Genomic DNA, 72,089 nt, shown 5'->3' on the forward strand with positions numbered 1-72,089 from the left:
CATTGAGGACGTCACCAAGCCTCCTAAGGCACAAAACAAATCTATCGACCCAAATGACCCAGAGTCGAGAACAGAGACCCCAACAACAACAAAAACACCCTCCCAAACAACACAGGGCTCCTGGAAGCTCAACAGAAAGGCAAAGGATGAAATCCACCATGTTCAACATCTGTATCCATGCTGGCACAAATAATCTGAGATCAAGTTCCAATGACATTCAAAAGAAGTCCAAGATTTGATGCCTGCATTGTTTGTGTTGTGCTCATGCCATCCGTGTTAGTCGCTGAATTCTGCTTCCTTCTGGTTTTTCAAAAGGTAGGATTATTCGTAGAGAAAACGCGAAACAGGATTATCCGGAAACACAGCAAGAGAAGTCAAAGCTTTAAACTCTAAAAACAGACATGTAGGCTCGGACATGTTTCATCATGATCACTATTTCATTCTTAATCAGATTATAATTGATCAGAATGGCTTTAGTCTACCTTGGGACAGACGCAGGGACATCCCATCATTTAGGACTGTTTCACATTTTTCAACACATCTGGTTGATCTGCATTGAAGAATATTATGTTTAAATGCTACTGTTATAACGGCTAGCTTTCAAAGAACCTTTGCTGTTCTTTCTTAATGGGAACTGCAGTGCTTTCAAAACTAAGATGTTGCAGAAACATCTCATATATTGTATAATACTTTATAGGAGTTGTTGAAGAACTTGTGCCGTGTTCATGTGGCAACTTCCTTTAATACTTCTTCAAATCATTGTCCCAGTAACACTTTCTTAAAGCTCTTACATCCTATCATCTGACCTGGTGCCAGACGATGCAAGAGATTCCTCAAATCCAATCATCTATGGTCATTTTAGCCAAATGTAAGTGCTTTGATGAACTCTCATTCAGCCAATCGTGCCGTCTTAAACCCTGATGAGTTGTGTGATAATGAAAATGGTCACACGTTGTTAATCTTACAATCTTTTCCATGACTATTTCCACCCAACACGACATAAATACTGCACAAAGGTCTAGAGCAGGGGGTCAAACTCAATGTCATCGCGGGCCACATCAGCATTATGGTTGGTTGTAACTTTAAGACTATCTAACTATATACTTGGCTTTAGTCTAATCTTGGGGACAAACATCCTATCGTTTGGGGACCGTTTCACATTTTTCAAGACATCTGGTCGAACTGCGAAAAAATGTAGTAAAATCCATGTGTTGACTTCATTCAGCAATCGTGCCGTCTTAAACCCTGATGAGTTGTATGATAATGAAAATGGTCACACGTTGTTAATCTTACAATCTTTTCCATGACTATTTTCCACCCAACACGACATAAATACTGCACAAAGGTCTAGGGAGAACCGGCCTCGGAGCAACATTCAAACTTATCTAGAAAAAAAAGTAGTAAATCCACAAAAGTGCCCAGTGCAAACCATCAGGAGCACTAATCCCGATGCCTGGTGTCACACCGACGTCACCCGGATGACCTCCTGCCCCGAGTCCCTGTCCCGCCTCAGGGGGTTGCGGGGCCCCAAACCGTGGCAAAAGGGCCCCAAACAGAGGCAGCTCCATGGCTGGACCTCCAGCTGGGTGCCGGGGCGTAAAGGGCCATCGGGTGCAAAGGTAGTCAATGGTAACCACAGCGTCCTGGGGGAGAGTGCCGATTGGCCGGTGCTCGTCTCCTCCAGGTCCTTGGCTTGTTGTAGCTCTGGACGTCCCAGTGCAGGTTGACGGCCCGCCAGCGCAGGAACACGCTGTACACCGCCGCCCCCTCATGGACGATCAAACCTGGGACACACACAAACATTAAAGGTCACCTGTTATGAAAACACGGACATTTTGAACTCATGTCAATTGGTTTTAAGACTGAAAGGTTCAAATGTGCAGATTTGTGGCAGATTTTCTACTTTTATCTACATGTTCTGAGCCATTCAAAAATGCTCTTTGATCACTCCCAAAATAATGTATTTCATTACGTTTTGATCGGGAGACCCGTGGTGGCAGAACGTATTATAACGTGCATTCAAAGTTTTCCCATCGTGCTGATTCTACGGTGGCTGAGAAGGCAAACGAGAATTACAAAGTTCGAAACTAATTTTATAAAACAAAATTACAAAACACTTTTACCAAGGAAACAAACCTATGTAACAAGATGGGAAACACTTCTATAAAGCTAGAGACATTTACATTTCATAAAACATTTCTCGTTTGCCCTTCTCAGCCACCGTAGGTTCAGCTGCAGACTGGTTTGCAGAATGTTGTGTCTCGTAAAATCTGTTCAGTGAATGTATTTGGTTCAGTCTTGTGACTTCCTGTTTTATTTTGTAGTAACCTCTCCTTCTCGTTGCAGATCACCTCGCTTCCTCCCTTTGTGTGTTTTCCCTCCACTGTGATTGTCGACCCCACCCTGATTGTCTGCACCTGTGCCCCCTTAGCCTGTATACATACTTCCTGGCAGTTTCTCAATCTCGAGGATACTGGCTTCCAAGCCAATATTTCAAGGATACTACGTCATCGAGTGCCGCTGAAGGACTGTTCCAATCTCCAGCATACTTGGAATTCCACAGAGGCTGCGTCCTTGGTTTGGGGGTAATTTCGAGGCTGCACATGGGTAGATTTCGCATCCTTCAAATCCCCACAATGCTTTGCGCACGGACCAATTTCCCCAAATCTGTGGCGGAAAATGTAAGGCGGGGCCTCTCATATGACGCACACCTGCACACTTGCTAGCCTATTCCACTCTTCGTTTTCCGAATGCCAGGAAGGATTCTTGCCTCGCTTCTGAAGGAAGTGACTCAGAAGACATGTGCTACCAAGCCAGCATCCTCGCGATTTGAGAAACGGCCACAGTCCTCCCTTGTCTTGTTGCCAGTTCGTTCGTCCCATGTGTCAGACAGTCAGCGTCAAGTCCATGTCGTCTTCTCGTGGATCGTATTTGCTAAAAGCTAAGAGCCGAGTTTTGGAATTTTTGCATTTTTGAAACTACCTCGGTTACCTTTCCCTCGTAAGAGTGTTTTTTGTTTTGACCTGGTTACCTCTACGGAGCGGTTTTCTGTTGCACAAATAGTGCCCTTTTTCTGTAAAGACTTTCTTTTGTACTTTGTGTGTGGAGTCGTGCTTTGGGTTCATGCTCGTTTGCCTAGTCGTGACTAGGGATGTCCCGATCCGATTCCGATCATTTTGATTTGACAATCTGCCGATACCGATTTTTCCCGATCCGATCTTTATGCAATGCATTAAGAGAAACAAAGGTAACAGATAACGGCTGGTCATCCACCGCGATGAGTTCAGCTCTCTTGCTGTTATTGTTTTGGCCTTTTCACTGTTCTGGGGCCGTTTCTCTTTCCTTTTAGAAGTCTCTGAAAGTGTCGGTTGCTTCAGTGCCGTTACCCGAGTGGCCGCTGTGTACTCGTCCTGTTGGTGTTTGTTTCTCAGGTGGCGTATTTGATTGGTCGTGTTGAACGTAGCTCTGTTCTTGGAACCTCCGCCTTGCAAACATTGCATCTGGCTGTTACACTGCCTTCGCTTTCAATTTCATAATACTTCCAAACTCCTGACATTTTCTCTGTCCCGACTCCCGAGTCACCAGCTGACCGTAGCCTCTCGTTAGCTGCTACTATTAGACACTGCGCCCACTCTGTTGCTTTGAGAGGAATAAACAACCAGGTCTGAAAACAAGCCCAAGCAACACACACATGATGTTGAGTCATTTCAAACCAAAGCGAAGGCCTCAGGATGACTTTAAGACGTGAACATGGTCATTTTTGTTTTGTAACATTAAATAATAATACAAAAATATTGTATAAATAAAAAATCCCGATCCCCGATTTTTTCTCCCGATTCCGATCTTTTGAAAATCACGTGATCGGCTCCGATCCCCGATCACGTGATCGGATCGGGACATCTCTAGTCGTGACACTGGTTTGCAGACTGGTTTCAGACTCACCTACGCAGACCAGGTCCATGAAGCTGTACATGCCGTAGCAGATCTGGAAGAGCACGTCGCGGCGCTGCCACACGGCCTGCGGGCTGAGAGCCGACCACAGCAGCCAGGAGATGCTGGCCACCAGGAAGAGAGAGCCCAGGAACACCGCGATGATCTGCACCTTCTCCACCAGCGTGATGGTGATCGGCTGCCACTGAGAGAGAGAGAGATACACCTGAACATCAGAGGAGAGGACTCTTTAAAGTAGAGACACTACATACTGATATACACCTGAACATCAGAGGAGAGGACTCTTTAAAGTAGAGTCACTACATACTGATATACACCTGAACATCAGCAGGAGAGGACTCTTTAAAGTAGAGACACTACATGCTGATATACACCTGAACATCAGCAGGAGAGGACTCTTTAAAGTAGAGACACTACATGCTGATATACACCTGAACATCAGAGGAGAGGACTCTTTAAAGTAGAGACACTACATACTGATATACACCTGAACATCAGCAGGAGAGGACTCTTTAAGTAGAGACACTACATGCTTGATATACACCTGAACATCAGCAGGAGAGGACTCTTTAAAGTAGAGGACACTACATGCTGATATACACCTGAACATCAGAGGAGAGGACTCTTTAAAGTAGAGACACTACATACTGATATACACCTGAACATCAAGGAGAGGACTCTTTAAGAAGTAGAGACACTACATACTGATATACACCTGAACATCAGAGGAGAGGACTCTTTAAAGTAGAGACACTACATACTGATATACACCTGAACATCAGAGGAGAGGACTCTTTAAAGTAGAGACACTACATACTGATATACACCTGAACATCAGAGGAGAGGACTCTTTAAAGTAGAGTCACTACATACTGATATACACCTGAACATCAGAGAGAGGACTCTTTAAAGTAGAGACACTACATACTGAAATACACCTGAACATCAGAGGAGAGATGGACTCTTTAAAGTAGAGACACTACATACTGATATACCACCTGAACATCAGAGGAGAGGACTCTTTAAAGTAGAGACACTACATACTGATATACACCTGAACATCAGAGGAGAGGACTCTTTAAAGTAGAGACACTACATACTGATATACACCTGAACATCAGAGGAGAGGACTCTTTAAAGTAGAGACACTACATGCTGATATACACCTGAACATCAGAGGAGAGGACTCTTTAAAGTAGAGACACTACATACTGATACACACCTGAACATCAGCAGGAGAGGGACTCTTTAAAGTAGAGACACTACATACTGATATACACCTGAACACCAGCAGGAGAGGACTCTTTAAAGTAGAGACACTACATACTGATATACACCTGAACACCAGAGGAGAGGACTCTTTAAAGTAGAGGCTCTACATACTGATATACACCTGAACACCAGAGGAGAGGACTCTTTAAAGTAGAGACACTACATACTGATATACACCTGAACACCAGAGGAGAGGACTCTTTAAAGTAGAGACACTACATACTGATATACACCTGAACATCAGAGGAGAGGACTCTTTAAAGTAGAGACACTACATGCTGATATACACCTGAACATCAGAGGAGAGGACTCTTTAAAGTAGAGACACTACATACTGATATACACCTGAACACCAGCAGGAGAGGACTCTTTAAAGTAGAGACACTACATACTGAAATACACCTGAACATCAGAGGAGAGGACTCTTTAAAGTAGAGACACTACATACTGATATACACCTGAACATCAGAGGAGAGGACTCTTTAAAGTAGAGACACTACATACTGATATACACCTGAACATCAGAGGAGAGGACTCTTTAAAGTAGAGACACTACATGCTGATATACACCTGAACATCAGAGGAGAGGACTCTTTAAAGTAGAGACACTACATGCTGATATACACCTGAACATCAGAGGAGAGGACTCTTTAAAGTAGAGACACTACATACTGATATACACCTGAACATCAGCAGGAGAGGACTCTTTAAAGTAGAGACACTACATACTGATATACACCTGAACATCAGCAGGAGAGGACTCTTTAAAGTAGAGACACTACATACTGAAATACACCTGAACATCAGCAGGAGAGGACTCTTTAAAGTAGAGACACTACATACTGATATACACCTGAACATCAGAGGAGAGGACTCTTTAAAGTAGAGACACTACATACTGATATACACCTGAACATCAGAGGAGAGGACTCTTTAAAGTAGAGACACTACATGCTGATATACACCTGAACATCAGAGGAGAGGACTCTTTAAAGTAGAGACACTACATACTGATATACACCTGAACATCAGCAGGAGAGGACTCTTTAAAGTAGAGACACTACATACTGATATACACCTGAACATCAGAGGAGAGGACTCTTTAAAGTAGAGACACTACATACTGATATACACCTGAACATCAGCAGGAGAGGACTCTTTAAAGTAGAGACACTACATACTGATATACACCTGAACATCAGCAGGAGAGGACTCTTTAAAGTAGAGACACTACATACTGATATACACCTGAACATCAGCAGGAGAGGACTCTTTAAAGTAGAGACTCTACGTACTGATATACACCTGAACATCAGCAGGAGAGGACTCTTAACGTAGAGACACTACATACTGATATACACCTGAAACATCAGCAGGAGAGGACTCTTTAAAGTAGAGACACTACATACTGAATTACACCTGAACATCAGCAGGAGAGGACTCTTTAAAGTAGAGACACTACATACTGAAATACCCCTGAACATCAGAGGAGAGGACTCTTTAAAGTAGAGACACTACATACTGATATACACCTGAACATCAGCAGGAGAGGACTCTTTAAAGTAGAGACACTACATACTGATATACACCTGAACATCAGCAGGAGAGGACTCTTTAAAGTAGAGACACTACATACTGATATACACCTGAGCATCAGCAGGAGAGGACTCTTTAAAGTAGAGACACTACATACTGATATACACCTAAACATCAGCAGGAGAGAACTCTTTAAAGTAGAGACACTACATACTGATATACACCTAAACATCAGCAGGAGAGGACTCTTTAAAGTAGAGAACACTACATACTGATATACACCTGAACATCAGCAGGAGAGGACTCTTTAAAGTAGAGACACTACATACTGATATACACCTGAACATCAGCAGGAGAGGACTCTTTAAAGTAGAGACACTACATACTGATATACACCTGAACATCAGCAGGAGAGGACTCTTTAAAGTATAGACACTACATACTGATATGCACCTGAACATCAGCAGGAGAGGACTCTTTAAAGTAGAGTCACTACATACTGATATACACCTGAACATCAGCAGGAGAGGACTCTTTAAAGTAGAGACACTACATACTGATATACACCTGAACATCAGCAGGAGAGGACTCTTTAAAGTAGAGACACTACATACTGATATACACCTGAACATCAGCAGGAGAGGACTCTTTAAAGTAGAGACACTACATACTGATATACACCTGAACATCAGCAGGAGGAGGACTCTTTAAAGTAGAGGCACTACATACTGATATACACCTGAACATCAGCAGGAGAGGACTCTTTAAAGTAGAGACACTACATACTGATATACACCTGAACATCAGCAGGAGAGGACTCTTTAAAGTAGAGTCACTACATACTGATATACACCTGAACATCAGCAGGAGAGGACTCTTTAAAGTAGAGACACTACATACTGATATACACCTGATCATCAACAGGAGAGGACTCTTTAAAGTAGAGTCACTACATACTGATATACACCTGAACATCAGCAGGAGAGGACTCTTTAAAGTAGAGACACTACATACTGATATACACCTGAACATCAGCAGGAGAGGACTCTTTAAAGTAGAGTCACTACATACTGATATACACCTGAACATCAGCAGGAGAGGACTCTTTAAAGTAGAGACACTACATTCTGATATACACCTGAACTTCAGCAGGAGAGGACTCTTTAAAGTAGAGACACTACATACTGATATACACCTGAACATCAGCAGGAGAGGACTCTTTAAAGTAGAGAGACTACATACTGAAATACACCTGAACATCAGCAGGAGAGGACTCTTTAAAGTAGAGACACTACATACTGATATACACCTGAACATCAGCAGGAGAGGACTCTTTAAAGTAGAGACACTACATACTGAAATACACCTGAACATCAGCAGGAGAGGACTCTTTAAAGTAGAGACACTACATACTGATATACACCTGAACATCAGCAGGAGAGGACTCTTTAAAGTAGAGACACTACATACTGATATACACCTGAACTTCAGCAGGAGAGGACTCTTTAAAGTAGAGAGACTACATACTGAAATACACCTGAACATCAGCAGGAGAGGACTCTTTAAAGTAGAGACACTACATACTGATATACACCTGAACATCAGCAGGAGAGGACTCTTTAAAGTAGAGACACTACATACTGATATACACCTGAACATCAGCAGGAGAGGACTCTTTAAAGTAGAGACACTACATACTGATATACACCTGAACATCAGCAGGAGAGGACTCTTTAAAGTAGAGACGCTATATACTGATATACACCTGAACATCAGCAGGAGAGGACTCTTTAAAGTAGAGACACTACATATGATATACACCTGAACTTCAGCAGGAGAGGACTCTTTAAAGTAGAGACCACTACATACTGATATACACCTGAACATCAGCAGGAGAGGACTCTTTAAAGTAGAGACACTACATACTGATATACACCTGAACATCAGCAGGAGAGGACTCTTTAAAGTAGAGACACTACATACTGAAATACACCTGAACATCAACAGGAGAGGACCTCTTTAAAGTAGAGACACAACATACTGATATACACCTGAACATCAGCAGGAGAGGACTCTTTAAAGTAGAGACACTACATACTGATATACACCTGAACATCAGCAGGAGAGGACTCTTTAAAGTAGAGACACTACATACTGAAATACACCTGAACATCAGCAGGAGAGGACTCTTTAAAGTAGAGACACTACATACTGAAATACACCTGAACATCAGCAGGAGAGGACTCTTTAAAGTAGAGACACTACATACTGATATACACCTGAACATCAGCAGGAGAGGACTCTTTAAAGTAGAGGACACTACATACTGAAATACACCTGAACATCAGCAGGAGAGGACTCTTTAAAGTAGAGACACTACATACTGATATACACCTGAACATCAGCAGGAGAGGACTCTTTAAAGTAGAGACACTACATACTGAAATACACCTGAACATCAGCAGGAGAGGACTCTTTAAAGTAGAGACACTACATACTGATATACACCTGAACATCAGCAGGAGAGGACTCTTTAAAGTAGAGACACTACATACTGATATACACCTGAACATCAGCAGGAGAGGACTCTTTAAAGTAGAGACACTACATACTGAAATACACCTGATCATCAACAGGAGAGGACTCTTTAAAGTAGAGACACTACATACTGATATACACCTGAACATCAGCAGGAGAGGACTCTTTAAAGTAGAGACACTACATACTGATATACACCTGAACATCAGCAGGAGAGGACTCTTTAAAGTAGAGACAATACATACTGATATACACCTGAACATCAGCAGGAGAGGACTCTTTAAAGTAGAGACACTACATACTGATATACACCTGAACATCAGCAGGAGAGGACTCTTTAAAGTAGAGACCACTACATACTGATATACACCTGAACATCAGCAGGAGAGGACTCTTTAAAGTAGAGGCACTACATACTGATATACACCTGAACATCAGCAGGAGAGGACTCTTTAAAGTAGAGACACTACATACTGATATACACCTGAACATCAGCAGGAGAGGACTCTTTAAAGTAGAGTCACTACATACTGATATACACCTGAACATCAGCAGGAGATGACTCTTTAAAGTAGAGACACTACATACTGATATACACCTGATCATCAACAGGAGAGGACTCTTTAAAGTAGAGTCACTACATACTGATATACACCTGAACATCAGCAGGAGAGGACTCTTTAAAGTAGAGACACTACATACTGATATACACCTAAACATCAGCAGGAGAGGACTCTTTAAAGTAGAGACACTACATTCTGATATACACCTGAACTTCAGCAGGAAAGGACTCTTTAAAGTAGAGACACTACATACTGATATACACCTGAACATCAGCAGGAGAGGACTCTTTAAAGTAGAGAGACTACATACTGAAATACACCTGAACATCAGCAGGAGAGGACTCTTTAAAGTAGAGACACTACATACTGATATACACCTGAACATCAGCAGGAGAGGACTCTTTAAAGTAGAGACACTACATACTGAAATACACCTGAACATCAGCAGGAGAGGACTCTTTAAAGTAGAGACACTACATACTGATATACACCTGAACATCAGCAGGAGAGGACTCTTTAAAGTAGAGACACTACATACTGATATACACCTGAACATCAGCAGGAGAGGACTCTTTAAAGTAGAGACACTACATACTGATATACACCTGAACTTCAGCAGGAGAGGACTCTTTAAAGTAGAGAGACTACATACTGAAATACACCTGAACATCAGCAGGAGAGGACTCTTTAAAGTAGAGACACTACATACTGATATACACCTGAACATCAGCAGGAGAGGACTCTTTAAGTAGAGACACTACATACTGATATACACCTGAACATCAGCAGGAGAGGACTCTTTAAAGTAGAGACACTACATACTGATATACACCTGAACATCAGCAGGAGAGGACTCTTTAAAGTAGAGACGCTATATACTGATATACACCTGAACATCAGCAGGAGAGGACTCTTTAAAGTAGAGACACTACATACTGATATACACCTGAACTTCAGCAGGAGAGGACTCTTTAAAGTAGAGACACTACATACTGATATACACCTGAACATCAGCAGGAGAGGACTCTTTAAAGTAGAGACACTACATACTGATATACACCTGAACATCAGCAGGAGAGGACTCTTTAAAGTAGAGACACTACATACTGAAATACACCTGATCATCAACAGGAGAGGACTCTTTAAAGTAGAGACACAACATACTGATATACACCTGAACATCAGCAGGAGAGGACTCTTTAAAGTAGAGACACTACATACTGATATACACCTGAACATCAGCAGGAGAGGACTCTTTAAAGTAGAGACACTACATACTGAAATACACCTGAACATCAGCAGGAGAGGACTCTTTAAAGTAGAGACACTACATACTGATATACACCTGAACATCAGCAGGAGAGGACTCTTTAAAGCAGAGACACTACATACTGATATACGCCTGAACATCAGCAGGAGAGGACTCTTTAAAGTAGAGACACTACATACTGAAATACACCTGAACATCAGCAGGAGAGGACTCTTTAAAGTAGAGACACTACATACTGATATACACCTGAACATCAGCAGGAGAGGACTCTTTAAAGTAGAGACACTACATACTGAAATACACCTGAACATCAGCAGGAGAGGACTCTTTAAAGTAGAGACACTACATACTGATATACACCTGAACATCAGCAGGAGAGGACTCTTTAAAGTAGAGACACTACATACTGAAATACACCTGAACATCAGCAGGAGAGGACTCTTTAAAGTAGAGACCACTACATACTGATATACACCTGAACATCAGCAGGAGAGGACTCTTTAAAGTAGAGACACTACATACTGATATACACCTGAACATCAGCAGGAGAGGACTCTTTAAAGTAGAGACACTACATACTGAAATACACCTGATCATCAACAGGAGAGGACTCTTTAAAGTAGAGACACTACATACTGATATACACCTGAACATCAGAGGAGAGGACTCTTTAAAGTAGAGACACTACATACTGAAATACACCTGAACATCAGCAGGAGAGGACTCTTTAAAGTAGAGACACTACATACTGATATACACCTGAACATCAGCAGGAGAGGACTCTTTAAAGTAGAGACACTACATACTGAAATACACCTGATCATCAACAGGAGAGGACTCTTTAAAGTAGAGACACTACATACTGATATACACCTGAACATCAGCAGGAGAGGACTCTTTAAAGTAGAGACACTACATACTGATATACACCTGAACATCAGCAGGAGAGGACTCTTTAAAGTAGAGACACTACATACTGATATACACCTAAACATCAGCAGGAGAGAACTCTTTAAAGTAGAGACACTACATACTGATATACACCTAACATCAGCAGGAGAGGACTCTTTAAAGTAGAGACACTACATACTGATATACACCTGAACATCAGCAGGAGAGGACTCTTTAAAGTAGAGACACTACATACTGATATACACCTGAACATCAGCAGGAGAGGACTCTTTAAAGTAGAGACTCTACATACTGATATACACCTGAACATCAGCAGGAGAGGACTCTTTAAAGTATAGACACTACATACTGATATGCACCTGAACATCAGCAGGAGAGGACTCTTTAAAGTAGAGACACTACATACTGATATACACCTGAACATCAGCAGGAGAGAACTCTTTAAAGTAGAGACACTACATACTGAAATACAAATGAACATCAGCAGGAGAGGACTCTTTAAAGTAGAGACACTACATACTGATATACACCTGAACATCAGCAGGAGAGGACTCTTTAAAGTAGAGACACTACATACTGATATACACCTGAACATCAGCAGGAGAGGACTCTTTAAAGTAGAGACACTACATACTGATATACACCTGAACATCAGCAGGAGAGGACTCTTTAAAGTAGAGACGCTAAATACTGATATACACCTGAACATCAGCAGGAGAGGACTCTTTAAAGCCAAAAAAGCTTAGAGTTAACTCAGAATCAGAACATTGTGGATTGTGAAGCTGCACGGAGAAAACTACTTTTAGGCAGAGGGTGTTTGTTCATTCTGCCCAGTGACTCAAGTCCCATCTGGAGCGAACAGATATGAAAAAGCCTGAATGTTCCTCAGATAATGAAACCATCCAGACATGTTGAGCTGCAGGAGGCTCCGTCTGTTCAGCCTTGGGAGGAAACAAGGACTGAAGGAATCCAAACTGAAGAGGAAACAGAAACACTGAGCGGGTCAACGCCACGCCTCCATCAAGAAAACAACCATCATGACTATAGATAGATGGTTTGATGGAAATGTATTCTTAACTGCATCTTTACTACTGATTTAGTAGAGTCCATTTTGTGTTCATGAAAATGGGGGAGGGTCATAATTCAGAGGCGAAATGCATGAACTCAGAGATTTTAAACTGATGTCCTTTTAAGACTTACATCACATTTAAAAAGGTTGAAATGTGGCGATGTTTTGCAGTTTTCCACTTATTTCCACATGTTCTGAGCAGTCAGCCATTCAAAAGAAATATACAGATGCTATTATAATGGTTTTAATTAAGAGGGAAGTTACGCAGGAAGTGCTCTGACAGATCGTTACGGCCGCCGCCTCCCCGTTTAACTCTATTTGAATGTGTTTTATGTAAATGAGCTGTGCGGTTGCCCTGATGTCCTTGGCTGCTCATCTCCTTGGCTGCTCATCTCCTGGCCCGCCCCGAAGATTGTGATTGGAGGATGCCGGGCCCGACACGCTCCAATCCCAGCACACATCCACCTTCCGGAGACGACTACAAAGCCTGTGGACAGCGATCAGTCTGTCGGCGACCAGCTCTGATGTGTGAACAGACGCCTCTCGCTACTTGCTTTTCGTTGTGCTTAACTCGTGTGGTCCGTATTTAGTTTAGTGTTGATTAGATGTGTCTAGAGTAGCTTAGAATTACGTTGACTGTCGTCCTCTAGCTTAGCTGTGTTTTCTTACAGCCTCCTCTTGTTAGCTTGTACCACTTTAATAGTGAGGGTTGTTTTGTTGCTATTGTTGTTTACATTACATGACATGTCACTTGTTAGACGCTTGAATCCAAAGCGACTTACATGTGTGGACAATCCCCACAGGAGCAATTTGGGGTGAAGACGTCTCAGGGACACAATGACATGCTGACTGCAGTGGGGTTTGAACCCTGATCCGAACACCAACACAGAACCCACTGCGCCACACGCCTCCCTGTAGTATCTATTCCTTTGTGTTTGATTAGGCTCTCTTATTAGAGTCCTCCCTTTGTTGGTTGCTCCATTTTGTTATCCTGTTATTTAATAAACTCCTTGTAAATAATTACCAATTCCAACTGGTGTGTGTTGCCTTTCCTCTTCCCCTAGTTGGGACGTAACACAGATGCAGGAGGGTTTATTTTTTGGCCGGTTTTCCTGCACTGTGAATATTTCTGAGCATAAATCAATGCACCAGAGAGACTGTAAAAACAATCATCTGTTAATGCCTCTATAATAATTCAGAGAGGATGCTCGGTGGGAGAAAACGGTAACCTCAAACGGCTGTAAAGAAAGTCGTAAAAAGCCCAGAGATCATATAATGGCAATGATTCCTAATTCATTATTTAAACGTCCATTATCAACCAACCTGTTACATGTTAAAGTGCATATTTGTACGTATTTATATAAATGTTTTATTACGTGCTCATTCATCATAATTGTACATTAAATAAAGTACAATTATTAATGATTCCCCACTCCCCGCCCTCAGTGCTTTACCTGCCAGGGGTTCTTGGTGTTGATGGCGATGACGCTGAAGCGGTAGCAGCAGAGTTCACAGGTCCAGCAGCCGCGCTCGCTGATCCACTTCAGGAGGCAGGTCTGGTGGGTGTAGCGCACCGAGCCGTCGCAGCGGCACGGGTTCAGCAGGGCGCCCTGCAGCAGGTCAGAGGTCAGATATCAACACATGATGATGGAGAGAGAATTTCTTTAATCGTTAACCTTTGTGTTTTCTTCCCGTGAAATGTGGGTGAACTTTGACCTGGGAAGACCACATATGTTCTGAGTTTGGATAAAACACACATAGATTTTTTGTAAATCTTCGTTTCTGTGGCAACTAAATAAAAGATTCACTTATTCTGACATTAAAGACGTTTGGAAAGGGTCACATTAGATGGGAGGACAACAACAAGGATAACATATGAATGTCACAAACACATATTAACAACTGATTAGGAAATGGAAGCTTCAAGACTTGATAAGCAATCAAATACAATCCAATTTACTTTTAGTGGAAGTGCATGTTTTTTAATTGGCAATCTGAAAAGCATTCAACGAACCCTGATTGTGATTTAAAAAAACCTTTATTGATAAATGAATAACAAACAAGTTTAGTCTCAAAAAGTCTGCATTTAAGGCGCCTTGTTCTTATTTTTGTAAATGCTCTTTGTCTTAAACACGCTGGAGTAGATGTGACACAATCTTAAGAGAAACAGACGGAAACAATCTGCTGTTGGGTCGATAGTGGAACCATCTTCTTAATGTTAATCTTAAATCCAATTCTTAAGGTCTACGTGTCACAACTTTCTCATCATCCAGGGAGCCTTGCCTTCATGCCTCAGTTTGGATTTCCTCCCAGCGGGTCATTCATCAAATAAAATCCACGCCTTGTTCACCAGCGTCGCTCAGATCAATGATCGTTGCTCTGCAGCTACAACACGTCCAGATGCAGCGCGACATAAATCATGAAAAACCATATCTATGCTTTCTTCCTGGAGGCATTCCTCAGGCGGCCATTACTGCCGGGCAGTGAGCGGAGTATTAAAAGTGTATTAAGGTCAGCGGTCAGGCAGATCGTTTTTCACCATGTCATATTAACCTTGTGGGTTGAAGAGCACCTCAGAGGCTTTCACTTGAATTAACTGAGTTAGGGCGGCTCTCCACTGAAGCTGTGAGGCTTTAAAGAGAAGGAGGATTTCAATGCTTCTGGATATCTGAGGGGACATTTGATGAACCATAAAACTCTTTTGGGATTGTAGAGGCCAACAAAGTGGACCCTGAAAGCAACATCTCCCTGGTTCCCGCCACGAAAAGGAGACGTATGATTATTTCAGAAAATAATCTCAACGTTTATGATTCATAGATGTTTTGGTCAGCAGGAAAATATTCACATGTTAACACCACTTTATGATTTCTGAAGTAACAAGTTAATGTTGGGCTATAAAGGAACTACAGCATGGTCACATGACTTCACGTCACCACTGCTAAGCTAAAGGTGGCTAATGTTGGGCTATAAAGGAACTAAAGCACGGTAACATGACTTCACGTCACCACCGCTAAGCTAAAGGAGGCTAATGTTGGGCTATAAAGGAACTACAGCACGGTCACATGACTTCACGTCACCACCGTTAAGCTAAAGGAGGCTAATGTTGGGCTATAAAGGAACTACAGCACGGTCACATGACTTCACGTCACCACTGCTAAGCTAAAGGAGGCTAATGTTGGGCTATAAAGGAACTACAGCACGGTCACATGACTTCACGTCACCACCGTTAAGCTAAAGGAGGCTAATGTTGGGCTATAAAGGAACTACAGCACGGTCACATGACTTCACGTCACCACTGCTAAGCTAAAGGAGGCTAATGTTGGGCTATAAAGGAACTACAGCACGGTCACATGACTTCACGTCACCACCGCTAAGCTAAAGGAGGCTAATGTTGGGCTATAAAGGAACTACAGCATGGTCACATGACTTCACGTCACCACCGTTAAGCTAAAGGTGGCTAATGTTGGGCTATAAAGGAACTAAAGCACGGTAACATGACTTCACGTCACCACTGCTAAGCTAAAGGTGGCTAATGTTGGGCTATAAAGGAACTAAAGCACGGTAACATGACTTCACGTCACCACCGCTAAGCTAAAGGAGGCTAATGTTTGGCTATAAAGGAACTAAAGCACGGTCACATGACTTCACGTCACCACCGTTAAGCTAAAGGAGGCTAATGTTGGGCTATAAAGGAACTACAGCACGGTCACATGACTTCACGTCACCACTGCTAAGCTAAAGGTGGCTAATGTTGGGCTATAAAGGAACTAAAGCACGGTAACATGACTTCACGTCACCACCGCTAAGCTAAAGGAGGCTAATGTTGGGCTATAAAGGAACTAAAGCACGGTCACATGACTTCACGTCACCACCGCTAAGCTAAAGGAGGCTAATGTTGGGCTATAAAGGAACTACAGCACGGTCACATGACTTCACGTCACCACCGCTAAGCTAAAGGCGGCTAATGTTGGGCTATAAACGAACTATAGCAAGGTCACATGACTTCACGTCACCACCGTTAAGCTAAAGGAGGCTAATGTTGGGCTATAAAGGAACTACAGCTCGTTCACATGACTTCACGTCACCACCGCTAAGTTAAAGGAGGCTAATGTTGGGCTATAAAGGAACTACCGCACGGTCACATGACTTCACGTCACCACCGCTAAGTTAAAGGAGGCTAATGTTGGGCTATAAAGGAACTACCGCTCGGTCACATGACTTTACGTCACCACCGCTAAGCTAAAGGTGGCTAATGTTGGGCTATAAAGGAACTACAGCATGGTCACATGACTTCACGTCACCACCGTTAAGCTAAAGGAGGCTAATGTTGGGCTATAAAGGAACTACAGCACGGTCACATGACTTCACGTCACCACTGCTAAGCTAAAGGTGGCTAATGTTGGGCTATAAAGGAACTAAAGCACGGTAACATGACTTCACGTCACCACCGCTAAGCTAAAGGAGGCTAATGTTGGGCTATAAAGGAACTAAAGCACGGTCACATGACTTCACGTCACCACCGTTAAGCTAAAGGAGGCTAATGTTGGGCTATAAAGGAACTACAGCACGGTCACATGACTTCACGTCACCACCGCTAAGCTAAAGGTGGCTAATGTTGAGCTATAAAGGAACTACAGCACGGTCACATGACTTCACGTCACCACCGCTAAGCTAATGTTGGGCTATAAAGGAACTACCGCACGGTCACATGACTTCACGTCACCACCGCTAAGCTAAAGGAGGCTAATGTTGGGCTATAAAGGAACTACAGCTCGGTCACATGACTTCACGTCACCACCGCTAAGCTAAAGGAGGCTAATGTTGGGCTATAAAGGAACTACAGCACGGTCACATGACTTCACGTCACTACCACCAAGCTAAAGGCAGCTAATGTTGGGCTATAAAGGAACTACAGCACGGTCACATGACTTCACGTCACCACCGCTAAGCTAAAGGCGACTAATGTTGGGCTATAAAGGAACTACAGCACGGTCACATGACTTCAAGTCACCACCGCTAAGCTAAAGGCGGCTAATGTTGGGCTATAAAGGAACTACAGCACGGTCACATGACTTCACATCACCACCGCTAAGCTAAAGGCGACTAATGTTGGGCTATAAAGGAACTACAGCACGGTCACATGACTTCAAGTCACCACCGCTAAGCTAAAGGCGGCTAATGTTGGGCTATAAAGGAACTACAGCACGGTCACATGACTTCACATCACCACCGCTAAGCTAAAGGCGGCTAATGTTGGGCTATAAAGGAACTACAACACGGTCACATGACTTCACGTCACCACCGCTAAGCTAAAGGCGGCTAATGTTGGGCTATAAAGGAACTACAGCACGGTCACATGACTTCACGTCACCACCGCTAAGCTAAAGGCGGTTAATGTTGGGCTATAAAGGAACTACAGCACGGTCACATGACTTCACGTCACCACCGCTAAGCTAAAGGAGGCTAATGTTGGGCTATAAAGGAACTACAGCACGGTCACATGACTTATCATATTCACAGTTCATCTGTGTATTTAAATTATGATGTTTTTGGGGTGAAGTCTTCCTTTCCTTCAAGTTATTCAAAACATGACTCCATTGATGCTGATTTACTGGACTTAGATAACATCTTACTCTGCTCATAAATGAATATTTACATTCTCCCTGATAACAGGTGGAGCTCGGCCTTCAAGATTTAAGATTAAAAGGCTTTATCGTCGTATGCTCAGGAGCTACAGTGTAGTTATTTAAAATGAAAATCTTAAGTCCCAGGCTCCTTCAATAATGCAACATGAATATATAAGACATAAAACAATATGAAACAGTGCAAGAGAATGTTGCAAGTCACCAATGTGCAGGTAAATGCGTGAGAAGGGAACTCTAAAATCCAGATATTAGTCTGGCCCCGGACGCAGGGATTAGATTAAGTGTGCTAATAGGCTGTAGCCCACGTTCAGAGGACAGGATATTCACTTAGCGTTTACTGCCTGCTCTCCTTCCTGCAGGACGAGCCGTCCCTCATGCTGTCACGAGACAGAAAAGCACCCTGCAGAGTTTCAGGTTTCAGAGACGCGTGACCGTTTGTCTGTCCGCCGTCTGCAGGAGGACTCACAGACTGATGATTCACTGAGACCGTGATTCAGGGATTTCCTCCACCTCTCATTGTGAATCCATTGGAGAACTGTAGTGTATGGGCATATCTATATATATATCTAATTGTATTTAATTCAGTCTTTTTATTGTACAGTCTTACATTTTGTATAGTTTTTTTCCTGTTTTATTTTATTTTTTATTAGATATTACGTTTTAACTCCTTATGTTAATATAAATATACATTTTTAGTTATATATTTTTATTGCGAACTCTTATTTAACCTCCTTTGTTTAAATATATGTTATCTTATTGAACATTTTAATTGAATGTCTTGTGCTTATAGAAATATTTAAATTTTTTATTTTACGTCCAATATATTATTTTTAAAAACTTGTTTTGATTTAAGTTCATTTAATTTAGTTGTATTTCATTGTATGTGTGTTTATATAAATATATACATGTTATTTTAATAATTGCTATAGCATTCTTACTGAAGCTTATTGCTCTTGCTTTAACTTCTTGTGTGTTTTTATTTAATTCAATCTGTCAATGGCCTTTCAATAAATATAAATTATAATTGTTAAAAAAAATGTTGTTCTTCTTGTGTGTCAGTCATCCACACCAATCAGAAGGGCTGTGCTCCACATGTACCAGCCATTGTTAACCAATCAGAAGTGCTGTGCTCCACATGCACCAGCCATTGTTAACCAATCAGAAGTGCTGTGCTCCACATGTACCAGCCATTGTTAACCAATCAGAAGTGCTGTGCTCCACATGTACCAGCCATTGTTAACCAATCAGAAGTGCTGTGCTCCACATGTACCAGCCATTGTTAACCAATCAGAAGTGCTGTGCTCCACATGTACCAGCCATTGTTAACCAATCAGTGGCCCCTGATAGAAGGTGATTGACAGATTGATCCAATCACCTGCCAAGTATTTTTGAAATACTTTTCCAAATGGCTTCCAGTGGAGCTTCAGATGGTGAAACCAACCCTCTGGGTCAGGTTAGTGATGCTCCATCACATGTTTCTATTACAGGGTGAATCTGAAACTGAAGCTCGACTTTAAAGCAACCCAACGGAAGTTACATGTAAGTTTAGTTCTTTCACTCGTAGCTCGGGCTGCGGGATGCTAGAGACGGGAGCACGTTGATACGACCTTCCTAGCCGGAGTTATGGCCGCATTTTACAATAAACTTCCGTTGGGTCGCTTAAAAACAAATATCGCAAATCGAATCGCAATATCTGTCAGAAAAATCGCAATTAGATTATTTCTTCAAATCGTGCAGCCCTAATTGTACGTATGTTATATATATATTTATATATACACAGACTATAAGTGAGTTGTGCAAAAGTAGATTAAACTTACAAACAGCTAACAGTATAACAGCTTGTACTTGTACTCTGAACTGCTGTACTTGTTCTTGATTACTTTCCAACTGTAGAAGCAGGTATGCTCTGTCCACGGCGCTGAAGTCAGTTCAAGGTCCTTCTCTGCACTTTAGTTGTAACTCTTAATAACATTACAGATTTACATCTTCACATTTACTTTGGCTCTTTTTCTATTATTATCCATCCAATCAGAAACGTCTCCAGCATGATGTGAAAGCAGGTGAGTTGCAGCAGCAGCCAATCACCATGCAGCACCTTCATTCAATTAAAGCCAACTTTCACCTCCTCAACTCTTTAGATAAAGAAGTGAATTCAATGTTTAGAATTACTCTGCTACAGGTGAGTAAAGTAGGTTAGCAGTAAGTAACACACATGTTTAGCTATTGGATTATAATTATGTATGTGTTTATCACTTTAATGTTGCAGCTAGTCGTAGTAGAGTTTTTCTTACTAAATACATACATATATATAGACACGTAGCTTGTGACTTTCACCAAGGATCAATAAAGTTTATCCACACAACTAGCAGCTTTTGCCAAATGTGTGTCACACCTCTAAAGCCAACTACATGTCAACGTATCACTGCGAGCTGTTCTTTGTTTGGTTCTTTATGGCATTTAGTGTCAATAGACCTCATTTATACAAAACTATAGAACATTGTTGAGTTAAAAATAGCTAAAATGTTCAATGTTTTTGAACATTTTAAAATCAGAGCAGCAGGACACAGACACACATGTGGACGTTTAGTCAGGATTCTGTTTTGAAACGTATTTAAATGTATGAACCCATCATGTTTCCATCCCCTAACCCTAACTGGATGAAATCGCCCTTATTCTGACATGAAAACAGAAAAGTTTAACTATTTCAAAAACATGATGAATTACTAATTGATTAGACATGTTTGTTGTGTTGAATGTAACATAGGGATCTTTAAAGTGTATCTTGACATGATAACCTACTTGTTGATTATATTTTGTATTCTAAATACAATCTCCAAACTTAATCTGTCAGATAAATGTCCAGTAGTGGAGTTCAAAGTAAAAAATGTGAAGTTAAGAGTAGCAGGAAGTACAAATACTCGAGTAGAAGTACCTCCACAGAGCACTTGAGTAAATCTACTTGGCTACTCTCCACCCTTCACACCACCAGTACTTTGCATGTGACAGAAACAGCTGGTTGTACCTGCTCGGCTCCCTGGAAGCAGATCCTGCAGCTGGGGGTCGGGATGCAGGTGTCACTGCTGCTGTTTGAATGCATCGTCTGCTCCTTGCACGATTTCCCCCCCAAAACCCCCACTTCCTCCTCCTCTTCCACGCGGGAGAAATGCCCCCCGTTGTTCCCCTCACATGCATCCCTGCATCTCCGGGCCTCCTCTTCCTCACCCGGCTCTTCCTCCTTCTCTTCCCCGGGGTGCAGGCGTCTTTCCTCGCCACCGTGAGGCTCTCCTTCCCCCCAGGTGTGGCTGTGGGGGAAGTTTTCGCCCCCCTTCGCCTCCTCCCCTCCACGCGCCTCTCCCTCCTCTGTGCTCATGATCAAATGAAAAGTGGAGAATATAGCATAGATGCAACCCGACAGAGGATCCAGCGCCACCGCCGATGCTTCAGTGAGATGACGCCGGGATTTGGACACCGAGCCGAGCCTCTCTCCTGCAGCCGAAGCTATGCTGTGTTTTCCTGGCAGTACAGATGGAAACCCGGATCCCCCCGGCGGTTCTGCGGATTTTGGACCCGCCTCATGAGCTCCGGAGACCCGGGGAGCGTCTCCTTACAGCCTCCGTGCATCGTAGCAGGATTCCCTCTTCCTCTTCCTCCCTCCTCTTCCTCTTCCTCCTCCTCCTCTTTTACCGAATCAAAATCAGAATCATGTTTATCACCAGATAGGTTGACACGTACGAGGAATTTGACTTGGTGTCATCGTGCATACATCAAAGTAAAACAAAAACGAAAAACACAGATAGCGAACTATTTTAAGAACACTATCATAGTTCGCTATCTGTGTTTTTTAAATAGTTGTTTTACTTGTATGCACCAAGACACCAAGGCTTTGCTGCCTCTTCTGCCGATGCAGCAATCTGGGGTTTAAGGGGTCCTCCTAAAGGGGTTTCAATGCTTCATCTGCAATATATACTAATTTATATAAATAGTTATCACCGCAATAAACCGTATTTAATTTTGTCTTAATGTACATTATTTAATTTCATATTCTGTTCTTGTACATATCATATTCTATTTACATGTATACTTCTTGCACTACTTTTCATTTAGGATTTTTGCATGTTATTATATATGTTGCCTTGTTGGAGGAGCTCAGGTCAGAAGAATTGCATTGCCCTTATACACTTTGAGCATATGATGATACAACCTTTGAATTCAATGGCCCTGACGATGAGCAGTAATCCTCCGCTGTAAGGGATTAAATAAATGTAAATTAGGTATATAATTTGTTTATATATAATTTGTAAGTCAATAATAGTTTTGTTTATCAATTTGATACTGCTTAAGTTTGTACAGTATCATAATTATCTTGTTTCAAATCAAACAAGCCGTCTTCCTCCTGCAGAAAACACCCTTCCCCTGGGGAGGAGGCCATTATCCCTCATTGTGATGGAGGAGCAGATTCACACACACCCAAAAAAAGTGTCACCTGCTGGGCTTCAAATGCCATCGTTATGCAGGGCGGTGCCTTTAACCTTTTTCTACCAGCAGATATCAGCAGGAAACTTCCCTGATGATCACTTTCTTTAAAGAGACCCTGATGTGCTTTCTGTTGTTTCCCCTCTCCTGTAGTTCTGTAGGTTTTAGTCAACCCAGTCTCACAAAGAAACGTGTAATAGCTACGTTTCTCCACAGGGCAAAACTTAGTATATTCACAAATAACCCTCTCAAGACGTGACATGGATACAATATGTTTTCCTATTCATTTCGTAGTACCCCTCAATGCAGTGCGCAATGCCTCAACGTCTCAACGTGGGCGGAGCTCAACCTTTCTCAACTTTTAAGCACGTGACGTCCCGACTCCTGTGTTGTGTACTTACCCAGTCACAAAAGTAACATATTATATCTTATATTATTAATATATATATAATGATACCGGTAATATAATGATACCTTGAGATCTCTGTTACATTTGAGTTTAAATGCAAACTTTTTAACTAACTTGATGGCGAGTGATTTGTCGCCATGGGCAACGGCATTTAAAAATATAAAACTCAACTTAAACACATTAACAGCCTTCATGCATGGTTATGAACACATGAACACAACTACATCATAAGGGAGGGGAGGAAAAGACGAGGATTCAAAAAGGAAATGGAGAAAAAGAGAGAGTTTAAAGGAGAACTGATTAGACGTGGCAAAAATAATACTAAGGGGTAAGAGAGATTTTTGGGTTTAGGTTCGGGAGGTAGGAAGATTAGGATGAGGTAAAAAGGTAGGGAGTGGTTAGGGTTAGGATGGGGGGAAGGGAAGGGTTAGATTGAAGGGAGGGAAGAGAACTGCTACCCGGGAAACAGGATGCAACGCGTCATCTGTGAAGCTCCGCCCACATTGAGCTCATTGAGGCATTGCGCACTGCATTGAGGGGCTTCTCTTCATTTCTAATGACCAGTGTTCATGTCACCTGATCGCAAACTTTCCCAGTGAGAAAAAAAAACATGGCGGACACTCAATTTATTTTGAGTGGAAAATCCTAAATTGTAGGATAGTTTGGTTAAAATGCTTTTTGATTAGATTTCTAGCGAGAAGTTTATATTGTACTTTTAGAATCTACGTCCAGTGGATGTTTAGGATCCATAGTTTGATAGATATTACGAAGATTATTTGAGCTTTTTTTTTTTTTTTTTACAAAATATTGTATCCATGTCACGTCTTGAGAGGGTTATTTGTGATTATAAAACGGACAAGTCAAATCAAGCAATCTGATTGGTTCTTAGCCGTGATATAATGAGCGTATCACGGGTAGAATTGTAGTAAACTTTTCACAAGTCAGTATCCCTCCGCGTCTGAGAAAAGCTACAACTGTTAAAACTGTTACATTACGTCCGTTAAGAAACTAACTAACCAACAAAGCTCAAGATGGAAACATTTAAGGTTAACTTGGACCTCCGGGGGGGTCTTACTATGGAGGAGGGGATTGAGCAGTGCCTATCTCCAGAAAAAAAAGCACCTAAACGACGACATGCAGAGCTACGTGCAAAAAGACTGGACTCTTAATCCACATTCAGCTCTACAAAGAACATCTCTGCCTTTACAAGAATGCCCTCACCACCGCTAAGTCCTCCTACTACTCCAACCTCATCAGTTCTGGAAAAGGTAACACAAGAAACCTCTTCTCAACCATCAGACACCTACTTCAACCTCCCACAACCCTCCCCACAGACATCTCATCTGATGACTGCAATGACTTTCTGAATTTCTTCAATAGCAAAATCAACACCATCCACCTGCAACTGGCTGCATCTACAACCTCCAAAGACGACCCACAGTGGCTGAGCTCCACCAGTCACCAGCTAATCCCCACCCTGTCCAATTTCGCGGCACCTACTGAGTTCTCCATCACTGAGCTTATCCGTAAATCCAAACCTACTACCTGTCAGCTCGACCCACTCCCCACTGCCCTCGTTAAAACCTGTGTGCTCTCTACTTGCCCCTTGATCATAAGAATCATTAACTCGTCCCTCGCAACTGGAACTGTACCACCAAACCTCAAAACTGCTGCAATAACACCAACACTCAAAAAACCTGGAGCTGACCGAGATGACCTGAATAACTACAGGCCCATCTCTAACCTCTCCTTCATCTCAAAAACCCTCGAAAGAGTGGTTGCTGACCAACTTCAACAACACCTGGACCTTCATGAACCCTTCCAATCGGGTTTCCGCTCAAAGCACAGCACAGAAACAGCGCTGGTAAAAATCACCAACGACCTCCTCCGTGCAGCTGACTCTGGACTGCTCACCATCCTAATCCTCCTTGACCTCACAGCTGCCTTTGACACCATCTCACACGCACTGCTTATTAAACGTTTGGCAGAAATTGGGATCACTGGTACTGCACTCTCATGGTTTTCATCCTACCTCACAGACAGAAAACAATATGTCCGTCTCAGCACCCACCGTTCAAGCTGCTCCACTGTCTCACATGGTGTTCCTCAGGGGTCAGTATTGGGTCCACTCCTGTTTATTATCTACCTACTCCCCCTTGGCACTATCCTTCCATCATAATGTCCATTTCCACTGTTACGCCGACGATACCCAGGTCTACATTTCCTGCAAACCCAACACTGCCCTCCCCCCAACCTCTCTCACCAACTGCCTCCATCAGGAGCTGGATGAGCAGGAACTTCCTAAAACTCAACGGCAGCAAAACCGTAGCCCTGCTGGTTGGCACCAAAACCACCCTCTCCAAAACCTCATCCTCCCCTGCCTCCAACCTCATCATTGATGGCTACTCCATCCCCTTCTCTGGCCAAGTTAAGAGCCTTGGTGTCATCCTGGACAGCTCCCTCTCATTTTCACCTCACATAAATAACATCACCCGGACTGCCTTCTTCCACATACGCAACATCTCCAGACTCCGCCCATCCCTTTCTCAATCAAACACTGAAGTCCTGGTCAATGCATTTGTCACGTCCCGCATCGACTACTGTAACGCCATCCTCTCAGGCATTCCCACCAAGCTCATCAATAAACTACAAATCATACAGAACTCCGCAGCCCGGATCATCACCGGCACCAAGGCCTCCGAACACATCACCCCCATCCTCATCCAACTCCACTGGCTCCCTGTTCAATCTCGTATCAACTTCAAAAACCTACTGCTCACTTACAAAGCCCTACATAACCTGGCCCCCCCCTATCTGGCTGACCTTCTTCAGGAGTACACCCCCTCTCGCTCCCTCCGCTCCTCCTCTGCTGGTCTGCTGACCGCCCCCACCCCACGCCTCGTCACCATGGGTGCTCGGGCTTTTAGCTGCACTGCTCCCAGACTCTGGAACTCCCTCCCCCCGCACATCGGACAGTCAGACACAATCACCATATTCAAATCCCAATTAAAAACCCACCTCTTCAAATCTGCCTACTCGCTGTAGTGCTCCCCATTACATGTTTCCTTTGTGTCCACTTGACTCCTCCATGACTTCCTGTTTGTGTTTTTATCATGTTCTGCTGCCTATTAGCGTTTTTTTTATTTTTTTATTTTTTTAACAAATCGTACGGTGTCCTTGGTGTCATGAAAGGCGCCTAAAAATGAAATGTATTATTATTATTATTATTACGTGAAGAGCAGGCAGACCAACTGGAGAAGTAGCACCATTCAAAAGCGTTCTGATGCGGGTCTTGAAAGCAGAGACATGATGAGCGTTAGTGGCCACAGGTGAGGAAGCTCTCTCCAGAGCTGCTGGAAGCCGAATCTCAGGGACCGGAGAAAGTGGAGCAATATTCTCACCACGCCAAGCAACAGCCTAGAACAGCCTCAACCTACAAGTGACCTCGTAAGCATGCTACTGATGCTGGACAGGTTTCAGTGGCTGCACAAGAAACGGCAACATACACATGAATGTAAATAAACAGCTAAATAATGGATCAACTCTCTCTTTCTAGCTGTTAGTGTTGTTGCATAGCAACCACCTCACACTATGTTTCGTGCAGAAGGCAACGGAGGGACTATTTTATTTTGAACATCATTATTTACTAATAGAAACTATTTAAATTAGAGTGTGTATTTTTCTTTCATATTGCCATTAACCGTTTCATAAAAGCAATAGCTCACTTCAGGCCGTGGTATATGCTCATTATATCTCAGCCAGAGGGTTGAACTACGTTCGGCCCGGTGGACCAACGTAGCTATTACACGTTTCTTTGTGAGACTGTGTAGGTTTCAGTGCATGTAAATGGTCTGCAGAGGCTAAAATCCCTGTGTTCCCTCCAGAGGAAGTTTCTCTCTTTGTTTTTCACAAATAACATGTGTACTGGGTTTGCTCCTTCACTGAAAACATATTTAAAAATTGACATTATTGCAAAACTGTTTGAGAACTGCTTTATAACCCACTAAAATCAAGTTTAAGCAGCTTTGTGGACATTTCTAAGTTGACTCTGTATATTTGTTAACAACAATAGCTTAATTGTATACATTGTGTTACGTGCCGTAGTGGGCGCTTGTGTGTGTGTGTGTGTGTGTGTGTGTGTGTGTGTGTGTGTGTGTGTGTGTGTGTGTGTGTGTGTGTGTGTGTGTGTGTGTGTGTGTGTGTGTGTGTGTGTGTGTGTGTGTGTGTGTGTGTGTGTGTGTGTGTGTGTGTGTGTGTGTGTGTGTGTGTGTGTGTGTCTCTCCCTCTCCCCCTGATTGTCTCCCTTTTATGAGAAAGTTGTTTTGGTTTGTCGTAAGTTTGCGAATTGGCTGGTGAGCCCTCTTGACTTTTATTAATTAAAAGACCATCTTGTGGTTTCACAAATCAATTTCTTCTCCTTTTTATTTTATATTGTGTTACTTCCCTTTGGTTCCCCTAGTCCAGGAGGGAACGTAACACATAGCCTACTACATAAATGATTGCTTTGATTATGTTGCAAGTGCCGGCTGTTTTAAATTGAACTCTTAACTTTATTTGATTATTAAGGCAATTCAAAATGTCTCTAGTTTTGTTGGTTTATTTGTTTTTATTTGTATTTATTATCAAGTCCTGTATGTATCTATTTGGTGTTTAGGAGTTATTTAAAATTAGTTTTTACTCAGTTATATTGTCGTTAATGTCTCTACTTGATGTATGTCCGAATCAAGATACAAGTTGAATGACTGTATAAATAACGACGTAATAAAGCGTTTGCACTCTGCCTATGGAAGCTAACGGGTTCAAATGGAGTGAAACATGGCTTCAAAACTGATAAATAAGTGTGTGAATTATTTCCTTCTCGTCTCTGATGGTAAACTCTTAATCATTTGTCGGAGCTTTTCCAAGAAGAATCTTTTTCTCTTTGAGGATGCTTCTGTGTTTCCGGGGCGCGGGCAGTAATGGACTCTAATGCAGCCGAGGAAACGATCCACTCTCGTCCAATCACCACCTACGAGGCCGATCAATAACCTGCTCCTCGGGGGGGGGGGAGTCTGAATTCACTCTTTACCTTCTGTCTTAATACAAATAATAATAATACAAAAAGTACTCACTATACAGCAATATATATATTCAATGTACTGCAGACAATACTCAGTGTACTTATTGTACGCAAAATATACTAATTGTACTGCAAAATATACTCAGTTTACTGCAAAAAACTCCAAATCAAAATATGTGTTACTTATTAGTGCATTTCTTTTGATATCCCTCTCAGATTTGGATGTTTTGGTGTCTCAGCTTCCCATGACATCATCAGTGATTCATAAATCTGTGACGCACCTGAAATAAACCACAGGAATGAAGACGAGGAGGTGAAATGCAAATGTCTTTTTCATATAGAAATCTGTCTCCAATCTCAGAATTCCAACTTTCTTCCCAGAATTCAGATTTCTTCTTCTCAGAATACCAACTCAGCATTCTGTATTTTTTTCTCAGACTTCAAAATATTTTTTTTTCTGGAGAGGTAATTTTGTGTCAGAATTCCAAATATCTCCCCAGAATTCAGATTTTTTTTTTCCTCAGAATTCTGTCTTTAAAATCAGAATTCAGACACTTTCCCCCCAAGTGCTGATTTCTGTTCTCAGAATTCCAACTTTTTTTCCCCCTCGGAATTTCTGGGAAAAAAGAATTCCAAGATCAAAGACAGAATTCCGACTTTTAAAAAAAAATCACTTTTGGACAGATCTAAAGAAAAAACCAAAAAAAACCTTATGTGGCCCTCATCCTCTTAGTAGTTATTTCTGCAAGTCTAAAACATAACTGGAAATTGAACATGTTCAGATAACAAGGGAAAACTATTTATTTTCACATTTATCAGATTGATGCATTACATGCAGAGTAGGTTTTGCAAGTGAACAGAGTCTAAAATATTGTCTTAATATCGATTTACTGCAGCTTTTAGTCAACACATAGTTTAATGAATGTGATTCAAGCACTTTTTCTCCACAAAGTTGTTGATTTTGCACTCGGGTTGATTCTCAAGGCAGATTTGCGGACAGTATTCAACACAGATTTGACTGAAAATGTAATTTAACTGCTCTCGAGTAAAGATTCTCCTTCACACACACAACACAGCTTCACTTGTTTCCACGTGTTAATGATGTCGTGCCACAGACCAGCGTTTCTGAAGATTGTTTTCTTGAGAAGAAGCATTTTTTTCTAAAAGTAAAATAGTAGTTACTTAATGTGCCATTAATGTATTCAAAAGCTAAAGTGAATCCACCATAATGGTAATTAGTTTATACAAACGACTTCAGATGTACTCAGATGTATTGGAGTATATTGTCCATCTGTTTTGGGGCATTTTGTTGATTTGAAGTGTGAGACTAAAATGAATATATACAGACAATACTAAAGAGAAACCCCTACAAAATGTTTAGTTTGTCTATTTGTTCTCTGGTCTCTATAAACTTCTCCCAACATTTCAAATAGAAAATCTGGTAATTCAGAGCATTTGTTTTTCAAAGAAGGGCAACTGGACAAAATAGCGAAATTATGCATAGAAAACATCATATTCAGTTTAAAACATTACAATACTTGACTTTTAACGTGAGAAAAGTGTAGGAATTAATATTAGGTGGAACATTCGCATCAATGAAGGGACAAGATAACCCAGCAGCTATGATGTCTTATGGAGAGGATACCAACAAGCATGGAAGCTCTGATTGGAAATATATAACTATTATATTCCACCAAGATGTTGATCTCTAAACTCTGCTTGAGTTCAAACATAACAATGATGTTGTTAAGAAAAGAATATGAGTTTCCTTGGCATTATTCGAGGTCTGAAACAACTGCACCCTTTTTGTTATTTGATTTGTTAATACATCTAAATGACATTTGTATAATAGAGAGAATAGTCAGGGGTTCCTTCAGTAGATCTAACAGGACATTGTTTTCGGATCCAGCAGAACTCCTTTCTGTGCCAACGTGCATTTCTGTAGCAACACCTTTTGTGTTTCACTTCCTTAGAAAAGAAACTGAACTAGTTCCAGGATAACTAATCTCTAGATGAATGTGTTGACGCAAACTGCTTGGCCGTGTTCTCAAAGGAATTGTCATGATAACTGTATTGACACAATTGAGACGAGTGATTTGTTGTCAAAAGCTCAACTGCAGCCATTTATTAGGCCAAGTGCTGCTAAACGAAAAAGATCATCTTTGATTTAAAACCTTGAAATACAGCACCCCCATGTGGCTGTTAGACAGTGGTGAAAAGAACAATTGTAACTGTAACCCACTCAAATAATGCAGTGAGTTGTTCACCCTGTAATAAACAGCAGCTCCCACTTGGGGCAGTGCTGGGGCAGCAGAGTCTGCATATGAGGGAGGAGAGGAAGAGCAGGCCAGGTGTGGTTGTTAATGAGGCTCAATGAGTGGCAGCTGGGTGTGGGCCCTGTGTGTGTGTAAGAGTGTGGGTGTCAGTACCAGATATGTTCGGCCTACCAGATATGTTCGGGTGTATTTCCGTCGCATCCGTCATCCGTCATATCCGTCATATACTCACCTCCCTCTGCTCCCAGCGCTATGCTGCCACACACCGGCCGTCTGCGGAACTGCAGCCGGAGGAACTCGGTACAGCTTGTTATGTGTGAACGATCTAGATCCCTCCGCTTCCCCATAATTACCGCGACCATTTTAACTTTCATGACAGAAATGGAGAGCTTTTATGCTGAGATAAAGCAGTACGTGCTCAATGGTGGTTACCACAATCTCACCATCGCCGCTGAAAAGCATGATAAAAGGAAGGCGTTAATTCGGAGGGCATCCAAACAATACCTGATCAAAGGTAAGTAACAGAATAAGACCATGGTTAAGTCACGAACATACGTTTTTATTATGAGGTATAAACCCCCTGTACATGTGACATCATCACATCCCTTTACTTATAGGGATCAATAAAGTATATATCTATCTATCTATTTATCTAATGGTGTTTTTTGGTGCAAAAGTGATCATACCTCTAATGGTTTATCATATTGCAATTCCAACATTTTTCAGTAAATCGCAAGGACTCCACAGCTTGTTTCTCCTTTTTCTTTTTATACACACTTTACATTACTGTAGTTGTTACGTCTAAACCACATTTGCCACTGGATTTCTTGAACAGCTTTTAGTCATAATGTCATCTCTACACATGTCTAAATGATTGTTTTGTTGTTCCTGTTGTGCCAGCTGGAGATTTGTACTACACATACAAGGACAATGAGAGGATGGTTGTGTGCACCAAGGACCAAATTATCAATGTCCTGAAGGAGTGCCATGATAACCTGGGTTCCAGAGGTCATGCAGGGAGAAGGCGCACCACCGAGAAGGTTTTGGCAACGTACCACTGGTCCACTATGCGGGAGGACGTGAAGAAATGGGTGGGAGTTTTTGACTGACTGACTGATTATTGATCTACAGAAATGTGTTGTATGTGTACATTGAAACAGAGTGAGACAGTTTGAGCTCCATCAGAGCAGAGAAAACATATTTCAGAACTTTAACAGTTTAATTCTGTCTCCTCTGAAAGTTTTCTCTGTTCTATCATTTTTATACCTAAAGTTTTTTGTTTTGCTGATTGAAAATGTATGATATTTGCTAAGGTTGATGAGTGTCCCCGCTGCCAGCAACACGAGGTCATTAAAACGGTTGCACCCGTACTGCATCCCATTCATGTTCCCGAGGCATGGACTGTCCTTGGTGTGGATCTCATTGGCCCACTTCCCTCCACTGCTAAGGGCAAAAGGTACTATCATGATGGGCTGAAGCATGTGTAACCTCCTTTAAAGGTTCTAAACGTGAAGAATCTGGTTTCAAAAGAAAGGAAATCATTTACAGTGATTCTGTATGTATTTACAACATTCTGCATTTTATATTGCAGATACATTCTAACAGCGACTGATCTGTTCACGAAGTGGGTGGTAGCAAAAACGCTCTACCACAAAACAGCTGTTGAGGTCTCAAAAAAGATTGTAAATATTCTTCTCGATTTCGGTCTTGTCGAGAAGATCATTACCGACCAAGGACGGGAATTTGTCAATGAGGTACAATAATCTATCTAATACAGTGTAAGTGTTATGTGTAACAATGTAATACGATTTTTCAGGTAATTTGGTAATCGGTGTACACTAAACCATCTGCAGGTCAACCGTGGTGTTTTCGATGCACTGGGTGTAAAACACTGCATCACTTCAGCGTACCATCCCCAGTGCAATGGCCAAGATGAGCGTACAAACCAAAACATAAAAAAAGCACTTGCAAAGTACTGTGGAGAGGACCAGAATGACTGGGATTTACATCTGAGGGGCATTGTGGCGAGCATTAACACCTCAAAGCAGGTACAATGTTGTAACAAATGCAGATGGAAACAATACTCAACAGAGATACTAAAAGGAATTTGTATGCTTTCAGAGGTCAACCAAGTGCACGCCCTATTTTGCCCAGTTTGGGAGGCACCCTCGCGTCCCGGGTGTTATAAATGCTACAGTCAATGACAGGGATGATACCTCTGTTTTGGTGCCTGCTGATGAGGCAGAACAGCAGCTTGAGGCAAAGGCTGCAACCATTGCAGATTTGCACTCGAAGGTGAGAATAAAATGGCAATATTTAAAACATAATAACTCCTAAAAAATGCAAGCGTATGTTAAGGACTGTAAATGATAACTGTTACATATCTTTCTCAGATTTACCAGAACATCCAAATAGCACAACAGAGACAGAAAATCTCTTTTGAAAAACGCAAGGGAAAGAATGTGAAATCTTTCCTGATTAACGTTGGAGATGAGGTCCTAAGAGCGAATAAGAGGAAGGAGGGCCGAAAAGGTGGAAAACTGGAGTGCAACTGGTTTGGCCCTTATGTGGTTTCCTCAATCACCAACAAGGGTGTGGCAACCCTGTTGAGCTCAACAGGAGCTCAGCTGAGACGGAGTGTGAATGTGTCTCAGCTGAAGCCCTTTAGCAGGCCTATGTTGAGAGGTATTTTGATTATCAATACAAGGACACATTTTAGGTATACTTCATGTGTGGTACTTCAATAATACTGTTTATTTTGTGTCTATCTAATAACAGCTGAACCGAAGTTGGATTCGGAGGGGTCTGTTGCTGACCACCAGTATGCCCTCTCTGGTGCGAAATACGCAAAGGATCTACATCCGATTCAAGACAAGCTGGTAGATATATGTTTACTTCATGCACAGTGATGGAGGTGCATTGTTTTGATTTTAATTTTTCTATGTTTTCTATTGGCTTGAAGTATGTTTTGCAATCTGTTATTTGCAGCTCAGCTATGTGCTAGACCACAATAGGCCTGGAGCAGAGGTCATTGTGAAGGAGGGTGATGTGTGCCTGACCAGAGAGGACTTTTGGAGCCTGGGTCTTCCTCAGTGCATGGAGTCAAATGTAGGTATACTTGAGCTTTCCTCCCAACTTCATCTTGTCTCAAATAAATGGCACAGGTAACTTACTGTTGTTACTGTTTCAGATTGGAAACACGTGCCTGAAGATGGTACAAGAAGCCAAAGACATGTACGGTTTTCAACAGACATCATTGGCCTGCTTTTTTCTTTTGAATAACACATATTTTCTAAATAGCTGTTTAGTGGTGAAACTCCAATCTCGTGAAGTGTGGTTGTCTCTTGTTGTTGAACATACTTCTATGAAGATTTCATTTTTTTTGAAAAACTATCAATATAGGGCAAAGATATATACATCGTGGATATGTATGTGGTTCCTACCTGGAAGTCCAAAACAGCTGACGCGTTGGCCAGTTTTCCAGTAAGTTCCTGTTGCTTGAGACCTATGTTTCTTGAAATTGATATACAGCAACTTAAAATCCCTTGTTTAAAATACTAGGCTGACCAATTGGCCACCAAGGACATGGTTTTCATCCCTGCCTGGAGTCGGCAGCAAGGAAAGGCAGATCACTATTTGCTTTGCGTGAGTCTGTTCCAAATGATCTCACCAGCATGTACAAAATGAACATAAGTTGTGCTGTGTGGTTTTCTTCTGGTGTTTGATTATGTCTAATTTCAGCTATTTTGTCAATGGTTGACAGGTGATCAAGCCAGCAAAGAGAGAGTTATATTTGCTCGACCCTCTTAAGCCAGATGGCTTTGGGGACAATTCCTACAAGGACATATTTAGGTTTTTGTAACATGATTACCCCCTCACCGTTCTGTGGCTTGTATGGGAGTTCTAAATAGTTTATAGTATTCTAATACTGCAGTAACCATCTTGTAGACCAGGGGTCTGAATCTGATCAAATTCATTTATAATATATCTCCATTTCCACAAAGTCTGGAGTGTCCTTAGTGGAACCAAAAGAAAAAGAGTCTGCAACAGGATGCTATGAATTATAATGTTCATTTTGTTATAAGCCTTGTTCAAAGGTTGTTTTCAAGTTCAGCTTTGTTCAGCGGCTGGTAAACGTATTTTTGTTTGTTTTATTTTAGCCCCGTTCAGTGGCTTTCATAACTTTCCTCTTTTAAGGCATGCAATAGTTCAATGTAAGGAAATCCAAAAACATGAATTACATTGAGTATAGCGTTCCTTCACCAAATCAATTCCCATGTCTTGTCATTTCTTTTGACAGTGACCTAGCGCACCGCATTGCTCCAGGTCAGTGGACAGTAAAGTTCGGCAGAGACGTCAAGGTACATTTCTCCACCATCTCATACACCTGCTTTCACATGTCTTTATTTTCCATTTGACCATGAACATCACTGTTATATTCCAAATTCTTACAGGGTTTGCCTCACCAAACCACGGGCAATGACTGTGGTGTCTTCATACTGATGGTAATTCCTCCCTTGACACTTTTTTTTAAGGGGTTTTGTTAGTTTTTGAAACTCATAACTTAACAGATCTTTATCCTTTCACAGTATGCACTCAACTTCAGCACAGATGCTCCACTTTGGTTTACCGAGGTCAGTATTTATCCTCTGAGTTAGTATTTCAGGGGGAAGAGGGGGCTAACATTGAGTAGACAAATGATGAGGTTCCATTCATTTTCAACTTTATTATTGTTACATTTTCTTTTAGCGGGACATAGCACAGATCCGGAAATGGTGGTGCATTATGCTCATGGAACGGTACCAGATTGAAGGGTAAATCATACATTTTAAATGTTACTTTATAGACAACAGTTTCTTTGACACTGATTTACATTTTCATCCTGATATTATGTGATTTTTATAGCCACGGACAGAGGTTTTCTTACTGGACCAATGAGGCCGAAGAGCTGCTCAAAGGGGCACTGGAGCCAGTGTACAGGGTCTCAAAGAAGCGAAAGACAGAACATGAGGTCAATAGGCACACTCCTGTTTGTGATAAAGAAATGTAACAATCCAGATTATTTAACACATGCATACATATCAATATTGATAATTGTATACACATGTAATTAAACAATCACATGACTCACACCTTATATTTTCCTTCAAAGGTCCAGTTTCAAAAGTCCGACATGTGCTTCATATTGGAGGTAATATCTTTTCAGTGAAGCAGTAACTGTTTTTTGTTTAAAAAACGACCTATGATCACGGCAGAATTTCCAACTATTATGTCTCACTGCTTTTTTTAACTTTATTGATAGCTGTTTTTTACCTCAAGGAGAAGAATAACAAAACATAAGAAAAATGTGTGTGATATATTCAACATTAATATTAAAAATGTGTATTTTTGCTACCTGAAGCCCAAAGAATCTTGGTATTTCGATTGTGCTGGCAACAGTCTAGTCAATGTGTTGTTAAATATGTTTGATCTAGTCTGACCAATACTTCACAGCTGCCAAACTGTCTTCTCTCGGACCTTCTGATGGAAGTGGTTCTCCAGGAAGGTGACAAAGCGTACTCATCACTCACTCTAGTGTGTACCACCTTCAGAGACACAATGTCCACTGTGTCTTTCAGAAGAGGGGCCCACTTTCGCTGGCTTGAGAGTAAGTGATTCAGTGAAGGTGCAGCAGTATACGACAGCTGTGGTGTCTATGCATATTTGTAATGGCTCTATTGAAATGCTTGTTTTACACAGGTGTTGCTACATGGAGTTTGTTCTCTGCTTCATACAAGCAGAATTTCAACGTCATGTACACCATTGACACCTGCCGTGGATGCTTGGAGCCTTACAAAAACTGCAAACCAGGTAGACTTCTTATTCTGGATAATAATGTTTATGTGTCATTACATATTTAGTGTGTTGTGGTCCTAGTGTGATTCAATTACAATATTTTATTTTTCTATTCATAGGATATGTTGGGAAAGGTAAAAGGAGAATTGCAGGGCATCTACTCTGATGACCAACATCCAGGCTATTGCAGTCCCTTCTGCAACCAGATATCATAGGTAAAGATTAACTCACACAAACAAATGTCAGAATAGACTAAATTGTCACTGCAATTAATGAAGATCATCATTTGATATCTTACCTTCAAGTTTGGTTTTCCCGGACGCTGCCCGTCGTGGACTTCGGGTCGTGGACTTCGGGTCGTGGCTGAACCTGTCTCTGCAGTCCTGCCTTGGGTCATGCTGCTTCCCTGATGGCTTCCTCATATATTCTGAACAATCTGTGCTGTTTTCCTATCCACATGTAAAAGGAACTAGAAGGATTTCTTGATACTAAGGGCTGTAGAGAAAAGTTTGGAGCTTTTTCCATTAACGTTGAAGTTCAAATTCTCAATAAACACTTGAATGCTGTGCTGTCTTTCTATTTACTTGAATGTGTGAATTCATTCAGTTGGGTAGGTAAGCTTGGGATGGATATATTAAATATATACATACAAAAAATTAGAGACTCTTTCCAATGAAAGTAGCTAGCCGCAATAGCTCCAAGATTGCTATATCTAGTTTGTAGGTCGCCAAGTTGGCATCATTGACAGTTCGTCTCTTAAAGCCTCTAAAGCTCTGCAACAAAAAAGGATCATTATGAATGTAAATACTATACATGGTAATGCAGCAGGGCAGAGTGCGATGAGGCAGGCAGGCAGAACCAGATTTATTTCTAAATATTTGTCGATCAATATTAGGCTACACTAATATAAGGCTACTAGTATTATAATATTACTGCAATAATATTCCAGTGGTGGCTGCTTAAGGTTGTTTCTGGCTCGTTTGATCCAAACATTGTCCAAAGCTCAAAATGTATTGTAATAGATGTAAGAATTCTCAAAATGTACAATATGTTTTGATCCAACACAATATTCTGATTCAATCCATATATGTTAGGGTTTTTTTTTTCACCAAAATAAATAGACTGCCTTCTCTCCAGCTCACCGCACACAAAGGGGGGGGGGGGGCATCTGTATTAACGGGTCAGTCTATAAGCACTCTAATAGCACCATAAATTACATTTAAACAACCACAAAAAGACAATTATTGTTTCCGATATTGATTTAACGAGATGCTGTTATAACATGGAAACGGCTTAATTTAAAAAAATAAGCTTCAAAAATGTTTTATGAAGCACACTGGGTACAGCCCTGTAATACATGTGTTCCGTGTGTATATAGTCTTACGCAAGAAACACATAGCATGAACAGACTGCAACAAAACCAGTCTTACAAAACAGACTTCTGCTAAACTGGTGCAGAAGCAAAGCATCTGCCTTAGATGAAGTTCACACAGAACTGTGGAAAAGGGAGAACATCTGTACTTGCTTTCAACGACATGATCAGGCTTATATATTATAAAAGTGTTGGCTAAAGTAACGCAGAATATATATATTTTTTAATTGTAAATAATTAAGTACACACACATAACAAGCTGTACCGAGTTCCTCCAGCTGCAGTTCCGCAGACGGCCGGTGTGTGGCAGCATAGCGCTGGGAGCAGAGGGAGGTGAGTATATGACGGATATGACGGATGACGGATGCGACGGAAATACACCCGAACATATCTGGTAGGCCGAACATATCTGGTACTGACAGGGGCCCTGTGTGTGTGATTCCTTTCAATGATGCAATTCCCTTCAATGATGCAAGATGGCTGATGGTGTGTGTTATGGCTCGGTAGCTCCCGATTCAAACCACCGGCCTCGACTAAAACCTACAATATATAAGACTGTTGACGGCCTAGTTATTGTAGAGGATGAGTTACTCAACTTCCTGGCGGTTAAAATTAAAACTATGACCCAGGACGAGCTAGTCCTTGTAGCCTCTAACACCTTCGATTCCGAATGGATCGAGACTTCTAAAAAGACGTTGTTTGAACTCTGTCCTGAAACCAAGCAGCGGTGTGTGGCCTTTAAAGGCAACCAGAAGGATGCAAACAATATTAAAAGCTGCCTAAAAGTGCTAAATGAATGCGGTGAAAACATCCCCCGTTTTGTCTCCCACTACCTGGATGAGCTGCCGCCTGTTACGTTTAACAACCTGGATGTGTCCAACCTGCTGAGCAAGATGGAGCGACTGCACAGCGAGGTTTGCGCATTAAGACACGTAGTGGAAGTTCAGGCAGATATCGGTGAGGACCTGCGTGCTGTGGCTGCGACCATGGACAGCAGAGTTGCTGCCGTAGAACGCCAGTTGGAGCCGAGTCATGGTGGAGGACTGGCTGTACCAAGTGACGCTGAAACTACCTGTGGGAGCGCTCAGGGTAATGGTGCGGTGTTGGTGAAGGATGCGAGCCCCCCCGGCTCTTCTACTGATGTAGTACATCCCAACTGTGTTGACCCGCTCGCTGCGTCAGGGACCGTGAGTGCCTGTGTGAGCCCTGGAGGAACTGCGGTAAATTCGCAGGTATGGAGTCAAGTTGTGAAACAGGGCCGAGGTCGGAGGAATAGGGCCGAGGGCCAGTCTGCCTTATCTAAACAGCTTGTTGGGAAACCTGAACGGAGGATGCCTAAGCCTATTGTTGGCACTGCTGCACAAGGGAATATCAAAGTGATCCGTACGAAGTTGGTGAGTGTTTTTGCTACCAAATTCTCGCCAGACCTTGATGCTGAGACACTGTCCGAATATCTAACTGAACAACTCGGCCGTGATGTTAACTGTCACCGTATTGACACTGCAAGCAGCAGATATAGCTCGTTTAAAGTGTGTGCTGAGTGCAATGAAGTTGCGGAGATGTTTAACCCAGAACTCTGGCCTGAAGGCTCAGTTGTGAGAAGATACTATGAACCACGTAAAGCGGAGGTGATAGGGGCTAGCAGAGCTAGACCTTTTGCTGGTGCGAGGGTACTGAATGGGGCTACGGCTGAGCTGCTTAGCTAAACGTTATGCGGGTTGGATCATTTAACTGTCGCGGGCTGCGCCTGGGCAACAGCGCTGCTGATAGGATCCGACGTGTAGTGGTGGACAACTTGCTACAAAAATGTGACATTTTATGCTTGCAAGAAACTTTCTTACCAAAGCAGGACTTGGGAAAGTTGAACTCTCTTAATGACAATTTTCACGGGGCTGGTGAGTCCACTACGGACCTCTCTCTGGGAATAGTGAGAGGAAGGATAGCAGGGGGCGTGGCTATCCTGTGGCACAACAAGCTGGACACTGTCATTAATGTCATCAGGCTTGAAGTTGACTGGTGTATTGCTGTACAGATCAAAATGAATAACAAGGAGTTTAGCATTCTCAATGTATATACACCATATGAGTCACAGCATAATGAAGATGAATACCTGAACAGACTTGCTTTTATACATTCTTTTATTGCTGATAATCATTCCACCAGTGTTTTTGTAGTGGGTGATATGAATGCTGACATATCAGACAAAAGGTCCTTGTTTGCTAAGCATATGCTACAGTTTTGTGATGATAACAATCTTATATTATCAAGCCAAATACTTCTGCCTACAGATAGCTATTCATATATAAGCGAGGCCTGGCATACAACTTCATGGCTTGACCATTGCATAAGCACTGCTAATGCCCATGACACTGTAAGATCAATCGAGATTGTGTATGAGGCATCAATGTCAGATCACATTCCTTTTATAATGTCACTAGATTGTGATAGTCTCCCTGAGATGTCTCAGGAGGTTAAAAATGCCTGTAACACTAAAGTGGATTGGTCCAAGCTCACAAATGAGGATAGGCTATTGTACTATGGGAGAACTGATGTCCTATTGAGTGATGTATATCTACCCAAAGTGGCAACTCTGTGTGTTGATGTGGGTTGTAATGAAAACTCTCACCGTGAAGACCTCTGTAACATGTATGATTGTATTGTGGGAGCTGTATGGGAGGCCAGTAGACCGTGCTGTACCTACTCTAGGAAGAGACACAACGTCAAGCCAGGGTGGAATAAACATGTGGCTGATCAATATGCTGAAGCCAAGAATGCTTTTGGGGCCTGGGTCCAGGCAGGTAGGCCCAGAGAGGGGCCTGTCCCGGATCTCAAAAAGCGTACAAATGCTAGATATAAATATGCAGTTCGTTATGTCAACAAACACACAGAAACATTGAGAGCGGACTCTATGGCTGAAAAGCTGCTTCATAATGATGTGACTGGCTTCTGGAAGGAGGTGAGAGCTCTGAACAGGGCCAGTACGTCATTACCGTGTACCATAGAGGGAGTATCTGGAGCCGATAACATAGCTGAGTTGTGGAGGCAACATTACTCTAATATACTTAATTGTGTTAAAAGTGACCCCTACAAAGTTGGTGATGTTGTGAAGAGTGACACAGTGGGAATCACAGCTAAAGAGGTTTATCGAGCAATTGCACAGCTAGCTGATAATAAAGCATGCGGCTCTGACCGAATCACTGCAGAGCACCTTAAACTGGCAAGCCCGAAGGTTGCAGTTCTTCTTGCCATTTGTTTTACCGGCCTCATGACTCATGGTATGTTGCCAGACTCCATGTTGACTGTTACTTTGGTCCCTGTCATTAAGGACAAAGCGGGCAAGGTAGGGAGCTTGGATAATTATAGACCAATTGCTCTAGCCAGTGTGTTATCCAAAGTCTTGGAAAGAATTTTGTTAGATAGACTATGTTCCTATTTATGTACCTCAGATAACCAGTTTGGCTTCAAGGCTAAGCATGGTACTGAGCTATGCATCTATGCTTTGAAGGAAATGGTAGAAACATATAGAAGACAGAATTCAACTGTTCTGATTGGTTTCATTGATGCCTCTAAGGCTTTTGACCGAGTTAACCACCATAAACTGTTTTTAAAATTGAGACAAAGGGGTGTGCCTAACAGCATAATTAGGATCCTGGCTTATTGGTATGCCAACCAGAGCATGCGGATCAAATGGGGGAATGCAGTCTCTGCGCCATTTGGTGTTGGTAATGGAGTCCGCCAGGGGGGGCTCCTCTCACCATGCCTTTTTAATATCTATATGAATGATCTATCAGATGATTTAAGTGTCTGTAAAACAGGGTGTGTGATTGGTAATGTGATTGTAAACCATCTTATGTATGCCGATGATCTGGCTATTGTTTCTCCTAGCAGTGCTGGTTTTCAACAGTTGCTAAATGTTTGTTCTGATTACGGAGTCAAATTTGACGTTAAATACAATGCTAAGAAGAGCGCTGTAATGATCTGCAGAGCAAAAGGGGATAAGAACCTTTGTTTTCCAACATTCTACCTGTCAGGGCCTTTATATATACAGTCTATGGTCAGGGCAGGTGCTGTCTGTTTGCTGTAACACTAAGTATCTGGGACACGTCATCACAGATGAAATGGCTCATGATGATGACATGTATAGACAGCGGCGTGTCTTATATATGCAAGCCAACATGTTGGCTAGAAAACTCTCTTGGTGTTCAGATGAGGTTAAGGTGAACCTCTTTAGAGCTTATTGCACTCCTCTCTATACTGCCCCCTTGTGGGTCAAGTATAAGAAGGCGAGCCTCAAGAAGCTCCAGGTTGCATATAATGACTGTTTGCGTATACTGCTTAGAAAACCAAGGTGGTGCAGTGCAAGTGAAATGTTCTGTAACGCACGAGTCAACACGTTCCATGCTCTTTTGAGAAATCGAATGTACAAATTCATCTGTCGATTGAATGTTTCTCATAACTCTGTCATTATGCTGCTGTCAAATCCGTGTTTCAGTGCTGTACGATACCAGTCACCTCTGTGGAAACATTGGTATCACTGCCTTTTTTAATTTATATTTGAGTGTTGTATGTTTTTGTAATAATGGACCAAGAGTCTCTTTAAATAAAAGATGATGATGATGATTATGATGTGTAAGAGTGTGGGCCCTGTGTGTGTGAGAGTCTAAGCAGTGTTCGAATTGTTTGATGATGTGCTTTTTTGATGCTGCGGGGAACCAGGAACTAGCAGAACCGACGAAAGTTTTTGGAGCTGCAGTTTTTGTATTTTCCTCACCAGAGAAAGGATTCTAAAGGATTCTACTCACCAGAGAAAGGATTCTAAAGGATTCTACTCACCAGAGAAAGGATTCTAAAGGATTCTACTCACCAGAGAAAGGATTCTAAAGGATTCTACTCACCAGAAAAAGGATTCTAAAGGATTCTACTCACCAGAGAAAGGATTCTAAAGGATTCTACTCACCAGAGAAAGGATTCTAAAGGATTCTACTCACCAGAGAAAAGGATTCTAAAGGATTCCACTCACCAGAAAAAGGATTCTAAAGGATTCCACTCACCAGAAAAAAGGATTCTAAAGGATTCCACTCACCAGAAAAAAGGATTCTAAAGGATTCCACTCACCAGAAAAAGGATTCTAAAGGATTCCACTCACCAGAGAAAGGATTCTAAAGGATTCCACTCACCAGAGAAAGGATTCTAAAGGATTCTACTCACCAGAGAAAGGATTCTAAAGGATTCTACTCACCAGAGAAAGGATTCTACTCACCAGAAAAAGGATTCTAAAGGATTCTACTCACCAGAGAAAGGATTCTAAAGGATTCTACTCACCAGAGAAAGGATTCTAAAGGATTCTACTCACCAGAAAAAGGATTCTAAAGGATTCTACTCACCAGAAAAAGGATTCTAAAGGATTCTACTCACCAGAGAAAGGATTCTAAAGGATTCTACTCACCAGAAAAAGGATTCTAAAGGATTCTACTCACCAGAAAAAGGATTCTAAAGGATTCTACTCACCAGAAAAAGGATTCTAAAGGATTCTACTCACCAGAGAAAGGATTCTAAAGGATTCTACTCACCAGAGAAAGGATTCTAAAGGATTCTACTCACCAGAAAAAGGATTCTAAAGGATTCTACTCACCAGAAAAAGGATTCTAAAGGATTCTAAAGGATTCTACTCACCAGAGAAAGGATTCTAAAGGATTCTACTCACCAGAGAAAGGATTCTAAAGGATTCTACTCACCAGAGAAAGGATTCTAAAGGATTCTACTCACCAGAGAAAGGATTCTAAAGGATTCTACTCACCAGAGAAAGGATTCTAAAGGATTCTACTCACCAGAGAAAGGATTCTAAAGGATTCTACTCACCAGAGAAAGGATTCTAAAGGATTCTACTCACCAGAGAAAGGATTCTAAAGGATTCTACTCACCAGAAAAAGGTCATTGGATTACCAGAGAGAGAAACTCCAGACTAACCGGGTTCGATTAATGTTGTTTTGTCCATGATAGCAGATTAGGTTTCTCTGGGGTGGATGAGGGGTTTGTGAAAGTGTTGTATGAATGTTTAATAAAATGCCGGCTATATTAATTTGATATTGTTTTTTCTATTTATATAATCTTCTACTCCTCATTGAAAGCAACCTAGTACATAGAAGTGTTACATTACTATATTCAGTACAGCATTATTCATAATTATTGAAGAGAAAATACTGACATTTTCAATTATTTCATAATTAGTTTTATTAACCAGACTCTTCTTGAATATCCAGTCTTCCATATGTTCATGGTTCCTTTAGATAACTGCAAACCAAGTTATCAACCATCCCATGTACAGAGTGAAGGCAGCTTTGGCTTTTAGTCTGTTGGCAACATGACATGTTTATGTTTCATGACGTGAGTTTATTTCTGGCTATTAATCACACCTACTAATTGACCTATCAGGAGCTTTAGAGTCTTTGTAGTTGTACCCCCAGGCTTGGATCAAGCTGGATCAGCAAGGTCTGACTTCTACTAACTTCTGGTGAACCTGGTTTAATGAACCAGCTGTTTTAAGGTACAATTTACTCCATTTGCTTAAGTGATCCAGATTATAGTGTCTGTCATGAGGTGTGGCTCTAACTGAGTGTGAGTGAGAGGCAGTTGTGCAGTCTTACCTAAAAGCAGGAGAGGACGACGTGCAGTTGTTTTAGGTTCTCCCAATCCGAATGGGTGGGATGGTTTTATTTTGAGAAATGGTTCACAAATATACAGGGTTTATAATGTATGCCTTTATTCTATATTCTCGTTACAATGTGAGAATTATTCCTTCTGATTGAGGACTTCGCTCAAAGGTCATCATTTTGTCATTTGTTTTTGTATTATTTGACCTTAACTTTAACTATATATTTATTTGTTGTTCTTTCTTTTCTTTTCTCCACTATATCTGTAAAGCGTCTTTGAGCACCTGTAAAAGCGCTAACAAATTAAATCTATTATTTATTATCATATTTATTTTACATCTTCCAGTCCATTATCAAGGGTTGTACGTAGTCTTATGTGTGACCATATAAAATATAACACATATCATTCAGTTAATAACCGATTAGTTAGACACCACTTAAACACACTAACATCTTTTGACATGAATATCTGAGACACTCCAACCCAGTCTCACGGCATTTCGTGTTCACCAACACGATTTTTAATCTATTGATTCGTGTTCACCAACACGATTTTTAATCTATTGATTCGTGTTCACTAACACGATTTTTCCCTTTTTTTCGTGTTGCACAGCACAATTTTAAAAGCATTGTGTTTCGTGCCTGCAGCACGTCTTTTTCTCCAGTCGGGTCGTGGAAGACCGGAAGCTGTGTGCTTCATATAAACATCTTCTTACTCAATATCAAGCCACAATTATTGCTTTTATTTTAAATCGTATAATTTCTGACTTTTGTTGCCGTCTGTGAGGAAAAGAAATGGGGCTCAGAGCCTCAGGATACTGAAATCTGTATTTTTTGCAATATTTTTTTCCTTCTAATTTGTTATTCTTTTCAAAATAACACACTGTTATTTACTCACCAATAACACACAATTATTCTTGCTTTTATTTATTGGTTTAATTCCATAATCTGGGGCTTTTTTGGCGTCCGTCAGGAACTGAATTTAGCATACATTTTTCTTATAAATAAAATATTAGGTCATCGTCATCAGCGACATGTTTGTCTTGTTAATTTGTTTGTTTTTTTACAAACAGGGTCAGTGGCGGCCGGCCCATAGGGGCGCCGCCCCACCTCTTCCCACATTTTAGATTGTCATTCAAAATAAAATAAAAGGGGTTAGGGAATGCTCCGGTATTGGGACAAAATGAACATGGGATAACTCCGGTCATTGTACGTACTTCGTCTCACTGGAATATTAACGGTCAGATTGAATACAACATCGACTCAATTTCTCCGGTCAATGACGGGAGAGTTTTGAAAGTGACAAAACACTGTTTTCACACATTTAAAAACACTTAAACAATTAAACAATGTTTACCCAGGATTCAGGCACCTTCCCTGGCTTGTAAAATGTGGTGATGCGCCCTGGAGGTATCATACTATTTAAAACATGTATACCCAGGATTCAATCACTTTTCCTGGCTTGCAAAGTACTGTGACGCAGCCTGTTCTCTGGGTGCAGTCTGGGTGCAAGAGCCATGCGCTGCAAGGAGATCTCTGGGTGTGCTCTGTGGCTCTCACAGGCAGCTTCTCTCTGGCTGCTCTCTCCCTGTATTCACAGCACTGTTCCCCAGCTTTCACACACTTATTCCTGGGTAAGAAAGCCATGTGCATCACCCTGGATCTCTGCTTCTGTGCTTGTGAAATGCACATTTGAATTAAACCAGTTTAAGGCAGTTTTAACACTGACATACCCAGGATTGAAGCTGCTTTCCTGGGTTACATAGTGCTGTGAAGCAGCCTGTCCTCTGGGTGGGAGAGCGAGATGCTGGAAGGAGCTCTCTGGGTGCGCTCTCTGGGTCACAGCCCGCTGCTGCTGTCTCCCTATATTCACAGCACTGTTCCCCAGCTTTCACACACTTATTCCTGGGTAAGAAAGCCATGTGCATCACCCTGGATCTCTGCCTAGGTGCCTTTTGAGTGTGAGACCCTGCTTACAGCAGTGAACCTGCTGCCAGCATTACAAACATATTAATCAGGCATTTTAACACTTTTTTTCCCATGAAAATGATTTTTATTCACTATCATGGGGCTATATAAATGAAATTCCGGGTAATTAGGAGCACAATTGTACCTTTTACTATTTAAATGTATTTGTATTATATATTTTTGGGCTATAAAAGTGACATTTCTGGGTGACTTTGTCAGTTTATGGAGCTTAGCCCACAATTCCCGGAGGTTCCAGGCCGAATTTGGGATCTCATAGGCGGCCTGCCAGGCCCCCCCACCCGTGGAAAGCAAAAAAAGTGAAGAAAACGGTCAATTATATCTTAAAATAATCAAAAATGAAGTTTAAAAAAATTCTCGAAAAAACGTGCCAACGGAGGACCCCCAATCATGGTTCTTACCAAACTTTACGTTTTTGAACTGGTCTCTGGAGGAATGCAAGGGGGGTTTGAGGGGACTCTACCTGCATTATGAGGCACTATTTTGGGATACAATTTCTCAATTTTCACCCCTTTTCTCTGGTTCTCCCAAAATATAACTTAGAGTTTTTCTGACTCTGGAGGAATGTAAGGAGAGTTGTCAGGGGACTCTTCTTGCTGTTTGTCTTGTCAAAATTGAGGGGTGTGTTTGAGGGGAGGGCCCTGGCTGTTTCGGCAGCCTCCGCTCCTCTCTTCTCTCCCTCCCCGATACCAGCTCGTGCTCTCGCTGTAAAAGGCAGGTGCGCGGGCACCCACTGCCACTCACTCTGAGCCTGGCTCCCGAGCAGCGCGTTCTCCCCGGCAGTCCGCCAGCAGATGAAAAACGCCCACCTCTCCGCCTCTTCCGAGGGACGAGGGAACCGCGCGGGGGGGGTCTGCTGGAGGCTCCTGCCGGGTGCTCCGTCCTGCGTTTCACCGGGACCCGGCTCCAACACTCGGAACAGAGCACGAAACAGAGCACAGTGTCGTATTATTTTTAAATCGCACCATTATGAGTTTTGGAACTAAACAGAACTCTTATTAACGGGAAACGTGATACGAAATATTACGTCACGCTGTGTTTCATAAACTGAGGGGTTGTTGAATTTGGCTGTTGTTAAAATAAAGGGTACTGAATTCATTAAAAGTCTCTGCTCTCCGGATCGGGGAGGGCAGAGCACCACTAAATTAGCATAGTGGTTGCTGATTGAGAATAATGTGGTTATTACTCTTCAGCAGATTCCGTTCTTAGAATTAATTAAATTAATTAATATCTCTGCTCTCGGTCGGTTGAGCAGTTTTACCACTACATTTGCATAGTGGTTTTGATTGAGAATAAGGTAGTTATTTCTCATCAACTGAATTAATGTTTAACAACACAGACTTGTATTTTCTGTTAATCACACCATAAGCTCAAGAACTAAATTGAGCTATTAAATGGGAAGGGTGGTGGCAGAATATTACATTCACACTGTGTTTAATAAACTTACGGATTATTGAATTGGATTTTGTTTAAAAAAATTAAAAATAAAAAATAAAAAACAATAAGTAAAAATAAGTACTGATATTTCCCTACCCCCGCTGAAGTTTCCCTAATTCGGATTAAAATTAAACTGGATGAGTTTAGCTGTCACCTGATATTTGTTGCGGGTTCATGTTTGTTTGTATAATTGTTTCGTGTTTGTTTGTATACCTGCCGTCTTGTGCATGTTTTTGTAACAACTAATAAATGAGTCAGTCCACAGCCAAGGTCAAATGAATCTAAATTTCCGCAAAAGGAAAATAAATACCAAAAAAGCCTCTGTTTTACACCCGGGAACCTCAGAGGCATCACTGCGGGTCATCTGTCTGCTCAAATAGGTCAATGTTGTATTATTTGTTTCATTTATTCTTAATCTATGTATTGTATGGTAATAATGAAAATAAAATAACCTAATGTATTGAACACATTCCGAAACAAAGCAGATAAGACAAGACTTAGACACAATGGTGATTGAACCTTTTTGCACGATTGATGCAAAATGAAAACTTTGTCATTATCTGTTTCCAACTGGCCACTGGAATCAGATAATGGATATGAGTTGAAGTTCAATTACAGTTTTAAATATAGTTCAACATCCTTTTCTATACTCTGCTTGGTGCTGCAGAAGAAGAAAATAAAATAAAACGCAAGACACGGGGTCAGAGACAAGCGTGACCTCTGGAAGGAGAAGATAATCTGAAGCAGACCACGGCGCGACCCATTGGGGGTTTTATGACCACAGCACAAAGGAAGATCTCATTTCAGCAGTCAGTTTTTTTTGGCAGAACTTTTGAGCATTTTGAAAATGTCTTTTCTTGCCTCTGTGCAAGGCTTAGTCTTTCTATCAGTATAGCCACTGGTGTAAAGTAACTAAGTTCATAAACTCCACAAGTCCTATACTTGGGAACCATTTTGAGATACTGGTACTTTATTTGAGTATCTAAAATGTTTTGCTGCTTTATTTTTCTACTCCACTACAGTTCAGTGGTACATGGTGTACTTTTACTCCACTACATGTATTTAATACCTTTAGTTACTTCACAGATGTGGATGAATGATGTGAAATCTAATCAAGTGTTGAATCAGACTTTAGTTCCACCTGGAGTAAATCCACCAGCTACCCTGCAGTATACAAAGTACTTCAAACTAGCTGCACCTTCACCAGCTTTGAGAACACTTTCATGATCAATCATTATAAAACATATCATATATATTATTCTGAAATGGACCAATCTGCACAACGACTACTTTCACTGTCGCTACTTTCACTATATTTTGATGAGAATACTTTTCTACTTTCACTTGAGGAACATTTTGAATGCAGGACTTTTACTGTAACTTAGTATTCCTACACTCTGGTACTTCTACTTGTACTCAAGAACAAGATCTGAGTACCTAAGCTAACGTTAGCCAGAAACCTTCCATTTTGACACAAAGAACAATGGGGTAATTTCAAAGTAATTCGAAGTAATTCACACAGCCTCTTCCCTATGGGAGGAGCAGCAGTTTCAGCTTCATTTAAATATGTCGCGTGGTTATAGATGGATTTATTTTTTCCTCTAAAAGAGAGAATGTGTATTTTATGTTAGTATTTCAAAAATCTCCTGGGGGAGCATCCCCCCAGACCCCCTGCGGGGGTTGGGTTTTCAGCATGTGAACTCTTTCACTTGTGAGGAAATGGCAGGATTGGCTCCAGGTCGCCTTTTTATTTACTACAAGACAAATGTTTTTATTTTATTTTTAATTTCATACAGTTCAATTTGGATTGAGACAGGGAAATATTCTAAACCTCACGCGTGGCGTTTCACTGACAAGGGGGCGATATAGCGTGTATGTAATTACATTTCAAATACTGATTTGAGCCCCACCACTGTATGGGTTAGCCCTACCATAGATTATCTAACACAAATACTCGGGAGCCGATAAGTCAATAAGTTGCTTATCGCGACAGGCACACAATAAAACAGTGGAAACAAACATGTGTTTGACTTTCATTATTTAATGAAACTGTGTGCCCTTTATAGTCTGTGTCCAATATTGTGTATTTGTATATATATATATTATATATATATATATATCCTAAGTATATGCTAAGGTCCCGCTACGGACACGATAGCAGTCGCTTCGTGCGCATGTGTGTAATTAAACCCATGATATCAAAATCTCACTCCAGCCAGGTACCCAAAGTTAGCAACCCTGTCCATACCCCAATTATATTTTATTGATGACAAGTTTGCATCCCTGCCTGTTATCGTTTTCATCACGGAGCTGGAAAAATGGTGTATTGATTACTGATCTGTGCAAGTCCAATTTGTTAACTGACTTTGGTTCTAATGTTAATGTTAATTTGATTTCAACCCATAAGTAATTATTTAAATTAACTCAACATTCCACATGATGGATTAGTGTTCCACATTTTTCCCACTAATTTGTTTAGGCCAATGGTAAAGAGAGACATTGATGACCCTGTGTTTTTTTTGTTAGCACGTGGTTCCATTTTGTCTAATGGCGTTGGACAGCTTCACTAAGAGTCACCCAGTTCTACCCTGCTACAGTCCGGCTGAGTGCAGTCACAGAGATGCTATGGCTGCTCTACATGACATTAATGGTTTGGTCCGAGAATGGACACCATTTCCTGCTCCCAGAGAGAATGACGCTCCTCACACTGAACAATACAGCCATTGACACTGTCTCACGTGGGTCTGCTCCCCCCCACCGAGCCATGAACTGGAAGCTGGAACACTTGGAACTGTCACACCAGCACCAACCCTTGGGTCAGTTAGATGAGACTAACGGCTTCACTTAGGGCATATGGGTCAGAAATATGACTCTCGTTACCACGGAGTGGGTTGTTTGTTTTTTAAGGCTATTCATACTGCTATGCAGAGTGAAGAGCCCCTACTATTTTAACAAATACGATGTCAGGGGCCTCTTACTGTCTACTTCTGCATGTATTCACATTATATGGACCATGTTTACACCTGTTGAAACTAGGGCTGCACGGAACTCAGGCTACAATACAACCATTTTGTTCTGCTCTAACGATTCAATTTATAAATTCTACATCAAAATAGTTCGGTTTTTATTGTTTCCAATGATAACGTCACCTTAAGTGGAGGAATGCAAACCTGTTTTAAAATGTAAGGTTTTGAATTTCTTTGACATTTCTCAGTAATGACACCCTCAGACGCCCACTATCATTTATGCCAGTGGTTCCCAAACTTTGTTGTGCCCAAGGCACACCAAAGGACAAGTAAAAAATCTCAAGGCACACCTATTGTGAAAAGATAGCCCTTATAACACGTGTTATCACTCATATTATGTAAAGTATCTGTAAATGTGCATAATTATTTACTAATGCCAAATAAAATGTGACAAAGACAACTATATTACGAAATATTTCCGAAATGAATTTGAAACTTTATCAAATTAGGCTTCATCAAAGCAGCAACACACTCATTTACACCAGACAGGTCACAAAATAGAAAATGAGGCAAAGGAAACTCAGCAGAAATTCAGCACAGACAACAGTCAATGCAAGGAAGCTGCATTGTCCATGGTCCGGAACTACAAATTATAAATGTATTACTTTAAAAAAATGTAATATATTACACTACTTCGTTACTATCTACATAAAGTAACTCGGTACTTTACTCGTTACTTTCCTCGCCGAGCACGTACAAACTGCGCATGCGTGAGTGGCAATAACTTTCCTTACCAGCAGGCGGCGGTAGTCAAGCCCCCAGGTAGTGCGCCGGACTCAGATGAAAATATTCGTGCTGGCCAAACGGCGGTACTACACTTCCGGTTTGGTTGCCAGGCCCGAAAACACTTTTCCCATTGACTTACATGGGGAAAGAGTGGTCTGTAACTCGTTGGATAATTTTTTTAACTAAATAAACTACCCAGTATGAACACTTGTATAGCCCTTATTAAAAAACATTCGTTCCTCAAGTTGTAAAACATTTGCTAATAACGTTATTCTGAGAGTTATTTCCCTCTGCATTATGAACGCGCATCTAATCCACGGGACCGCGCAGCCCGGCACGTTCATGTTACGTGTCCCGACCAATCAGAGCACACTGTGCTCACAGGGAGGGTGCTGGAGCCAGGCTCTGGCTGGAGCTTTTGGAGCTACAACGAGCGTTAAAGGCAGAGAGTGAAATTCAGTGAATACACGTAGTTTACAGAGATGCTGTATGAGGAACCAATGTGAGTTGCGTTTATCTTTACCCATGGATGCACAATGGGAACGGATCCATATCGTCTTACTGCCATCCATGGGCGTCGCCTGGGGTAGGCATCCGGGGCTTTAGCCCCGGATGTTTTTTCTTTAGCCCCGGACAAATTATCCCTCAATAATATAATACATTAACCTACTTTACCTATAGGACGGACGGCAGAATTGTAATTTCCCATGTTCAGTGAATGCAACACAGAGGCAAGACGACGCCACCAGACCAATCAGAGAGTTGCATGGAAATAAACGTGTTTTATTGGCTGACAGGTACGTACCTCTCCTCTGTGACAATGTTTACACTTTAAACTGTCAGCCCCGGACGCGGAGATTCTGAAGATGGACATTAGAAGTTTTTTTAATAAAAAAGACGGCAATTCTCAAGTGGTGGCTCACACAACAACCCCAGAGCCACCACCTGAGCCAGGTGAACAAGGTATGTACATGTCAGTAAACTTACAAGTTATGCGAACATGTAAGCAAAGCATAAAATACAGCTACGTTGACGTTACTTTGAATCGCGCGGGTAAACTAAACCGTTAGCAAGTAGCTATAGCTAGCCAGATTAAATAAACACTTTGTCATACAATCTAAATGTTGTGTTTTTTAGCGTTACCTGGTGATTTCAAAGAAAGCTCTCTGGGAAATGTTGACTTACTGTCTGTGTTCGACATGAAGCTATAAGCTACTTTACAGTAGTACAGTTGATCCTGATTCCTGAGTCCTGTCAGTTAAAGTGGTTCATAGTTAGCTTAGCTAAGCATCAATGTAGCACTGAAATATATGGATGTGAATTACTCAAACTACATTTGTATAGGAATGATTCTGTCCTATTGGCAGATAACTACTCTTAGTGATATCTACAAGAGGTTTCCAATGTAAATTTAACTATTTTCAATTGGTTAGTATTACATTTTGTGACAGTGTGGTGACACTCATTTTAATGAAGACACATTTGTGTATCTTGAAATTCATTTATTTGACAGAGCTGGAAACTGATACATACTTGTTTGTGTTTACCTACACAGTCATCACAGATGAGCCAAACAGAGTAGAGGATGAAGAAATGAGAACAGGAGAAAGGGACACACAAGAAGGAGATACAACAGACAAGAACAACAATGAACAGGAACACCAGAACAGACAAGAGTCAATGGGTAACTGGGGAACTGATTTAGGGACTGCAGATACAGGGCCAAGGCAAGTGAGACATCACTGCTTTCCATCCGGCATGTTTGGCCAGCAAAAAAGATCATTTCAACCAAGTTGGTTTGATACTTTTAAATGGCTTGAATATTCTACAACTGCCAATGCAGCATTCTGCTTTAGTTGTAGAATATATGGCAAACCAAAGCAGTCAAGGGATCAAAGGGACACCCTCACCACCTCAGGATACACAAACTGGAAGCGTTCATTGGATTATTTTCGAGAACATGAAAAGTCAAACGTACACAAGGCCTCAATTATTCTCTGGAAGAGCTTTAAAGCCACCCAGGTCCACGGGGACATCACACAGCAGCTACATGCTGCAAATGTCAGTGAGATTCAGGAACGTAGGGAGTATCTGAAACGCATAGCAGCAGTGACAGCCTTTCTTGGGAAGCAAGGGATTGCTTTCAGAGGGCACAACGAAGCAGCAGAGAGTGATAACAAGGGTAATTTTATGGAATTCATGAAGCTTCTTGAAAACTTTGATCCTTTTCTGCAAACCTATAAGCCACCTTCATGTGTGACCTACCTCTCACCCTCATCACAGAATGAGATGATTGAAAGCACCGCCAACGTTATAATGGCAAGGATAATATCTGAGATCAAAGAGGCAAAAATGTACTCGGTAATGGTGGATGAAGCAAGAGATAATCACACAGAGCAGCTTGCATTGTGTGTGCGATATGTAAGTCCACAAGGCTCAGTGAAAGAAAGGTTCCTTGGACTTTCTCAGCTTGCAGCATTTGATGCTAAAACCATCACTGACACAATAGAGCAGCTACTTGACAAACATGGAATAGGACATCTTAAATGTGTTGCCCAGAGTTATGATGGTGCTGCTGTTATGAGTGGAAAAGTGAGAGGTGTACAAGCTCGGTTTAGAGAGAAGCATCCAGAAGCACTTTATGTTCACTGCTATGCCCATGAACTCAATCTTGTCCTTTGCGCCACTTGCAAAGCCATCCCAGAGGCACGTGACTTCTTTGATCTCCTGGAGTGTCTCTACTCTTTCTTCTCCACATCTCTTGTCCACCATCAGAGATTGGAAACATTTCAGAAACAGCTAGAGGTAGGGAACAAACAACTTGTTCAGCTGTCACACACTCGCTGGGCATGTCAAATTGAGTCGGTGAATGCAATCCTAAAAAACCTCCCTGCTTTGATCCAGACTTTAGGGAGTCTTCCAGCCCCTCTGGCAAAGGGACTGGAAAGCAAGCTTTGCAAATTCAGTACCATATACATGCTTGTCCTGTTCCAGACACTGCTCTCAACCACTCAGGGCCTGCACAAATACCTGCACAAAGAAACACTTGACTTGGTGCAGGCAGTAAATTACAAAACAGCAGTTGAGAACACACTGAAAAGTTACCGAAGTGACGAGAAAGCACATGAGGTCTATGACAAGACCAAGGCCCTGTGCAATGATCTGGATATTCCCGAAACTGTGACACAGAGGAAGAAGCGAAGAAACATGGAAGACTTTGTAGTTGAGGCATCATGTGGAGCAAGGTCAGACCTGACAACAGGAGATGACTTGAGAGGGAGAATCTTCTTTCCAGTTCTCGACAGAATGCTGGAGGAGCTTCAAAACAGGTTTCTGGAGTTGGGGAAAAAATATTAATCGGCATACAGGCATGTCACCCTGCTTCTGAGAATTTCCTGAATGAAGAGGCACTCAAAAATCTTGCACAACATTACAGCATCCACTTACAAACTGAAGAGGTTGTTGTTGCAAGACAATACCTTGCCAGGATAGAGAAAGACATGCCAAGTATCCAAAGTGTATTTTCCCTTTTGGATGAGGATATGTTCCCCTCTCTTAAGGCCATCTTCCAAGCTGCTTTGACAATCCCAGTCACCAGCTGCAGTTGTGAAAGGTCCTTCAGTGCCCTGCGAAGGCTACACACTTGGCTGAGAAGTACAATGGGCCAGGTGAGGCTTAGTCATTTGGCCATCATTTCCATTGAGAAGGAGGTCTTGGCTAATGTGGCCCATGGAGAGGTCATCGACCAATTTGCGAATGTCAAACCAAGGCGATTCAGCCTAACACTTCCACCTACAAAACAATAAAGAGTCTGAAGACAGCGAGTGATGATGGGGAGAAAAACGAAGCAAATGAAAGGTAATGTGATGAAGGAAGCAAGTGATGAAGGAAGCAAGTGATGAGGGGAAACGGCAAGTGAGGAAGGAAGCAGAAAGTGATGAAGGAAGCAAGTGATGACGGAAGAAAGTGATGAGGGGAAACGGCAAGTGAGGAAGGAAGCAGAAAGTGATGAAGGAAGCAAGTGATGACAGAAGCAAGTGATGAGGGGAAACGGCAAGTGAGGAAGGAAGCAGAAAGTGATGAAGGAAGCAAGTGATGACAGAAGCAAGTGATGAGGGAAACGGCAAGTGAGGAAGGAAGCAGAAAGTGATGAAGGAAGCAAGTGATGACGGAAGAAAGTGATGAGGGGAAACGGCAAGTGAGGAAGGAAGCAGAAAGTGATGAAGGAAGCAAGTGATGACAGAAGCAAGTGATGAGGGGAAACGGCAAGTGAGGAAGGAAGCAGAAAGTGATGACGGAAGCAAGTGATGAGGGGAAACGGCAAGTGAGGAAGGAAGCAGAAAGTGAGGAAGGAAGCAAGTGATGAGGGAAGCAAGTGATGAGGGGAAACGGCAAGTGAGGAAGGAAGCAGAAAGTGATGAAGGAAGCAAGTGATGAGGGAAGCAAGTGATGAGGGGAAACGGCAAGTGAGGAAGGAAGCAGAAAGTGATGAAGGAAGCAAGTGATGAGGGAAGCAAGTGATGAGGGGAAACGGCAAGTGAGGAAGGAAGCAGAAAGTGACTTGAAAATCAAGTGTTTTTAAATATTAAACCCCTTTCTGATTCTGATTCTTTGATTTTTTTACATATGGGTGTTGAGAAATGTATCCATAGATCTCTTAATGTTGCTCTCAAAGTGCATCAGATTGATGCTTTTAACTTCAATATTTAAAAAAAATCTTCCTGGGGGAGTTTCCCCCAAAATAGTACTTTACCTCTGCTTATGTAACTCCGGTGTATTGTCCCCTCGGCAACAGATCACTCACAGTTGGTGATTACTTTCCAGCATTTCAATTGACAGCATATAAAAAGGACATGTGAGCTTCATTGCTTAAGAGATCCTCACATGCTATCTCTTTTAAAAAAGAAGTGTCCAGTCAACAACAAAATATCAGTGATCGTATCGTGATAGTATATTTTTCATAAGCGATGTGAAACATTAAACTTAAAAAAACTCTGTGAGGGCCTAAGATATTCTACAAAATAATATTTAAAAACATTTTAGTTATATTTTTCATTAGTTTTACCAAAATAACTTGATTTAATTGTATTTAAAATAACATTTCCAAAGAAATAAATCCTTCGAATCTGCCTGTTCAGTTTCTGTTGGAATGTGAAGGGTTAAATGAAAGAAGCTCCTCTCTGTGAGTGTGAAGACAGGAGCTGTTGGACGTCCAGCTAGAATTCACAGAGGGCCCGCTATAGTAACTGAAATGAGAGAGTAATGTCAAATGACAGTACAATTGACCAATCATATCTTCCTTCTAAATGGGTGGGTGTTATTATCGCGGACTTTATTATGACATAATAACTCGAGGGAAGGGGGTGGGGGTCAGAGGGCCTAGGTATAAGTGCACGGCTCGCCACTGCAAATAGCCAATCACACAAAAAACATGTTGCTGTGACTGTGAGCATTAAGCAATTAAAATTAAACTAAACAAACACAACAGTACGTTATTGTCCTTATAAAATAAAAACATACATTTTGTCCACCGATATAATACAGGCACCTTACCCTCAAGAGAACCTCACGTGCTATGAGAATCTCCCACAATCTATTGCCATAACAAAGCTAATGCAGGCATACGTTTGTGACACTAGATGGCGCAATTGTGTATATGCGTGTGGGGAGTCTTGCAGTAGAAAATTTGACTGTAGTGCCGCCACTGTGGGCTAAGCCCCGAATGTTTCCAGGTCCAGGCAACGCCCCTGCTGCCATCCCACGGAGCTGTAATAATGGATATATTGCACATGTTTGCTGCAATTCATTGTCATACTACGTGGGCTGTATGATTGAATCTTGTACCGTAAATGTTGTATTAAATGGAGTTAATATTACCGATATCACTACATCATTACTAGCTAGCCGCTAGCTGCTAACTGCCGCCTCGTTCATATCAAATCCATGGCGGTAGTGTGTATTTGTCGTTTAATACAGGCAACAACCGGAAGACAGAGAAGAAGAATAGACTGCGTGATATAAAAAATAATGGGCATGCCTCCACCCCTCGATAGTTATCACTGACTCAGCCATGTTTATGCAGCACTGCACGTGGAGAGGTGGACGCGCAAGTCGCGCAGATTACGTACATAAACCTACAAAGTACTGATATAATAAATTAAAAAAATAAATGATTATTTTTGTGTAGTTGTATATTGAAAAAATAATGTATGGTTGTCACAAAATCCCACGGCACACCCGGATTTGCCTCACGGCACACCAGTGTGCCGCGGCACACCGTTTGGTAACGGTGGTAACTCAGATGCTTACATGGACTTGTATGTTTTTCCTTCATATCTAACAGAAATAAGAGAGAAAGAGATGGGAAAGTGAGTAAAGAGGGATAGGAAGGAGGAGAGATATTTGCGAGTTGCATACTCACTCTGAGTTTTCTCGATTAATAGCTTATATAGACAATACCATGCTTAAATAGACTCCTAAGTTATTATTTCATATGTGACAATATGTAAGAAAAGGGAGGGAAGAGTCAAATTATATTGAGAAATTGAGAAATTGATTTCATATTGGAACATTCATTTCTCAAACCTATGTTTTATGGAAGAGGAAATGTACTTCTGATAAACTAATCCTTGATCAAACGGTAAATGGTGAATTAATATAACATTTATAATCATTGAGAAAGGGTTATTCCACAGGGACTAGCTCACCTTTAACTTAAAATAACATTTCTCTGCTTTGGACTGATGAGTATATGATTATTGCATGTTAAATGACTAACACAAACCTTACATTTATAATGTGCATGTCTCAGGAAGGCTCCCAAATCATTCTGAGGGGGCCTATCCTATTTTTGTAATTGAATGATAATGTGCTAATCCATTACCTTGAGTTGTCTGCACTCAGGAAAACATCCCTATCAAGTGTTAACCCAATAACTAGGAGAGCTCTGAAGGCCAAGGGTCAGAGAGAGAGGATCACACTCTGCGGCTGCAGAGAGCAACTTATCCAAGGAGGTCGTTCGAGATGAGAGGATTCTAATCTTCAACTTTCTGATGAGATGGGATGCTTCTTCATTTTCGCTCGCAGGACGAGCGATGGCTTCATACAAGGTTTCCATGTTTCATTGGAGGAGCAGATGTTTTCATAACCTCTCCCATCACAGGGGGGGGCATCTGGATGTGCCACTTGGAATAGGCAGGTGCACGGCTCTCAAGCAGATAGCAGAAGGAATGCAGGCAGATGAGCCTCTGTTTCACTGGGAGATCATAAAGTGCTCACTGAATTGAGCCACAAAAGCAGAGCAATTGGGGGGGATTGAGATATGGCGCTCTGATGAAGAAGAGTTTTGAGCCAATCAGCACCTCAGTGCTAATCTACAGATAATTGAGTTATGGCGCTCTGATGAAGAAGAGTTTTGAGCCAATCAGCACCTCAGTGCTAATCTACAGATAATTGAGTTATGGCGCTCTGATGAAGAAGAGTTTTGAGCCAATCAGCACCTCAGTGCTAATCTACAGATAATTGAGTTATGGCGCTCTGATGAAGAAGAGTTTTGAGCCAATCAGCACCTCAGTGCTAATCTACAGTATCAGGATGCCTTTACACACCAGACATTCTGTGTCATAAAGAGAGGAGGAAAACATGTCTTCTAGCTCTCGTACAAAGATAACATTTGAATTGAATGACCAGATGATTACAGATGTACAATTAATGATTGTTTTTGTATTCCCAATGAACAGATATGTGGTAAATAGTGGTGATAAATATATTTTATCAGATTACACTTTCACACTAAACTAATTAATTAATTGATATTTTCAGATTTATAAGGTATTGAACAATAAGATATTTATAATATTATAACAGACAATGTTACTATCCTTAATCATTACCAGGTAAGAACAGATGTTTTGATATTGATCTCAGTTGATGCTCTGAATAAAGAACAGATGTTTTGATATTGATCTCAGTTGATACTCTGAATAAAGAACAGATGTTTTGATATTGATCTCAGTTGATGCTCTGAATAAAGAACAGATGTCTTGATATTGATCTCAGTGATGCTCTGAATAAAGAACAGATGTTTTGATATTAGATCCTCAGTTGATGCTCTGATCCCAGTTGATACTCTGATAAAGAACAGATGTTTGATATTGATCTCAGTTGATGCTCTGAATAAAGAAACAGATGGTCTTGATATTGATCTCAGTTGATGCTCTGAATAAAGAACAGATGTTTGATATTGATCTCAGTTGATGCCTCTGAATAAAGACAGATGTCTTGATATTGATCTCAGTTGATGCTCTGAATAAAGAACAGAGTCTTGATATTGATATTGATCTCAGTTGATGCTCTGAATAAAGAACAGATGTCTTGATATTGATCTCAGTTTGATGCTCTGAATAAAGAAACAGATGTCTTTGATATTGATCTCAGTTGATGCTCTGAATAAAGAACAGATGTTTTGATATTGATCTTCAGTTGATGCTCTGAATAAAGAACAGATGTTTTGATATTGATCTCAGTTGATGCTCTGAATAAAGAACAGATGTCTTGATATTGATCTCAGTTGAATGCTCTGAATAAAGAACAGATGTCTTGATATTGATCTTCAGTTGATGCTCTGAATAAAGAACAGATGTCTTGATATTGATCTCAGTTGATGCTCTGAATAAAGAACAGATGTCTTTGATATTGATCTCAGTTGATGCTCTGAATAAAGAACAGATGTTTTGATATTGATCTCAGTTGATACTCTGAATAAAGAACAGATGTCTTGATATTGATCTCAGTTGATGCTCTGAATAAAGAACAGATGTCTTGATATTGATCTCAGTTGATGCTCTGAATAAAGAACAGATGTTTTGATATTGATCTCAGTTGATGCTCTGAATAAAGAACAGATGTTTTGATATTGATCTCAGTTGATGCTCTGAATAAAGAACAGATGTCTTGATATTGATCTCAGTTGATGCTCTGAATAAAGAACAGATGTTTTGATATTGATCTCAGTTGATGCTCTGAATAAAGAACAGATGTCTTGATATTGATCTCAGTTGATGCTCTGAATAAAGAACAGATGTCTTGATATTGATCTCAGTTGATGCTCTGAATAAAGAACAGATGTCTTGATATTGATCTCAGTTGATAGCTCTGAATAAAGAACAGATGTCTTGATATTGATCTCAGTTGATGCTCTGAATAAAGAACAGATGTTTTGATATTGATCTCAGTTGATGCTCTGAATAAAGAACAGATGTCTTGATATTGATCTCAGTTGATGCTCTGAATAAAGAACAGATGTCTTGATATTGATCTCAGTTGATGCTCTGAATAAAGAACAGATGTCTTGATATTGATCTCAGTTGATGCTCTGAATAAAGAACAGATGTCTTTGATATTGATCTCAGTTGATGCTCTGAATAAAGAACAGATGTTTTGATATTGATCTCAGTTGATGCTCTGAATAAAGAACGATGTCTTGATATTGATCTCAGTTGATGCTCTGAATAAAGAACAGATGTCTTGATATTGATCTCAGTTGATGCTCTGAATAAAGAACAGATGTTTTGATATTGATCTCAGTTGATGCTCTGAATAAAGAACAGATGTCTTGATATTGATCTCAGTTGATGCTCTGAATAAAGAACAGATGTCTTGATATTGATCTCAGTTGATACTCTGAATAAAGAACAGATGTCTTGATATTGATCTCAGTTGATGCTCTGAATAAAGAACAGATGTCTTGATATTGATCTCAGTTGATGCTCTGAATAAAGAACAGATGTTTTGATATTGATCTCAGTTGATGCTCTGAATAAAGAACAGATGTTTTGATATTGATCTCAGTTGATACTCTGAATAAAGAACAGATGTTTTGATATTGATCTCAGTTGATGCTCTGAATAAAGAACAGATGTTTTGATATTGATCTCAGTTGATGCTCTGAATAAAGAACAGATGTCTTGATATTGATCTCAGTTGATGCTCTGAATAAAGAACAGATGTCTTGATATTGATCTCAGTTGATGCTCTGAATAAAGAACAGATGTTTTGATATTGATCTCAGTTGATGCTCTGAATAAAGAACAGATGTTTGATATTGATCTCAGTTGATACTCTGAATAAAGAACAGATGTCTTGATATTGATCTCAGTTGATGCTCTGAATAAAGAACAGATGTCTTGATATTGATCTCAGTTGATACTCTGAATAAAGAACAGATGTTTTGATATTGATCTCAGTTGATGCTCTGAATAAAGAACAGATGTTTTGATATTGATCTCAGTTGATACTCTGAATAAAGAACAGATGTCTTGATATTGATCTCAGTTGATGCTCTGAATAAAGAACAGATGTTTTGATATTGATCTCAGTTGATGCTCTGAATAAAGAACAGATGTTTTGATATTGATCTCAGTTGATACTCTGAATAAAGAACAGATGTCTTGATATTGATCTCAGTTGATGCTCTGAATAAAGAACAGATGTCTTGATATTGATCTCAGTTGATGCTCTGAATAAAGAACAGATGTTTTGATATTGATCTCAGTTGATGCTCTGAATAAAGAACAGATGTCTTGATATTGATCTCAGTTGATGCTCTGAATAAAGAACAGATGTTTTGATATTGATCTCAGTTGATGCTCTGAATAAAGAACAGATGTCTTGATATTGATCTCAGTTGATGCTCTGAATAAAGAACAGATGTCTTTGATATTGATCTCAGTTGATGCTCTGAATAAAGAACAGATGTTTTGATATTGATCTCAGTTGATGCTCTGAATAAAGAACAGATGTCTTGATATTGATCTCAGTTGATGCTCTGAATAAAGAACAGATGTCTTGATATTGATCTCAGTTGATACTCTGAATAAAGAACAGATGTTTTGATATTGATCTCAGTTGATACTCTGAATAAAGAACAGATGTTTTGATATTGATCTCAGTTGATGCTCTGAATAAAGAACAGATGTTTGATATTGATCTCAGTTGATACTCTGAATAAAGAACAGATGTTTTGATATTGATCTCAGTTGATGCTCTGAATAAAGAACAGATGTCTTGATATTGATCTCAGTTGATGCTCTGAATAAAGAACAGATGTCTTGATATTGATCTCAGTTGATGCTCTGAATAAAGAACAGATGTTTGATATTGATCTCAGTTGATACTCTGAATAAAGAACAGATGTCTTGATATTGATCTCAGTTGATGCTCTGAATAAAGAACAGATGTTTTGATATTGATCTCAGTTGATACTCTGAATAAAGAACAGATGTCTTGATATTGATCTCAGTTGATGCTCTGAATAAAGAACAGATGTCTTGATATTGATCTCAGTTGATGCTCTGAATAAAGAACAGATGTTTTGATATTGATCTCAGTGATGCTCTGAATAAAGAACAGATGTTTTGATATGATCCTCAGTTGATGCTCTGAATAAAGAACAGATGTTTGATATTGATCTCAGTTGATGCTCTGAATAAAGAACAGATGTTTTGATATTGATCTCAGTTGATACTCTGAATAAAGAACAGATGTTTTGATATTGATCTCAGTTGATGCTCTGAATAAAGAACAGATGTCTTGATATTGATCTCAGTTGATACTCTGAATAAAGAACAGATGTCTTGATATTGATCTCAGTTGATACTCTGAATAAAGAACAGATGTCTTGATATTGATCTCAGTTGATGCTCTGAATAAAGAACAGATGTCTTGATATTGATCTCAGTTGATGCTCTGAATAAAGAACAGATGTCTTGATATTGATCTCAGTTGATACTCTGAATAAAGAACAGATGTCTTGATATTGATCTCAGTTGATACTCTGAATAAAGAACAGATGTCTTGATATTGATCTCAGTTGATGCTCTGAATAAAGAACAGATGTTTTGATATTGATCTCAGTTGATGCTCTGAATAAAGAACAGATGTCTTGATATTGATCTCAGTGATGCTCTGAATAAAGAACAGATGTTTGATATTGATCTCAGTTGATACTCTGAATAAAGAACAGATGTCTTGATATTGATCTCAGTTGATGCCTCTGAATAAAGAACAGATGTTTTGATATTGATCTCAGTTGATGCTCTGAATAAAGAACAGATGTTTGATATTGATCTCAGTTGATGCTCTGAATAAAGAACAGATGTTTGATATTGATCTCAGTTGATGCTCTGAATAAAGAACAGATGTTTTGATATTGATCTCAGTTGATGCTCTGAATAAAGAACAGATGTTTTGATATTGATCTCAGTTGATGCTCTGAATAAAGAACAGATGTCTTTGATATTGATCTCAGTTGATGCTCTGAATAAAGAACAGATGTTTTGATATTGATCTCAGTTGATGCTCTGAATAAAGAACAGATGTTTGATATTGATCTCAGTTGATGCTCTGAATAAAGAACAGATGTCTTGATATTGATCTCAGTTGATGCTCTGAATAAAGAACAGATGTTTTGATATTGATCTCAGTTGATGCTCTGAATAAAGAACAGATGTTTGATATTGATCTCAGTTGATGCTCTGAATAAAGAACAGATGTCTTGATATTGATCTCAGTTGATGCTCTGAATAAAGAACAGATGTCTTGATATTGATCTCAGTTGATGCTCTGAATAAAGAACAGATGTCTTGATATTGATCTCAGTTGATGCTCTGAATAAAGAACAGATGTCTTGATATTGATCTCAGTTGATGCTCTGAATAAAGAACAGATGTCTTGATATTGATCTCAGTTGATGCTCTGAATAAAGAACAGATGTTTTGATATTGATCTCAGTTGATGCTCTGAATAAAGAACAGATGTTTGATATTGATCTCAGTTGATGCTCTGAATAAAGAACAGATGTTTGATATTGATCTCAGTTGATGCTCTGAATAAAGAACAGATGTCTTTGATATTGATCTGAATAAGAACAGATGTTTGATTGATCTCAGTTGATACTCTGAATAAAGAACAGATGTCTTGATATTGATCTCAGTTGATGCTCTGAATAAAGAACAGATGTCTTGATATTGATCTCAGTTGATGCTCTGAATAAAGAACAGATGTCTTGATATTGATCTCAGTTGATGCTCTGAATAAAGAACAGATGTCTTGATATTGATCTCAGTTGATACTCTGAATAAAGAACAGATGTCTTGATATTGATCTCAGTTGATGCTCTGAATAAAGAACAGATGTTTGATATTGATCTCAGTTGATGCTCTGAATAAAGAACAGATGTTCTTGATATTGATCTCAGTTGATGCTCTGAATAAAGACAGATGTCTTGATATTGATCTCAGTTGATGCTCTGAATAAAGAACAGATGTCTTGATATTGATCTCAGTTGATGCTCTGAATAAAGAAACGGTTGTTTGATATTGATCTCAGTTGATGCTCTGAATAAAGAACAGATGTTTTGATATTGATCTCAGTTGATGCTCTGAATAAAGAACAGATGTTTTGATATTGATCTCAGTTGATACTCTGAATAAAGAACAGATGTTTTGATATTGATCTCAGTTGATACTCTGAATAAAGAACAGATGTCTTGATATTGATCTCAGTTGATACTCTGAATAAAGAACAGATGTTTTGATATTGATCTCAGTTGATGCTCTGAATAAAGAACAGATGTTCTTGATATTGATCTCAGTTGATGCTCTGAATAAAGAACAGATGTCTTGATATTGATCTCAGTTGATGCTCTGAATAAAGAACAGATGTCTTGATATTGATCTCAGTTGATGCTCTGAATAAAGAACAGATGTTTTGATATTGATCTCAGTTGATGCTCTGAATAAAGAACAGATGTCTTGATATTGATCTCAGTTGATGCTCTGAATAAAGAACAGATGTTTTGATATTGATCTCAGTGATGCTCTGAATAAAGAACAGATGTCTTGATATTGATCTCAGTTGATGCTCTGAATAAAGAACAGATGTCTTGATATTGATCTCAGTTGATGCTCTGAATAAAGAACAGATGTCTTTGATATTGATCTCAGTTGATGCTCTGAATAAAGAACAGATGTTTTGATATTGATCTCAGTTGATGCTCTGAATAAAGAACAGATGTCTTGATATTGATCTCAGTTGATGCTCTGAATAAAGAACAGATGTTTTGATATTGATCTCAGTTGATGCTCTGAATAAAGAACAGATGTCTTGATATTGATCTCAGTTGATGCTCTGACTAAAGAACAGATGTCTTGATATTGATCTCAGTTGATGCTCTGAATAAAGAACAGATGTTTTGATATTGATCTCAGTTGATGCTCTGAATAAAGAACAGATGTTTTGATATTGATCTCAGTTGATGCTCTGATAAAGAACAGATGTCTTGATATTGATCTCAGTTGATGCTCTGAATAAAGAACAGATGTCTTGATATTGATCTCAGTTGATGCTCTGAATAAAGAACAGATGTCTTGATATTGATCTCAGTTGATACTCTGAATAAGAACAGATGTCTTTTGATATTGATCTCAGTTGATATCTGATAAGAACAGATGTTGATATTGATCTCAGTTGATGCTCTGAATAAAGAACAGATGTCTTGATATTGATCTCAGTTGATGCTCTGAATAAAGAACAGATGTCTGGATATTGATCTCAGTTGATGCTCTGAATAAAGAACAGATGTTTTGATATTGATCTCAGTTGATGCTCTGAATAAGAACAGATGTTTTGATATTGATCTCAGTTGATACTCTGAATAAAGAACAGATGTCTTGATATTGATCTCAGTTGATACTCTGAATAAAGAACAGATGTCTTGATATTGATCTCAGTTGATGCTCTGAATAAAGAACAGATGTCTTGATATTGATCTCAGTTGATGCTCTGAATAAAGAAACAGATGTTTTGATATTGATCTCAGTTGATGCTCTGAATAAAGAACAGATGTTTTGATATTGATCTCAGTTGATACTCTGAATAAAGAACAGATGTCTTGATATTGATCTCAGTTGATACTCTGAATAAAGAACAGATGTTTTGATATTGATCTCAGTTGATGCTCTGAATAAAGAACAGATGTCTTGATATTGATCTCAGTTATGCTCTGAATAAAGAACAGATGTCTTGATATGATATCTCAGTTGATGCTCTGAATAAAGAACAGATGTCTGATATTGATCTCAGTTGATGCTCCTGAATAAAGAACAGAGTCTTGATATTGATTCTCAGTTGATGCTCTGAATAAAGAACAGATGTCTGATATTGATCTCAGTTGATACTCTGAATAAAGAACAGATGTTTTGATATTGATCTCAGTTGATACTCTGAATAAAGAACAGATGTTTTGATATTGATCTCAGTTGATACTCTGAATAAAGAACAGATGTATTTGATATTGATCTCAGTTGATGCTCTGAATAAAGAACAGATGTTTTGATATTGATCTCAGTTGATGCTCTGAATAAAGAACAGATGTCTTGATATTGATCTCAGTTGATGCTCTGAATAAAGAACAGATGTCTTGATATTGATCTCAGTTGATGCTCTGAATAAAGAACAGATGTTTTGATATTGATCTCAGTTGATACTCTGAATAAAGAACAGATGTCTTTGATATTGATCTCAGTTGATACTCTGAATAAAGAACAGATGTCTTGATATTGATCTCAGTTGATTACTCTGAATAAAGAACAGATGTCTTGATATTGATCTCAGTTGATGCTTCTGAATAAAGAACAGATGTCTTGATATTGATCTCAGTTGATGCTCTGAATAAAGAACAGATGTCTTGATATTGATCTCAGTTGATGCTCTGAATAAAGAACAGATGTTTTGATATTGATCTCAGTTGATGCTCTGAATAAAGAACAGATGTTCTTGATATTGATCTCAGTTGATGCTCTGAATAAAGAACAGATGTTCTTGATTTGATCTCAGTTGATGCTCTGAATAAAGAACAGATGTCTTGATATTGATCTCAGTTGATGCTCTGAATAAAGAACAGATGTCTTGATATTGATCTCAGTTGATGCTCTGAATAAAGAACAGATGTCTTGATATTGATCTCAGTTGATGCCTCTGAATAAAGAACAGATGTCTTGATATTGATCTCAGTTGATGCTCTGAATAAAGAACAGATGTCTTGATATTGATCTCAGTTGATGACTCTGACTAAAGAACAGATGTTTTGATATTGATCTCAGTGATGCTCTGAATAAGAACAGATGTCTTGATATTGATCTCAGTTGATGCTCTGAATAAAGAACAGATGTCTTGATATTGATCTCAGTTGATACTCTGAATAAAGAACAGATGTTTTGATATTGATCTCAGTTGATGCTCTGAATAAAGAACAGATGTCTTGATATTGATCTCAGTTGATGCTCTGAATAAAGAACAGATGTCTTGATATTGATCTCAGTTGATGCTCTGAATAAAGAACAGATGTCTTGATATTGATCTCAGTTGATGCTCTGAATAAAGAACAGATGTCTTGATATTGATCTCAGTTGATGCTCTGAATAAAGAACAGATGTCTTGATATTGATCTCAGTTGATACTCTGAATAAAGAACAGATGTCTTGATATTGATCTCAGTTGATACTCTGAATAAAGAACAGATGTCTTGATATTGATCTCAGTTGATACTCTGAATAAAGAACAGATGTCTTGATATTGATCTCAGTTGATGCTCTGAATAAAGAACAGATGTCTTGATATTGATCTCAGTTGATGCTCTGAATAAAGAACAGATGTTTGATATTGATCTCAGTTGATACTCTGAATAAAGAACAGATGTCTTGATATTGATCTCAGTTGATGCTCTGAATAAAGAACAGATGTCTTGATATTGATCTCAGTTGATACTCTGAATAAAGAACAGATGTCTTGATATTGATCTCAGTTGATACTCTGAATAAAGAACAGATGTCTTGATATTGATCTCAGTTGATGCTCTGAATAAAGAACAGATGTTTTGATATTGATCTCAGTTGATACTCTGAATAAAGAACAGATGTCTTGATATTGATCTCAGTTGATGCTCTGAATAAAGAACAGATGTCTTGATATTGATCTCAGTTGATGCTCTGAATAAAGAACAGATGTCTTGATATTGATCTCAGTTGATGCTCTGAATAAAGAACAGATGTCTTGATATTGATCTCAGTTGATGCTCTGAATAAAGAACAGATGTATTGATATTGATCTCAGTTGATGCTCTGAATAAAGAACAGATGTTTTGATATTGATCTCAGTTGATGCTCTGAATAAAGAACAGATGTTTTGATATTGATCTCAGTTGATACTCTGAATAAAGAACAGATGTTTTGATTTTTCCTTTTCAGGTCGTTATACAATAAAATGTTTGATTCTTCAGATTGTTAAACATTTTGAGAATTGTTTAGTTTTCCCTTCAGATTTTGAAATGACATAATGATTGATAGTTGAAGTACTGTAATTAATTAAATATCATGCCTTACTCTTGAATAAAGCGTAATGAAGTAAACGTAAAGTAATGTTAAAGATTGAGGACACTGTAACTTTACAGATTACAGATTGATCGATTCATCACTGTGAATGTATACCTTAACTGGGAACCTTAGCTGGATCTCTCATGATTCTGATTTATACCTCAATTGGATTTATTATAAATCCTAAATTCTAATTGTGTTTTAATAAGTAATTGCCTTAAAGTAAATCTTTGAGATGTAAGCTGATTTAGAATTTGTGTTTGATGAATGAGATTAACTGAGGGATAAATGATAACATATCTTATTTTTGAAACATATATTTTGCTATAATATTGTTTTATTTCACGTGTTTATTATTGTGCTTTTGACAAAAGATGCCAAACACTGAAGAGAGATGATTTTATTATGATTGACTGTGTTCAATCATGGTGATTGAAGTGTTTTCAATCTGGTTCTACTTTTGATGTAATTAATGTGAGTGAGCCCACACAACTCTGAAGACGCTTATTGATTTGAGTATTGACTGACATATTCTTTAGACTAATGTTAATTGATTATCATAAATTGATAAAAGGGTGGATCTGTAAAGGAATATTTTAGTCTGATGCTTAGCTGACCTGAGAAACTTCACGAGTGACTACTCTTTCTCTGTGTGGGGGAAGGGTTTACTGCCCGCTCAGACAGAGTTTCTTTGTCTGTTCATCTGTAATCGATTAGGGGAAAAGGCGGGCTGTTTAGACCCCTCCTTTAAAATATATATAGAGATGTTTCTGTCTTTTGTGTTTAGAGTTAATTTTGGCAGCTTGCATTAAACAGTGCGAGTTGCTTTGTTAATCCTCCGGCCGTTTGTCTCTCAATAAATATCAGTGTATTGACGAAGGCAAATCCAGTTTCCCTCATTTCATGATTGGCTCAACATTGCTGCAAAGAAGTTTTTACTGCACACTCTTAATATTGCTGACATCATAACCAGAGGGGCCAGTCCTCAAGACCTGGATGAAAGTTCAGAATGGCAGAACGGACCGACGTTCTTGAAGTTTCCAGTGGATGACTGGCCAATGAACTCTGCCAAAGATTTGGTGACAGCTGCCAGAGACAGTGTCAACAGATTGCAAAAGAAAGCGTTTGTTGCAGCACTAACCAGAGCCAAGGCACAAGTGCCATCAGATCCAAACGAGGCCAACACACAAAACCCATCAGAGCTAAAGCTAGATCAGCAACAAACCCAAACACACCCAAAAAGGCCACCAGCAGGATCAGCTGTCCTAAACCTTGTGAACGTCAAGCGGTTCAGCAACCTAAGTCGACTCGTCAAGACAGTTGCTTGGATTTGGAGAGCAGCGAAGAAGTTCATTAGAGGGAAACGGCAAACTGCAAACAGTCCAAAGTGGGAGGCAGTGTCGTCTTCGCAAGTCATCTCAGTGAAAGAGAGAGAAGACGCCCTAAGAGACATCTTTCTTGCGGCACAGCAAGGTGCATCCTTCCCAAGTACAACCACAGACAGGCTAGTGGTATACAGAGACCAAGAGACTGGCTTGTTGGTCTGTGGGGGTCACGTGCAGATCTTCAATGGAGATCAAGTTGCTGTCCCTATCTTGTCGTATGAAGCCTGGGTATCAACGCTGTTAGCACGAGAAGCCCACGAGGAGAACCACGATGGAGTGGCCGGAACCTTGCTCAAGATGAGGAGAAGAGCATGGGTCGTGAAGGGTCGGAGGATTGCTCAGAAAGTGGTCAAAAACTGCATGCTCGGCAGAAAAACTAAAGCAAAAAGATGCCAGCAAATAATGGGTGATCTACCTCCAGAGAGGACAGAACCAGCTGCCCCCTTTGAATACACAACCGTAGACCTCTTCGGACCGTACCAAGTCAAGGATGATGTCAAGAAAAGAGTGTCACTGAAGGTTTGGGGAGTTGTGTTTTGTTGCATGGCTTCCAGTGCTATTCACACAGAGCTGGTGAACTCTCAATCCACTGAAAGTGTCCTGTTCGCCTACCAGAGGTTCACAGCACTACGAGGTCATCCAAAGAAGATCTGGTCAGATCCAGGTACTAACTTCGTAGGGGCTAAGCCAGTCCCAGAAGAACAGTACAGATTCCTTACCAATCTTGACAAAGCTACACTAGAAGAGAGAGCTGCCAAGAATGGCACAGAATGGACATGGAAAATTCATCCTGCCGATTCTCCACACCGGAACGGTGCTGCAGAAGCTGCTGTGCGCATCATCAAGAGAGCACTGCAGAGTCTGGGAGGAGAGTCGGGGCTAAGTTGGAGTGGATTCCAAACAACTCTCTACATGGCAGCCAATCTTACGAATGAAAGACCAATTGACGCCAGAACACAGAGCCGAGAAGACAGCGTTCAGTTCATCGCTCCTAACTGTCTCCTGCTCGGACGAGCATCGCAGAGTGGAGAACATTGGACTTCAGTGACTATCCCTACAAAAGGCTTAAAGAAATGCAAGTGAACAAGTTCTGGAGGCACTGGAGTCAACTCGCTGGCCCTAATCTATTCGTAAGGAACAAGTGGCATACAGCCAAGAGAAATGTCGCAGTCGGAGACATCGTCTGGATTGCAGACCAGAACGCCCTGAGGGGTCAGTTCAGGATTGCAAGAGTGGTCAGTGTCAACTCGGACAGCAAAGGAACTGTGAG

At 40.5% G+C, this 72,089-nt stretch overlaps 1 protein-coding gene across 1 annotated transcript; it reads right to left on the bottom strand.

The window, feature by feature from the left end:
- Positions 1–6: 6 nt before the first annotated feature.
- Positions 7–22,434, bottom strand: LOC117532397 (E3 ubiquitin-protein ligase MARCHF11-like). Its single transcript, XM_034195709.1, is given in 5 exon segments — positions 7–1,692; positions 1,695–1,784; positions 3,943–4,135; positions 14,566–14,721; positions 21,779–22,434. Coding segments are annotated over 5 exon segments (1,020 nt in total). The 5' UTR covers positions 22,127–22,434; the 3' UTR covers positions 7–1,459.
- Positions 22,435–72,089: the final 49,655 nt, after the last annotated feature.

Source organism: Gymnodraco acuticeps, unplaced genomic scaffold (genome assembly GCF_902827175.1).
Source record: "Gymnodraco acuticeps unplaced genomic scaffold, fGymAcu1.1, whole genome shotgun sequence".
Classification (NCBI taxonomy): domain Eukaryota; kingdom Metazoa; phylum Chordata; class Actinopteri; order Perciformes; family Bathydraconidae; genus Gymnodraco; species Gymnodraco acuticeps.